Source organism: Pleurodeles waltl, chromosome 4_1 (assembly GCF_031143425.1).
Source record: "Pleurodeles waltl isolate 20211129_DDA chromosome 4_1, aPleWal1.hap1.20221129, whole genome shotgun sequence".
Lineage (NCBI taxonomy): Eukaryota > Metazoa > Chordata > Amphibia > Caudata > Salamandridae > Pleurodeles > Pleurodeles waltl.
This window is the reverse complement of record NC_090442.1, coordinates 823,500,266-823,572,354: the sequence shown is the minus strand read 5'-3', so window position 1 is coordinate 823,572,354 and position 72,089 is coordinate 823,500,266.

The window sequence follows — 72,089 nt, the reverse complement described above, 5'->3', positions numbered from 1 at the left end:
AGATCGGATCTGAGCCTATTGAGGATGGTTCAGTCACTTCTGTGAGAGATGAAGGAGGAGACCTCCAGGTGGGTGATGGTGAGCCTATTTCAATTGAGGTGGGAGGAGAGCCTAGTCAGAGGAGGGCTTTCCCAGAAGTCGATGATTTTGAGAGACAAACAGAGCAGTTGCCAGACCCAGAGGGGGAAGGAGTTGAGGTGGATCAAGGCCAATGTGTTCTGACTCCTCCTGAATCAGTTGCAGGTCCGTCAAGAGAAAATTCTGCAGAGCAAGAAGAAGTTTCAAGTTCAAAACTGAAAAGAGCATTGACCAAGGGTCCACTAAAAGGAGATAAGTGGCCGGAATTACAAGCAAAGAGAAAGGAAGTAGTTGTTGAAACAACAATCGAGTAAAAAGTAGATACAACAAGGAGAGTAGATCTTAGTGAGGGAGAATTGAATGGTAATTGAAAGTTGAAAAGAAATAGAATAGCAAGTCAAAGGAACGCAGATCCTGAATGGGCGTCTGCAACTACAAGTGAATGGCTGTGTGGGTCTCTGTAGTGGACATGCTTTGGTGTTGCGTGCAGGGCTTGGTGTTGGGAAGTGTGGGTTGTGATAGTGGCCATTTGTGAGGTGTTGGAGTGATGGGGGTGAGGGTGGGGTATGTGATAGCATGCAGGTAGGGTGGGGGATGTACTAGTTAAAATTTGAATTATCAGAGTCCATTCCTCCTGCTACTCCTGCAAGGCCCTCAGGATGCAGTATAGCAAAGACCTGCTCCTCTCATGTTGTTAGTTGTGGAGGAGGAGGTGGGGGTCCGCCGCCAGTCCTCTGTACTGCAATCTGGGGCCTTGAGACCACGGAACGCACCTTCCCTGTAGGCCGTTCCACCTCTTCCTGATGTCGTCCTGTGTTCTTGGATGCTGTCCCACTGCATTGACCCTGTCTACGATTCTGTGCCATAGCTACATCTTCCTAGCTATGGAGGTGTGCTGCACCTGTGATCCGAATAGCTGTGGCTCTACCCAGACGATTTCCTCCACCATGACCCTGAGCTCCTCCTAAGAGAACCTGAGGTGTCTTTGCGGTGCCATGGTGTGGTGTGGGTGATGTGTGACGTGGTGTATGTTGTGATGTGTGAGGGGATGTGTTTATGTGAGTTGTCTGAGGTGCGTGGATGTTGTGTGAGTGATGGTGTTGTGTGCCTGTGGATGCTAGTGTTGTTTCTGGTGGTGTCTCTCTCTGGGCTTCTTTCTCAATTTTTGTCATAGGGGTTTGTGGGTGAAATGGGTGTGTGTTTTATATTGTATTGAGTGTGTGGGATTGGTGTGTGTATGTGTATCAGGTGTGTGTATTTGGAATTGTCCAATGTGGTTGTGTTTTGTTAATGTGTGTGTATTTTGAGCGGGGCGGTGTGTACCTCCAATTGAATACCACGGTTGAAAGACTGCTGCATGGATTCGTGGGTCGTGATAGTGTGGGCGTATTCCTGTTGGCGAGACGGTGGAGGTTTTGTTATCGCCAGTTTATCACTGACCTTTGTTGTGGCAGACTTGTGTGGGTGTCTGGTTTTTGGCGGATTCTGGGCTGTATGTCGTAATAGCTGTAGCGGTATTCCGCCGCAGTGTGTTGGCAAACTTCTGCACAGCAGTAAGCGGGATTTACCGCCAATGTTGTAATGAGGGCCTTTGTATCAATGGGAAATGGATATGCGGATCAAGTCACCAGGTTTTTTTAATTGAACTGTATATTATTCAAAGATAAATGGGAATTGTTACTTGAAGAAGATGAAAAATGCCCGAGTTCTGCATTACATGTGATAACATTGGAAGTATTGAAAACATTGCAAAATAATGTTGACAGGGAGGAAAAACGATCACGGAATAAAATGAAATGTGTACAGAGACAGGATGAACTGTGAGTTTTAGAAGAGGGTCAATTAGTTTTGCCCAACAGTCTGCTGTCACAAATGGCAAGATACTATCCTGGTCAAGCACATATTGGGAGGGATGCCATGATTCGTTTGTTCAGGCATAATTGGTTCAATCCAAAGTTTGGACAAGTTGCTGAAGCAGTTTGCCATTGTTGCATCATTCGCCAGCAAATGAACACAGGAAAAGAGTCAGTGGATAATTTGAGCCACATTGGAAGAGCAGGAGATTCATTCAGCAGAATGCAAATGGATTTTATTGAGATGCCTGTGTGTGTAGGTTTGAGATATGTGTTGGTGATTTTTTGCATCTTTAGTCACTGGATTGAAGTGTACCCTACATGAATAAATGACAGCCTCACGGTAGCATAACTGTTGCTTAGGGAACTGATACGGCATTTTGGGTTTCTGATATCTTCAGAATCAGATAGGGGAAGTCACTTCAACAACGAAGTAATGAAATTACTGTGTGCAGCATTGAACATTTAGCATAAGTTGAATTGTAGTAACCGCCCTGAAGCATAAGGACTAGAGGAACAGATGAATGGTACTTTGAAATCAAGAGTGGCAAAGATGTGTGCATCCTCGGATCTGAAATGGCCTGACACATTGCCATTAGTTCTGATGACAATGAGAAACACACCCGACAGGAAGACAGGATTGTCACTGCACAAAATCCTCATGGAGCGAGCACTGAGGTTGCCAGCGGTGCCTGCAAATGCACTTGTAAGCATTACAGATGAGACGGTGTTGGCCTACAGTAAAGGTCTGGCTGGTGTGGTTTGCTCTTTCTCTCAGCAGGTGGAAGCCACCACACTGCCACCGATCCCTGATCCAGGACACAACCTAAGAGTCAGTGACTGGGTTGTGGTCCAGAAACACGTGAGGAAAGCGTAGTTGGAGCCTCGCTGGAAGGGTCAGTTCCAGGTAGTTCTGGTTACTACCAGAGCTGTGAAGTGTGCTGGAGTTCCAACCTGGATCCATGCCAGCCACACAAAGAAAGTAGCATGTCCTTTCGACAACGAAGAGGAGTTGTTGAGAGTGGCAACAATGCCCAAACAAGCCTCAGAGCCAGAAAGAGAAGAAAGGGGAACTGAGATCGGATCTGAGCCTATTGAGGATGGTTCAGTCACTTCTGTGAGAGATGAAGGAGGAGACCTCCAGGTGGGTGATGGTGAGCCTATTTCAATTGAGGTGGGAGGAGAGCCTAGTCAGAGGAGGGCTTTCCCAGAAGTCGATGATTTTGAGAGACAAACAGAGCAGTTGCCAGACCCAGAGGGGGAAGGAGTTGAGGTGGATCAAGGCCAATGTGTTCTGACTCCTCCTGAATCAGTTGCAGGTCCGTCAAGAGAAAATTCTGCAGAGCAAGAAGAAGTTTCAAGTTCAAAACTGAAAAGAGCATTGACCAAGGGTCCACTAAAAGGAGATAAGTGGCCGGAATTACAAGCAAAGAGAAAGGAAGTAGTTGTTGAAACAACAATCGAGTAAAAAGTAGATACAACAAGGAGAGCAGATCTTAGTGAGGGAGAATTGAATGGTAATTGAAAGTTGAAAAGAAATAGAATAGCAAGTCAAAGGAACGCAGATCCTGAATGGGCGTCTGCAACTACAAGTGAATGGCTGTGTGGGTCTCTGTAGTGGACATGCTTTGGTGTTGCGTGCAGGGCTTGGTGTTGGGAAGTGTGGGTTGTGATAGTGGCCATTTGTGAGGTGTTGGAGTGATGGGGGTGAGGGTGAGGGTGGGGTATGTGATAGCATGCAGGTAGGGTGGGGGATGTAATAGTTAAAATTTGAATTACCAGAGTCCATTCCTCCTGCTACTCCTGCAAGGCCCTCAGGATGCAGTATAGCAAAGACCTGCTCCTCTCATGTTGTTAGTTGTGGAGGAGGAGGTGGGGGTCCGCCGCCAGTCCTCTGTACTGCAATCTGGTGCCTTGAGACCACGGAACGCACCTTCCCTGTAGGCCGTTCCACCTCTTCCTGATGTCATCCCGTGTTCTTGGATGCTGTCCCACTGCATTGACCCTGTCTACGATTCTGTGCCATAGCTACATCTTCCTAGCTATGGAGGTGTGCTGCACCTGTGATCCGAATAGCTGTGGCTCTACCCAGACGATTTCCTCCACCATGACCCTGAGCTCCTCCTAAGAGAACCTGAGGTGTCTTTGCGGTGCCATGGTGTGGTGTGGGTGATGTGTGACGTGGTGTATGTTGTGATGTGTGAGGGGATGTGTTTATGTGAGTTGTCTGAGGTGCGTGGATGTTGTGTGAGTGATGGTGTTGTGTGCCTGTGGATGCTAGTGTTGTTTCTGGTGGTGTCTCTCTCTGGGCTTCTTTCTCAATTTTTGTCATAGGGGTTTGTGGGTGAAATGGGTGTGTGTTTTATATTGTATTGAGTGTGTGGGATTGGTGTGTGTATGTGTATCAGGTGTGTGTATTTGGAATTGTCCAATGTGGTTGTGTTTTGTTAATGTGTGTGTATTTTGAGAGGGGCGGTGTGTACCTCCAATTGAATACCACGGTTGAAAGACTGCTGCATGGATTCGTGGGTCGTGATAGTGTGGGCGTATTCCTGTTGGCGAGACGGTGGAGGTTTTGTTATCGCCAGTTTATCACTGACCTTTGTTGTGGCAGACTTGTGTGGGTGTCTGGTTTTTGGCGGATTCTGGGCTGTATGTCGTAATAGCTGTAGCGGTATTCCGCCGCAGTGTGTTGGCAAACTTCTGCACAGCAGTAAGCGGGATTTACCGCCAATGTTGTAATGAGGGCCTTTGTGTCAATGGGAAATGGATATGCGGATCAAGTCACCAGGTTTTTTTAATTGAACTGTATATTATTCAAAGATAAATGGGAATTGTTACTTGAAGAAGATGAAAAATGCCGAGTTCTGCATTACATATGATAACATTGGAAGTATTGAAAACATTGCAAAATAATGTTGACAGGGAGGAAAAACGATCACGGAATAAAATGAAATGTGTACAGAGACAGGATGAACTGTGAGTTTTAGAAGAGGGTCAATTAGTTTTGCCCAACAGTCTGCTGTCACAAATGGCAAGGTACTATCCTGGTCAAGCACATATTGGGAGGGATGCCATGATTCGTTTGTTCAGGCATAATTGGTTCAATCCAAAGTTTGGACAAGTTGCTGAAGCAGTTTGCCATTGTTGCATCATTCGCCAGCAAATGAACACAGGAAAAGAGTCAGTGGATAATTTGAGCCACATTGGAAGAGCAGGAGATTCATTCAGCAGAATGCAAATGGATTTTATTGAGATGCCTGTGTGTGTAGGTTTGAGATATGTGTTGGTGATTTTTTGCATCTTTAGTCACTGGATTGAAGTGTACCCTACATGAATAAATGACAGCCTCACGGTAGCATAACTGTTGCTTAGGGAACTGATACGGCATTTTGGGTTTCCGATATCTTCAGAATCAGATAAGGGAAGTCACTTCAACAACGAAGTAATGAAATTACTGTGTGCAGCATTGAACATTTAGCATAAGTTGAATTGTAGTAACCGCCCTGAAGCATAAGGACTAGAGGAACAGATGAATGGTACTTTGAAATCAAGAGTGGCAAAGATGTGTGCATCCTCGGATCTGAAATGGCCTGACACATTGCCATTAGTTCTGATGACAATGAGAAACACACCCGACAGGAAGACAGGATTGTCACTGCACAAAATCCTCATGGAGCGAGCACTAAGGTTGCCAGCGGTGCCTGCAAATGCACTTGTAAGCATTACAGATGAGACGGTGTTGGCCTACAGTAAATGTCTGGCTGGTGTGGTTTGCTCTTTCTCTCAGCAGGTGGAAGCCACCACACTGCCACCGATCCATGATCCAGGACACAACCTAAGAGTCAGTGACTGGGTTGTGGTCCAGAAACACGTGAGGAAAGTGTAGTTGGAGCCTCGCTGGAAGGGTCAGTTCCAGGTAGTTCTGGTTACTACCAGAGCTGTGAAGTGTGCTGGAGTTCCAACCTGGATCCATGCCAGCCACACAAAGAAAGTAGCATGTCCTTTCGACAACGAAGAGGAGTTGTTGAGAGTGGCAACAATGCCCAAACAAGCCTCAGAGCCAGAAAGAGAAGAAAGGGGAACTGAGATCGGATCTGAGCCTATTGAGGATGGTTCAGTCACTTCTGTGAGAGATGAAGGAGGAGACCTCCAGGTGGGTGATGGTGAGCCTATTTCAATTGAGGTGGGAGGAGAGCCTAGTCAGAGGAGGGCTTTCCCAGAAGTCGATGATTTTGAGAGACAAACAGAGCAGTTGCCAGACCCAGAGGGGGAAGGAGTTGAGGTGGATCAAGGCCAATGTGTTCTGACTCCTCCTAAATCAGTTGCAGGTCCGTCAAGAGAAAATTCTGCAGAGCAAGAAGAAGTTTCAAGTTCAAAACTGAAAAGAGCATTGACCAAGGGTCCACTAAAAGGAGATAAGTGGCCGGAATTACAAGCAAAGAGAAAGGAAGTAGTTGTTGAAACAACAATCGAGTAAAAAGTAGATACAACAAGGAGAGTAGATCTTAGTGAGGGAGAATTGAATGGTAATTGAAAGTTGAAAAGAAATAGAATAGCAAGTCAAAGGAACGCAGATCCTGAATGGGCGTCTGCAACTACAAGTGAATGGCTGTGTGGGTCTCTGTAGTGGACATGCTTTGGTGTTGCGTGCAGGGCTTGGTGTTGGGAAGTGTGGGTTGTGATAGTGGCCATTTGTGAGGTGTTGGAGTGATGGGGGTGAGGGTGAGGGTGGGGTATGTGATAGCATGCAGGTAGGGTGGGGGATGTAATAGTTAAAATTTGAATTACCAGAGTCCATTCCTCCTGCTACTCCTGCAAGGCCCTCAGGATGCAGTATAGCAAAGACCTGCTCCTCTCATGTTGTTAGTTGTGGAGGAGGAGGTGGGGGTCCGCCGCCAGTCCTCTGTACTGCAATCTGGTGCCTTGAGACCACGGAACGCACCTTCCCTGTAGGCCGTTCCACCTCTTCCTGATGTCGTCCTGTGTTCTTGGATGCTGTCCCACTGCATTGACCCAGTCTACGATTCTGTGCCATAGCTACATCTTCCTAGCTATGGAGGTGTGCTGCACCTGTGATCCGAATAGCTGTGGCTCTACCCAGACGATTTCCTCCACCATGACCCTGAGCTCCTCCTAAGAGAACCTGAGGTGTCTTTGCGGTGCCATGGTGTGGTGTGGGTGATGTGTGACGTGGTGTATGTTGTGATGTGTCAGGGGATGTGTTTATGTGAGTTGTCTGAGGTGCGTGGATGTTGTGTGAGTGATGGTGTTGTGTGCCTGTGGATGCTAGTGTTGTTTCTGGTGGTGTCTCTCTCTGGGCTTCTTTCTCAATTTTTGTCATAGGGGTTTGTGGGTGAAATGGGTGTGTGTTTTATATTGTATTGAGTGTGTGGGATTGGTGTGTGTATGTGTATCAGGTGTGTGTATTTGGAATTGTCCAATGTGGTTGTGTTTTGTTAATGTTTGTGTATTTTGAGCGGGGCGGTGTGTACCTCCAATTGAATACCATGGTTGAAAGACTGCTGCATGGATTCGTGGGTCGTGATAGTGTGGGCGTATTCCTGTTGGCGAGACGGTGGAGGTTTTGTTATCGCCAGTTTATCACTGACCTTTGTTGTGGCAGACTTGTGAGGGTGTCTGGTTTTTGGCGGATTCTGGGCTGTATGTCGTAATAGCTGTAGCGGTATTCCGCCGCAGTGTGATGGCAAACTTCTGCACAGCAGTAAGCGGGATTTACCGCCAATGTTGTAATGAGGGCCTTTGTGTCAATGGGAAATGGATATGCGGATCAAGTCACCAGGTTTTTTTAATTGAACTGTATATTATTCAAAGATAAATGGGAATTGTTACTTGAAGAAGATGAAAAATGCCGAGTGATGCATTACATGTGATAACATTGGAAGTATTGAAAACATTGCAAAATAATGTTGACAGGGAGGAAAAACGATCACGGAATAAAATGAAATGTGTACAGAGACAGGATGAACTGTGAGTTTTAGAAGAGGGTCAATTAGTTTTGCCCAACAGTCTGCTGTCACAAATGGCAAGATACTATCCTGGTCAAGCACATATTGGGAGGGATGCCATGATTCGTTTGTTCAGGCATAATTGGTTCAATCCAAAGTTTGGACAAGTTGCTGAAGCAGTTTGCCATTGTTGCATCATTCGCCAGCAAATGAACACAGGAAAAGAGTCAGTGGATAATTTGAGCCACATTGGAAGAGCAGGAGATTCATTCAGCAGAATGCAAATGGATTTTATTGAGATGCCTGTGTGTGTAGGTTTGAGATATGTGTTGGTGATTTTTTGCATCTTTAGTCACTGGATTGAAGTGTACCCTACATGAATAAATGACAGCCTCACGGTAGCATAACTGTTGCTTAGGGAACTGATACGGCATTTTGGGTTTCTGATATCTTCAGAATCAGATAGGGGAAGTCACTTCAACAACGAAGTAATGAAATTACTGTGTGCAGCATTGAACATTTAGCATAAGTTGAATTGTAGTAACCGCCCTGAAGCATAAGGACTAGAGGAACAGATGAATGGTACTTTGAAATCAAGAGTGGCAAAGATGTGTGCATCCTCGGATCTGAAATGGCCTGACACATTGCCATTAGTTCTGATGACAATGAGAAACACACCCGACAGGAAGACAGGATTGTCACTGCACAAAATTCTCATGGACCGAGCACTGAGGTTGCCAGCGGTGCCTGCAAATGCACTTGTAAGCATTACAGATGAGACAGTGTTGGCCTACAGTAAAGGTCTGGCTGGTGTGGTTTGCTCTTTCTCTCAGCAGGTGCAAGCCACCACACTGCCACTGATCCATGATCCAGGACACAACCTAAGAGTCAGTGACTGGGTTGTGGTCCAGAAACACGTGAGGAAAACGTAGTTGGAGCCTCGCTGGAAGGGTCAGTTCCTGGTAGTTCTGGTTACTACCAGAGCTGTGAAGTGTGCTGGAGTTCCAACCTGGATCCATGCCAGCCACACAAAGAAAGTAGCATGTCCTTTCGACGACGAAGAGGAGTTGTTGAGAGTGGCAACAATGCCCAAACAAGCCTCAGAGCCAGAAAGAGAAGAAAGGGGAACTGAGATCGGATCTGAGCCTATTGAGGATGGTTCAGTCACTCCTGTGAGAGATGAAGGAGGAGACCTCCAGGTGGGTGATGGTGAGCCTATTTCAATTGAGGTGGGAGGAGAGCCTAGTCAGAGGAGGGCTTTCCCAGAAGTCGATGATTTTGAGAGACAAATAGAGCAGTTGCCAGATCCAGAGAGGGAAGGAGTTGAGGTGGATCAAGGCCAATGTGTTCTGACTCCTCCTAAATCAGTTGCAGGTCCGTCAAGAGAAAATTCTGCAGAGCAAGAAGAAGTTTCAAGTTCAACTCTGAAAAGAGCATTGACCAAGAGTCCACTAAAAGGAGATCAGTGGCCGGAATTACAAGCAAAGAGAAAGGAAGTAGTTGTGGAAACAACAATCGAGTAAAAAGTAGATACAACAAGGAGAGTAGATCTTAGTGAGGGAGAATTGAATGGTAATTGAAAGTTGAAAAGAAATAGAATAGCAAGTCAAAGGAACGCAGATCCTGAATGGGCGTCTGCAACTACAAAGTGAATGGCTGTGTGGGTCTCTGTAGTGGACATGCTTTGGTGTTGCATGCAGGGCTTGGTGTTGGGAAGTGTGGGTTGTGATAGTGGCCATTTGTGAGGTGTTGGAGTGATGGGGGTGAGGGTGAGGGTGGGGTATGATATAGCATGCAGGTAGGGTGGGGGATGTAATAGTTAAGATTTGACTTACCAGAGTCCATTCCTCCTGCTACTCCTGCAAGGCCCTCAGGATGCAGTATAGCAAAGACCTGCTCCTCTCATGTTGTTAGTTGTGGAGGAGAAGGTGGGGGTCCGCCGCCAGTCCTCTGTACTGCAATCTGGTGTCTTGAGACCACGGAACGCACCTTTCCTGTAGGCCGTTCCACCTCTTCCTGATGTCGTCCCGTGTTCTTGGATGCTGTCCCACTGCATTGACCCTGTCTACGATTCTGCGCCATAGCTCCATCTTCCTAGCTATGGAGGTGTGCTGCACCTGTGATCCGAATAGCTGTGGCTCTACCCGGACGATTTCCTCCACCATCACCCTGAGCTCCTCCTCAGAGAACCTGAGTTGTCTTTGCGGTGCCATGGTGTGGTGTGGGTGATGTGTGAGGTGGTGTATGTTGTGATGTGTGAGGGGATGTGTTTATGTGAGTTGTCTGAGGTGCGTGGATGTTGTGTGAGTGATGGTGTTGTGTGCCTGTGGATGCTAGTGTTGTTTCTGGTGGTGTCTCTCTCTGGGCTTCTTTCTCAATTTTTGTCATAGGGGTTTGTAAGTGAAATGGGTGTGTGTTTTATATTGTATTGAGTGTGTGGGATTGGTGTGTGTATGTGTATCAGGTGTGTGTATTTGGAATTGTCCAATGTGGTTGTGTTTTGTAAATGTGTGTGTATTTTGAGCGGGCGGTGTGTACCTCCAATTGAATACCATGGTTGAAAGACTGCTGCATGGATTCATGGGTCGTGATAGTATGGGCGTATTCCTGTTGGCGTGACGGTGGAGGTTTTGTTATCGCCAGTTTATCACTGACCTTTGTTGTGGCAGACTTGTGTGGGTGTCTGGTTTTTGGCGGATTCTGGGCTGTGGGTCGTAATAGCTGTAGCGGTATTCCGCCGCAGTGTGTTGGCAGTCTTTTGCACAGCAGTAAGCGGGATTTACCGCCAATGTTGTAATGAGGGCCTTTGTGTCAATGGGAAATGGATATGCGGATCAAGTCACCAGTTTTTTTTAATTGAACTATATATTATTCAAAGATAAATGGGAATTGTTACTTGAAGAAGATGAAAAACGTCCGAGTTATGCATTACATGTGATAACATTGGAAGAATTGAAAACATTGCAAAATAATGTTGAGAGGGAGGAAAAAACGATCACGGAATAAAATGAAATGTGTACAGAGACAGGATGAACTGTGAGTTTCAGAAGAGGGTCAATTAGTTTTGCCCAACAGTCTGCTGTCACAAATGGCAAGATACTATCCTGGTCAAGCACATATTGGGAGAGATGCCATGATTAGTTTGTTCAGGCATAATTGGTTCAATCCAAAGTTTGGACAAGTTGCTGAAGCAGTTTGCCATTGTTGCATCATTCGCCAGCAAATGAACACAGGGAAAGAGTCAGTGGTTAATTTGAGCCACATTGGAAGAGCAGGAGATCCATTCAGCAGAATGCTAATGGATTTTATTGAGATGCCTGTGTGTGTAGGTTTGAGATATGTGTTGGTGATTTTTTGCATCTTTAGTCACTGGATTGAAGTGTACCCTACATGAAGAAATGACAGCCTCACGGTAGCGTAACTGTTGCTTAGTGAACTGATACAGCATTTTGGGTTTCTAATATCTTTAGAATCAGATAGGTGAAGTCACTTCAACAACGAAGTAATGAAATTACTGTGTGCAGCATTGAACATTTAGCATAAGTTGAATTGTAGTAACCGCCCTGAAGCATAAGGACTAGAGGAACAGATGAATGGTACTTTGAAATCAAGAGTGGCAAAGATGTGTGCATCCTCGAATCTGAAATGGCCTGACACATTGCCATTAGTTTTGACGACAATGAGAAACACACCCGACAGGAAGACAGGATTGTCACTGCACAAAATCCTCATGGACCGAGCACTGAGGTTGCCAGCGGTGCCTGCAAATGCACTTGTAAGCATTACAGATGAGACGGTGTTGGCCAACAGTAAAGGTCTGGCTGGTGTGGTTTGCTCTTTCTCCCAGCAGGTGCAAGCCACCACACTGCCACCGATCCATGATCCAGGACACAACCTAAGAGTCAGTGACTGGGTTGTGGTCCAGAATCACTTGAGGAAAACGTAGTTGGAGCCTCACTGGAAGGGTCAGTTCCAGGTAGTTCTGGTTACTACCAGAGCTGTGAAGTGTGCTGGAGTTCCAACCTGGATCCATGCCAGCCACACAAAGAAAGTAGCATGTCCTTTCGACGACGAAGAGGAGTTGTTGAGAGTGGCAACAATGCCCAAACAAGCCTCAGAGCCAGAAAGAGAAGAAAGGGGAACTGAGATCTGATCTGAGCCTATTGAGGATGGTTCAGTCATTCCTGTGAGAGATGAAGGAGGAGACCTCCAGGTGGGTTATGGTGAGCATATTTCAATTGAGGTGGGAGGAGAGGCTAGTCAGAGGAGGGCTTTCCCAGAAGTTAATGATTTTGAGAGACAAACAGAGCAGTTGCCAGACCCAGAGGGGGAAGGAGTTGAGGTGGATCAAGGCCAATGTGTTCTGACTCCTCCTGAATCAGTTGCAGGTCCGTCAAGAGAAAATTCTGCAGAGCAAGAAGAAGTTTCAAGTTCAACACTGAAAAGAGCATTGACCAAGAGTCCACTAAAAGGAGATAAGTGGCCGGAATTACAAGCAAAGAGAAAGGAAGTAGTTGTTGAAACAACAATTGAGTAAAAAGTAGATACAACAAGGAGAGTAGATCTTAGTGAGGGAGAATTGAATGGTAATTGAAAGTTGAAAAGAAATAGAATAGCAAGTCAAAGGAACGCAGATCCTGAATGGGCGTCTGCAACTACAAGTGAATGGCTGTGTGGGTCTCTGTAGTGGACATGCTTTGGTGTTGCATGCAGGGCTTGGTGTTGGGAAGTGTGGGTTGTGATAGTGGCCATTTGTGAGGTGTTGGAGTGATGGGGGTGAGGGTGAGGGTGGGGTATGTGATAGCATGCAGGTAGGGTGGGGGATGTAATAGTTAAAATTTGAATTACCAGAGTCCATTCCTCCTGCTACTCCTGCAAGGCCCTCAGGATGCAGTATAGCAAAGACCTGCTCCTTTCATGTTGTTAGTTGTGGAGGAGGAGGTGGGGGTCCGCCGCCAGTCCTCTGTACTGCAATCTGGTGCCTTGAGACCACGGAACGCACCTTCCCTGTAGGCCGTTCCACCTCTTCCTGATGTCGTCCCGTGTTCTTGGATGCTGTCCCACTGCATTGACCCTGTCTACGATTCTGTGCCATAGCTACATCTTCCTAGCTATGGAGGTGTGCTGCACCTGTGATCCGAATAGCTGTGGCTCTATCCAGACGATTTCCTCCACCATGACCCTGAGCTCCTCCTCAGAGAACCTGGGGTGTCTTTGCGGTGCCATGGTGTGGTGTGGGTGATGTGTGACGTGGTGTATGTTGTGATGTGTGAGGGGATGTGTTTATGTGAGTTGTCTGAGGTGCGTGGATGTTCAAAACTGAAAAGAGCATTGACCAAGGGTCCACTAAAAGGAGATAAGTGGCCGGAATTACAAGCAAAGAGAAAGGAAGTAGTTGTTGAAACAACAATCGAGTAAAAAGTAGATACAACAAGGAGAGTAGATCTTAGTGAGGGAGAATTGAATGGTAATTGAAAGTTGAAAAGAAATAGAATAGCAAGTCAAAGGAACGCAGATCCTGAATGGGCGTCTGCAACTACAAGTGAATGACAGAAATAATTTTTGTCTTTTTGTTTTGACTGAGACATTCCAGGTCAATATTTTGTCACTTGAAGGAAGCTAATGAACCGAACTGTTGAAACAAATTGAGAAAAGTGCAAAGAAAAAGAGACTGTTGAAAGTAACTGGAAAATACTTTTGAAAACCTGATTTGATAGGCTGCTAAACTGATTTTTGACATGCTACTATGACGATTTTTGACAAAAGATCCTGGAAGTGAGACTGAAAGTCGTAAATAACTGCTGAAAGAAGATTTTTGCTTTGCCTTTTGCTGCATTTTTCTAAATGTTCTCTTTTACTTTCTGATTCTTTACAGATCATGAGTAACATTAATCAACAGGGTGGGAAGAACTGGTGCTGTAAATATATGAGTATTGGTTTGGCAATTGTGTGTTGGATATTGTTTGTGATATTGATTGTGGGAATGACTGTTCTTGACAAAAGGGAAGCCAACCATACCTCAGCTTTAGAGACAACTACTGCATTAACAGCAATAGAGAAGTTTAGGTTAGATAAGAAGTATCTGCACGTAGGTAGTAATGCACAAGGTGAACTTTCTTCTAATGTCTTCTATCGCTTGCTGAGTGAGTATGTTGAGATGATGGATGTGAAGAATTGTTTTGTGTGTATGCAGATTCCTTCATCGGTTGAAGAAGGACTTACCCATCATAGTTTGCCTCTTACTTATGGAATAGGTTGTAGTCCGTTACTAACAATACTCTATAACCAGGAGTGCATTCAGTACTTTTACTCCAATCACGATGTGGTGTGTTCATTTATCCCCATGATTATATACCTGAGTAGAGTATCTAGGATAATGACATAGTATTAGCTAGAGGTTTCTTTGAACCTAACTTTTGGCACAGCTCACACACACTGTAACAACTTAACATGCTTGCTTACACCTTTAGAAAAATAACCTTTTAGATCACACAGATGACAGGAAAAAGGCATTGAAGAAGAAATTAGAAAAGGGTTTAGATAAAATGACTTTTAGAAATGATTATGCTTACAGTGCAATAAAAACACAAGGGAAATTAGCTTTAGATGGGCAACATGTAGGGACGCTTTATGTATATAGACCTAAATCTCACAGTGACACCTTATTTGTGAGAACGAGTGAATGTAGATATGTGTTTTTGTTTCAGAGTCAGTGGACGTTTATGTTGGATGGACAGGATCCAGCGATTCCTGGTATATATTACATCTGTGGACTTAATGCTTATTACCATCTTCTGGTATGGTACATGTTATTTAGGGATAGTTTTCCCAAAATATTTTCCAACTGGATGACTTAAAGAGATTACCGAAATTGACTGAGTTACATCACATTAGAGAGAAGAGAGAGTCTCCTAGTATAGTTGGAGATATATTTGAAGCAATGATTCCTTCAGTAGGAGTTGTTCTGACTTTGATAAAGATTCGAAAGTTGTCTACTATTGTGGATAAAATGCTGACAAATTTTTCAGGAGCCATGATCCTGATAGATACTGAATTAGTTGCTGAAAGAGCTATGACTCTTCAGAACCGCCTTGCGTTAGACATTCTTTAGCAAAGGATGGCGGAGTCTGCAAAATGCTTAATTCTAGGCATTGCTGTTCATTTATTCCTGATAATAGTAAACAAATTAGAAGCTTACTTACTAATCTGAGTAATGAGAGTGCTGATTTGAAAGAATTGAAGGAACCAGGTGTTTGGGAGAAAGTTGGCAAGGGATTTGCTTCAGTGGGAAATTGGCTCAGCAACATTAGGAAAGAGATATTATTGAAAATAATACAGGGGATATTGATCATTGTGACTTGCTTAATTTGAATATGGGCAATATGCATACTGCATAAAAGGATCAAACTAAAGAAGACAAAGAATAATCAGAGGAGTGAAGAAAAGAAAAGGGAAAATTTGTTTAGGGAAATTTTGAAAAGGGAGCGGGTATTTGAAAGGATTGAAATGACAGAATTTTAGCTGAAGCAAAAATTTGTAATTGAAGGTTTAGTGTGATGACACATTTAGTCATCAGAGGAGGGATGGATAATGCTGAGTTTTTAATGGCATTTTTAATGAATATTCATGTAATTTGAGTGTTGAAATTTAGTGAAAAATGTAATAATATAGGGAACAAAATGCACACATTTGAAAGTGTGACTACCAGAGTGGCCATCAGTGTTCATGAAGTGTACTTATTGATGGCGTATTAATATTATTAATATGAATTGATGAGCTTATGTTTGATTAATGTAGTAATATGTCATATTAAGGGTTATGCATTATGTATTAGCTTTATTAATTGTAGGCCTTGAGAAGCGGAGTCTTGGCCTAGTTGCACGGCCTCATGTCAAGTTGCATTTCTAAGGTGTTTAATACAGTGTATGCTTAGAGAATTAAATTGTTATTTTCCACTGTACTGTCAATGTGCTCGTAGCTGAAGTTAGTTCTCATGAGAAACTGCTTGCTAGAAGGTGCTGTACTAGCTAATGCAACAATGTTTTGACTGACTTTCTCAGGACAATAAAATGAGACTCTGACTGGAGTATAAGCTGCAACAACATTGTTACCTGACAAGCTGAATGACAGGAGTGGGGCAGGAGGAGCCAATCATCGACATGTGAACACCTTACTAGTAGAAATGTAGATTTGAAGTTTTAGTTTTATAGAACATAGTGTGAACATGCGATTCTTGAGCCAATTAGTATGTGGGAAGTAGTTTTAGGAAATCTAACTTAGCCAGACTGCACTGAGGGAAGGCAGCGCATTTGCCCATTTTCTATCTTGTCGTTAAGACTGCCATTACTTTCTTGACCGTCTTGAGAAGAGATGTGCTTAACTTTGTTGCTTAAAAGACTTTGCCTTTTCTGAACCTTGATGCTGAATTCTGATGCCTTGCTGACCAGACTGATGTCCTGAGGACCAAGACTGTTACAATTTGCTGATCCAACTGAGGATAGGTATATTGACAATGATATTGTTTGCTATGTCTATTTGCTTTTGTTTCTAGGTACCAACCGCTATTTTGAGAGAGCCATAGTTAGATGTTTTCCTAATTTGTGTGACTAAATTGTTTTGCATGAAGGCCGACATGCTAATTCTAATCTGGTGCTAGTTAGGGAGCTCACTGAGGAAGTTAGCTATATGAAGTAACAGCTGACGTCTTTTCTTTGCTAAAAGTAATGTATGTAATATCGTTTGCGCAGTTGTTCTTGTGATTAATTTGCACTGTAACTTTAGAATGTGTAGTAGCTCAAGCTTTGATTATATTGTGATTCTTTCGCCGCCTCGGACTGCCAGTGTGGTTTCTATATGTTTACCAATTGATTTTGAGATTATTTTACGTGACATTATCACTGTTAATATAGGGAAATAAATATTCTAACTTTTACATACAGGTGTGGTTATTCATGACTGCAAGGTCATAGTGTGTGACAATTACTAACATTTATTCATTACTAATGTTATTGATTGTTATTGATTATTGATCTGCACGTACAGGATATGGTGGGAAAACTTTGAAGCGAGTCCAAGTTTCATTGACCAATTAGCGCCTTCCTTCTAAGTTTACTTATTAAGGTCTGACTTGCTAACAGCTACAGATGTCTGCTGGATCTGTGTACCGAATCACTGTGGCTCTACCCTGATGATTTCCTCTACCATTGTCTGCAACTCATCTTCTGTGTAACGGGTGCCTTTGTTGGGACATGGTTATTGTGAGGTGTGTGTTTGTGTGTAAATGTGCAATATGTAGTGGGATATGTGAGGGGTGTGCAGATGGCTGTGTTGTGTGTGTGCAGTGCATACAAATCAGTAGCCGTCAAATGTCTCCTAATTGTTATAGCAAAGGGTTGTGGGTTGTGTGGGTATGTGTTTTTATGGTGGGCACAGGGGTAGTGTTTGTGTGTGTTTCAGGTGTGGGGTATTCGAATTGGCCAATATGGTGTGGTGTTGTTGTGGAGGTTCCTTTTCGACTGGAGTGGTCCGCACCGCCATTGGCTTATTTGTGGGTCGAATTATGGTGGGCGGTCTAGTTTTGCCGTGGCAGTGTGGCTGGTGCTAACGCCTCTCTCCCGCCACCCTTCAGCCTGGCAGTGTGGAATTTGTGGCTGTAATCTGGAAATGTTGTTTTTGTGAGTCATATTAGGGCGGGCGGATTACAGCAGCTGTGGCGTTATTGTGACAGCCGCCGGCACGGCGGTATTCAGAAAATAGCAGCAAAGTCGTGATGATGGCCCGAGTCCCGGAGCCCTCTAATCCCTGCAAGCAGCACTTTTCTTCATCTTGCTGGCAGCCAATTAGAGTGCTCGCTAATCTGAATGCTCTATTTATTAACATGAGGTTTTAGGGACTCTTGCAAGAGTCCCTGCAACCCAACCGTTCCAAAATACAACTATTTTTATAGCCTAATATTATGAAAACTACTTAGCAGATTTACACCAAACCCCAAAAATCATGCTTTCTGAAATAATATCTAGCTCCCTAGCAAAGTTGGTGTGATTCTGTTCAGAAGATTTTGTGGTACAGCTGATAAAAAAAGTCAGTTTGAGCCACCTTCTTTTTCTCGGCCCATGCTTGATGGATCATCCCAAAATTACAAAGGTTTCCATGCACAAACTAGAAAAAAGAAGCACTATTTTGTAACATTTTAAGACAATTCATCAAACAACACCAAAGTAATTAGCAAAACAAAATAGGTATTTCCTATGGAAACACTGACCTACCTACAACTACTCAATGGTGACTGCCACTGGGAGATATATATATTTCACCTAAACTATGTCAGTGTGCCACTCTTTACTGTATTGGTAAAGCTTTTCATTTACAGACCTATAGGCTGAATTCTGTGTTGTTTATATATGTCACCTGAACTCTGAGATGGCAACATAAGATCATGTTAAGGATGTCACTCATCATGTATTTGTTGTTACATAGTTCATTAATTGCATCATCCATTTAGTATTCGTTGTTTGCCTGAGACTCTAGACATGAACATTTTTTGAGAAATATGTGTTATTACTGAGGATAATGTGCTAATCGTATTCAACAGGATGTATTATTTCACATTAAAGTCCATTGAATGGGAATGAAAAACATGGTTTCTAAAATATGCTTTTCTTGTGTAGTACATTGTCAAAATATATTAGATTTAACAAAAAACATATTAAGTGCAATGTGGGATAGTATGTATTGTTGCTGATAGGGTTTTGCATTTACAATGTTCATTTTCACACACTGGAGAGGATTTATTGGTAGATGCGTTTTTAAGGAGGGGCCTGCAAGTGTGGCCATTGTCTTAGACCAGGACTATCACTGTAAAAATATTTTTTAACCTGCAGTGAAAGAAAGATGAAATACTGTGTTTATTTTGTATCTGTTTGGGAAAGCTAAATATCTGGATATTTGATTCTGAGGGAGTACTTCAGGAATCCTGCTCTATAAAAAATGTAATAGTAAATAATCGGTAACGACTCGCAATATGCATTTCTGCATAGCAAACCCACGTCGCAAATGGTTTGCTACATCTGGCCCAAGACTCCCCACGACACCCAGAGGGGAGGCAGAGGAAAAGGGGGAAGGAAGACAAAAGGGAGACAGAGAAAGGATCTCAAAGAGCAACAGAGGGACAAAGATTTCACACATAAGGAACGATAAAGAAGCAAAGAAGGGGGAGGAAAGCCGGAATAGGAAGAAGAAAGAAGAGTAGAACAACACGTGTCGTACTACGCAACCCGACCCTCCAACCAAACAGCCAATTGCCCTCCCAAAAACAAGAACCATGGTACTGGGTATCACAATAAGAGACTGATCTAAAATAAAACATAGACAAGATACCCCCCCTGTTGCACGCTGCATCGCACTCAAATTCATTGATCTCTCTTCAGCTTTATATCAATGGACCTCTATCAGAAACTGAGCATATTCTAGTCCTCTATAGATCACGCTCTAAAGCTCGGCAGACCACAGCAGGACACCAAACTGAGTAGGTACATTATCTACAGATCCTAAACCCCAAGGTCTGACCCATCCTTGGAAGTCGAGGAAACTGTCCGTGGATCTACAAGTTCTTGAGTGCTAGCTCTTAAAATAATATCTCCTAATTGATTACACCCCTTGAGAACAATGCCCAACGACAAGACCGCAAGTAAACATTCTCGTCAACTGCTATTCTCGGAAGCCATTGCTCAACCCAAAGCTATGATGGCATAAACGGCATCACAGGGGGACACATCTCCCCCGGTAGATCAACCCGCACTAGACGCCACAGACCATATACTGCAAGAGATTGCCTCAGTTGGACGACGCCTGGAGGCAATGGACTTAAAAATAACAGACTTAACTTTAGCATCCTCCTCAATCCGCGCTGATATAGCAGGCTTCAGAGAAACAGCAAATAACCTAGATTAGCGCCTATCGGCAGTAGAAGACCATATATCGACAACCCCTGATCAGGAAGAAAAACTAAAGTCGCTCAGAGCTAAACTTATTGAACTGGAGAACCGAAGTCGTAGAGACAATGTACGCTTTTTCGGCAAACCGGAACAAAAAGAAGGATCCGATATCAAAACCTTTTTTTAGCTCACTGCTGACCAACCACTTCGGCATAGAGTTTTCACCACCTCCAGAATTTCAGAGGGTGCACAGAATTGGTCCCTCACACAAAGCGTATGCAAATAAACCGCGCCCTATCATCGCATGTTTCCTGTGCCATGAACAAGCCCGCCAGGTCATCTCAACAGCTAAAGCACGACAACCGATATCACTGGATGGACACGAAATCAGAGTGGCAGCAGACTCTCGAGGTTAACGAATGACAGAAGAAGAGCATTTCTTGCCCTACGTCCGCAACTAAGAACTCTAGACATCAAGTACGGCCTTTTTGAACCAGCACGTATGTGGATCACTCACCACGGCACATCCAGAGACTTCACTAACCCCGAGGACCTCAGCGTTTATCTACATAGTGTGACCCCGCAATCTATGGACACCGCCCCCGGCCGTCTGGACTCCCCAGCTGCGCATACAGAAACTGTTATTAGCCTGTCAACTCCATGGCCCCAGACTCAACGTCCCCCTTCGCAAAAAAGAGGCCGAGGATATGATCGGTCCCCAAAGACACAGGAATCCCAGGAACACATCCTGCAAGCAGTGATTGATCACACTCAAGATACAGGCAGAGACAAATCCCGCTCCCCCTTGAAACCACCATCAGAAGATCAGCATGTTGAACACAAAACCAACAGTAGGACAGCTGCCCCAGAGATCCGGACCTGCTTCTAGAACATCTACTTACCACCTTGGGACAGATAAGTGACATACCCATTCACCCCATCTACTGCTCACCCAACAGGGGGGTGGGGACCTACTAAAAACACATTTATCAAATGCTGATTGCCACAATGTAACACATAGGACAAGCCATATCCATTAACTGCTGACCCCGTCACGGCGAGGAGGCCAACCCGGGTTCCGATGTGGGACGGGAGAGGGTTATCACATAGGAACCAGGACAAGGAACAGATAGGATTAGACTTGGGGAACATCACACAACACCACCCCCAACCACATTAACAGGGGAGCGGTTAACACAATTATACTCAAGTCGCACGTACACCCCCCCCCTCATAGGGCAGACATACACAAACGTAAAGACATACGCCGCACCCGCCGTGCAGTCTCGAACACTACACATTTACTGGATAGACGGCTCATAGGGGAGGTCTCCCCCAGCCCCCCACCCCACCCCCCCATCGCCCCAGGAGGGGATGGGCAGACCACTCAATACCCTAGGCCCAAATGGCAGCAGCGTAATAATACTGGTAGCATCCTTTGGTAAAACCCCAACGCCCCAACCCACTAAGAAAACCTACAGATGATATTACCAGACGGCAACATGCCACTATTTTTACTGAAGACAAACCACAAAAGGTATACTTGTAGAACAGCGCAGCTAACTCTCAGGCATATAACAACTGCACTGAAGAGAGTAATAAGACTAACACAACTCGGGGTCATGGCGGCTCCAAGACTACCACAAGGGGCATGCTCCCGGACGACCACTCAAAATGCAACACTGCAGGCCATCATAAGATACTAAGGATTCTCATATTCTAAGATGTCTTAAGCACAGAACGTGTAGCGGGAGGTCCTGTCGCACACGGCCCCGGGCCCGTCCCTTTCCCCCTCCCCCTCCCTCCTCGTTCTTGGACCCTAACATCTACTCTGGGCCCGTGCCCAGCCCCCCCGGCATCTCATGCATCCATTTATGCGCCCACACGACTGGGGGACCCCCCCCCACCCCCTGAGATACCAGGAACAAAGCATATATTCCCTCATCAGGCCCCATTGATATAACACCCTACCGGCGCGCGGGCCTTACAGGTTAGACCCGCAGATTAGAAGGTTTTAGACAGTAGTAAGTGTTTTCACCCTCTGACCAATTTCCATTTGCTATTCCTTTTCCCTTTTCTTATTTATTCTTTATTATTTCTATCAATTCTTTTTAATCACTCTCCGACTCTCTCTGCACATTCCACGCTATTTCTCTCCATCCTCCTCCCCCCTTTCTTTTCTTTTCCCTTCTCTTCTATATTTTTCATATCGTGACCAGGGGGAACTCTCCCAACCTCCCAAGGCCTTACTGAACAAGAAATCCATATTCCTCGCCTCTCAGCCCAGCCCTTACTTACTTCCTGGTCCCACCACACGGATCATAACATATTCAATACACCATAAATCATGACACACCCGGCGCCCTCGGGATCGACAACCCCACTCACGGCACTGTCCTGGAATGTACACGGCAAGACCCATTATATTAAACGACAGAAGATACTGTCCTATCTCCGCTCCAAACATACCGACATTGCTTTACTACAGGAAACACACCTCTCCTCGATGGAATCAGAGAAACTACGTAGAGACTGGGTGGGAAAAGTAATATACAGCGGAACACCACCCATGTTGGCAGGTACACCGGGAACGGGAAGAAAATGTGGAGTGGCAATACTCCTGCGCCGCTCCCTGCAATTCCGACTAATTAAAACATGGCATGACCCAGAGGGACGCTACGTACTGGCTAAACTAGTGGTGGGATCCTCCACAATATGCATAGGCTCCATATACGCCCCCACCGGCTCGAAGCGCACCTTTTTCCTCTCCCTCAACCGTCTTCTGACACAGATAGGTGCCTCACAATATATTCTTGGGGGGGACTGGAACATAGTCCAAGATGCCATTCTAGACCGATCAATTGGTCTTGACGCGGGTAACAATGCAGATAGAGCCGTTTTAAAAGACATCCTCTCAGATCATGGCCTAATAGATTGTTGGCGTCTCTCCCATCCTTCCAAAAGGGAATATACTTTTGTCTCTTCGGTCCATGGGACCCAATCACGGCTAGACTATTTCTTACTTAATCATAGAATACTACAAGCGGTTAAGTCAATAGAAATACTGGTAGCCGCACTATCAGACCACTCTTCGGTAGTAATAACCCTGGAACTCGGAATGATTACACCCGGCCGTAAACCCTGGTGCCTCCCTAACACTAGATACCGATCCCCGACTGGGAAGGAACAACTTAAGACCCATATGGCCACATACCTGAAGGACAATAAAGGCTCAGTGACCTCACCACAACTTCTCTGGGTTGCGGCGAAAGCAACTATTAGAGGGCAACTAATGAGAGATGCAGCTATCTCCAATGCCCATAGACTGGCCCGACAACACACGTTAGAAGACACAATAACACAGGCCATGAGGAAATACACACAGCAACCCACCCACCCCAATCGCCGCTCCCTAGAACAGGCTAAAATGGAGCTTAACACCCTCTACACCTCACAGGCAGAATATGCCCTACAACGGCTGAAGGGACGCCACTATGAGCACGGAGAGAAGGCGGGCCGCTTACTGGCTGCCCAACTACACCAACGGGAAACAGCACTTGCTATACCGGCACTACGCACCCAGGATAACTTACTCATCACACACCCCCAGGCAATTGCAGAAGAATTCAGCCGGTACTACCAAACTTTATATTCCTCAGAAACATCGGAAGACACTGCCGCTGAGACGCATTCCTGCAGAGGACGCACATCCCCCATCTTACAGATGAAGGCAGGGCTCTTCTAGAAGGGGATATTAGTAAGGAAGAGATACAACAAGCAATAGCTAATCTATCATATCACAAAGCACCGGGGGAGGATGGGTTCACATCTGAATTCTATAAATGGACGCGAACCGACACTGTAGATGTCTTATACGAGGCATTTCAAGGGGCCGAAAGGGAAGGCTCCATACATCCTATGTCTAATAAAGCCACTATCACAGTCTTGCCGAAACCTGGAAAAGACCCACTTCTTAGCGGAAGCTATCGCCCTAGCTCCTTACTGAATGGAGATATTAAAATATTAGCGGGAATACTGGCCACTCGCCTTAAAAAAGTTATTCCCTCGTTAATCCATCATTCCCAAGTAGGCTTCGTGCCGGGCCGCTCCTCCAGGAATCACCTCCGCACACTTTTCCATGCCATTTGGGCTGCCCGCAATACACGAGAGGAAGCTCTAGCCCTCTCACTGGATGCTGAGAAAGCGTTCGACCGAATAGAATGGTGGTACCTCTTCGAAATCTTGAAACGATTCGGGTTAGGAGAAGGCTTCATTAACAAGGTGCGCCTCCTATATGGCTCCCCGACAGCACAGGTAAACTGTGGGGGGTTCCTGTCGGACACTTCTGAGATCCAGAGAGGGACACGTCAAGGATGCCCACTATCACCCCTCCTATTTCTACTCGCGGTGGAGCTTCTGGCGGCAGCCATCCGTAGTTCCAACCTCATATCAGGAATCCCGCTACCAGGCGGAAAATCTGACATATATTTATACGCAGATGATATCTTACTTACCCTCACTGACCTGCCCACTTCCATCACTGCCTTGAGGAAGATTCTAACGGAATTTGAATGCATATCAGGATATCGAATCAATTGGGACAAGTATGAAGCCAGCTCTACCACTTTCCCCAGTCACAGAGTGCCTCCATACAAGGCTTACTGATTAAATGGAAACACTCCCGACTAAGATATCTAGGAATTGACGTAAATACAGGGTTGGTCAATGTAGTGTCAGACAATATAGACCCACTGATCAATACCATGAAACGGGACTTTGAGAAATGGGGCCAACTGAGCCTCTCCATGTGGGGCAGAGTACAAGCGGTGCGGATGGTAACCTTGCCAAGGTTCCTATATGTCCTAGGTATGCTCCCCTTACAGATCCCCTTACCTGTATTAAGAGAGATAGACCGCTGTATCCGCTCCTTTGCTTGGGGATCCATGCACCCACGACTACCCAAAACCACCTTGATAGCCCGTCGGGAATGTGGTGGACTAAGCCTTCCCTCGATCTAACACTATTCGTACGCGTTACATCTTTCACAAATGGCCCTCCTACTCCCGACTGTAATAAGCCCACCACTATGGGTGGACGTAGAACGGGCCCTTACAGGGACCCCCTACGGCCTCCAGCTATTATACGATACGAGCCAAAAATGCTCCCTACCCACCAATCCTATGATAGGAGCCATGAAGAAAACCTGGCAGCGGGTACATCGTCTCCTTAAGATAGACCCCCACTTACATGACAGGGCTCCGTTATGGGGCAACAAAGGGTTCCAAATCAGAGGGAAAATTATTACCTGGAAGGATTGGGGTCAACGAGGCATCAGGCGAGTGGACCAACTTATATCAGGGGAAACCTGGAAAACATTTAGGGACCTACAGGTGGAATTCAACCTCCCGGAATGCCACTCCCGGCGTTACCTCCAACTCAGACATTGTCTTAAACAGAGATTAGGTGCCCTCCCTTGACAGATCACTCGCTCTCCTATACTACACTATCTAGAGACATGGGGGCAGATGAAAGGTGCGATATCGGGACTCCAGGCATTGCTGAATCGCCACCTCTTCTCACTCCCACTCCTGACTTCCTTCAAAAACAAATGGCAGACGCACCTACAAAACTGAATATGACCTGGAGGACTGGACTGACCTGATCGAAGCCAGAGACCGCGGAACACGCGAGGCTCGTCTGAAATTCTGCCTCTTTAAGACACTACATGATTGGTATTGGACCCCACAAAAAATTACATATGGCAATACTTCTCCCCCATGCAAACTGCTGGAGGTGCCCACACACACACTGTGACTTACTCCATATCCTACACGATTGCGCACGTTTTTGGAGAACAGTGGGAAACACCCTCCGAGAATCCCTACCCCTCCCACGACTTCTCATCCCATCTCTCCTATTGCTAGACGACATGGGTGAACTCCATAAGATCACACAAACTCAAAGTAGACTCCTACACACCGCTCTAGCAATGGCCAAATTATGCATCCTTAGACACTGGCGTGCACCGACCGTCCCCTCCCATGATGAATGGTTGACAGCAATGTACCAAGCAGCCACACACGAATGACTTATCTACAGTTTACAGGACAGAACGGAGGTGTTTCTCCAGACCTGGTCACCCTTCATCTCCGGACACTAGGACCAGATTACCCCTAGAGAACTCAACAAAATACCACGTAGTGGGAATATACCATTCCTGGTATCATACCCATGCAGGTACATCCACCCATACCTAACACACCATCCCTCCCCTCCTGGACTCAGATGACCCACCCCCCCCCCCCGGTAGAAAGGTAGAAAGCTACCGCACAACCTATGATAAAAACCGCTGCTCACCATCCACTATTCATTGACCTTTTTGGCATAACCTATTCCGCTATTCATATCCCAATCCTTATACATATTATTGATGTTCATATCACCGTATCATTCCCCGATCCAATCCCCCCCACCACACCCCCCTGCCCCAAAACATCTTATAACACTTTATGGTCTGGCCCTATTTTTCTCTTCATATGGAAACAGCCACTATAATGATTTGCCTTTTGAATTCACACGGTCCCCTCCCCTCGGTCACTATCGCTATCACTATCACTACTAATATCACTACTAATATTAACATCATTATTATTACAGTGATTTTTATTGTTACTATCGTTGTCACTTACTTATTCTTCTTCTGCCTATTAGACACCATGGACACTAATACAATCCATAGATATGTCCTCCTTCCCCTTACCCCTTCCATACCCTCCCTCTCTACTCTACATTTTCTATACTCTTAGATTCCTACCCAAACACCTTACCCCTCCAACCGCCACCCCCCTTCCTTCTCTCATTTCCACGACCCACACTAATCACTACTTTTCTTTACATTCCTCAGTACACTCCTTATGGACCCCACTACCCTTGACCGTATCCCACCCTTACCACAAAACATTATGACTCACACTCTTTAAATGACTAGCAGCATATTCCTGGGAGACTCAAGGAGATGGCAAATGGGACACCTAATTAGTATTGACCCCAACTGTTATTACAGCAGAATTGTATAATGAGGACATCATGGAGCAAATGGATCCTTGTTCTTTTGTTTTCTCTCTCCTCTTTTATAAGTTGGTTTCACTGAATCGTTTAACATACCTCTGATTGTACATGCATTATTATAAGAAAAAGCCGCAACTATGGCAAATGGCATAGCAATAGACAAGAGAGATATAAAATAACAATTGTACATGTATAATGCCTAGAAAAAACAGACATGTGTATTGATAATGACTCACAGAATGTAAAACTGTACTTGCTGCCTTCCCTCTGAGAAAACATGATTAGAAACAGAAATGTGTTAGGTTAACATACTGTTCACTATACTATGTAATATGATGCAATTAACAATAAAAAAAATGCAACACAAAAAAAAGAAACTGTAGATGAACCTGCAGTGATAGCTCTTTCCATGCAAAAATTGCATTTGGAATCAGTGTATCTTGTATACAAATGTTTATATTTTTCAAATATGCTAAATTACACTTGCGTAATAAACATTTGGACTTGGGCTTCTGATAGTCAAGCCTTAACTTTATCTCCCACTCTGCTGTCCTCACACAACCTCACCTGGCACCAATATTGTTCACTGTTAAAAATCTAATTTTGACCTTCAACAACTGTGGTTAATGTGGGATTTAAGACTGAGTGACAGTTGGAGTGTAATCTAAAGTTATAGGGGGCCATTACAACATTGGCGGTAAAAGCCGCTTACCGCCGTGCAGAAGACCGCCAAAACACCACCGCGTCTGCAGAATTCCGCCACAGCTATTACGACCCACATCTCGGAATCCGCCGAAATTCAGACACCCACACAAGTCCGCCACACCAAAGGTCAGTGATAAACTGGCGAAAATAAATCCTCTACCGTCACGCCAACAGAAACACGCCCATGCTATCACGACCCACTAATCCACGCGGCGGTCTTTCAAACGTGGTATTCCATTGGCGGTACATACCGCCGCGCTCAAAATACACACACATCTCCAAATCACCGTCACATTGGACAATTCGAATTACACACACCTGATACACATACACACATCACTCCCACACACCCAACACACTATAAAACACACACCCACATCACCCACAAACCCCTACGACCCAAAATCAGAGACGAAGGTGACAGACAGAGAGCAGAGCAATAGAGAACCCCACCACACAGAGGCACACAACACCATCACCCATACAACATTCCACGCACAAAACACCACACACCACTACATATCACCACACTCATCAAGACATGCACCACCCCACACATCACCTACACCACCCCATGTCACGCCAAAGACACCCCAGGTTTTCCGAGGAGGAGCTCAGGGTTATGGTGGAGGAAATCATCCGGGTAGAGCCACAGCTATTTGGATCACAGGTGCAGCACACCTCCATAGCCAGGAAGATGGAGCTATGGCGAAGAATCGTGGACAGGGTCAACGCTGTGGGACAGCATCCAAGAAATCGGGAGGACATCAGGAAGAGGTGGAACGACCTACGGGGAAGGTGCATTCAGTGGTCTCCAGGCACAACATCGTGATTCAGCAGACTGGCGGCAGACCCCCACCTCCTACCCCGCAACTAACAACATGGGAGGATCAGGTCTTGACCATCATGCATCCTGAGGGCCTCGGAGGAGTCGGTGGAGGAATGGACACTGGTAAGTCAAATCGTAACTATCATATCCCCTACCCTACCTGCATGCCATCACACACCCTCACCCCCTCCCCTATCACTCCAACTCCTCACTAATATACTAATAACACAAACCACCCATCCCAACACCAAGCCCTGCATGACACAACTAAGCATGGTCACCCCTCACTAAAGCATGCTCACTGCACATACCCATAATACCCCCCAACCATCATCACACAAGCCCCCACACAGGAATGCTTGCACAGGGGTACACGCACACCCACCCATTGCACACCATGACACACACACATGCAATAATCATGCTCTTATACCCCTGCAGGACCACTACGTAACGTCACCAGACAGGAGGGTCCAGACATCTCCACTCCACCCACAGAAGAGGCCCACAGTGACGACAGCAGCTCTGGCCAACTGGATCCAGATGACCAGCCCGGACCATCGTGGGCCTCGGGACAGTCGGTTCCCCTTGCACAGGCACAGCCCAACACTGACCTTCCACCCTCTGGTAACACCAGCACAGCACCCACCCAGCGGGCCCATACCTCCGTACCCAGGACACGTCAATCAGCTGTGTGTCCACCACTACAGGGAACCCAGGATAACCCACCACCCCAACAACAACAGGGACCTGGGGGCAGGGGTAGTGGGCACACGGTCCAGGGGACAGAGGCACAGGAACACAGGGGCACTGGGAGGGCTGGTGTGCGACAGGGGGCGGACAGGCCTAGGGAACCCACTCTCCACGAGGCCCTCTCCTCCATCATGGGAGCCTACCACCACTCCCAGGAGACAATGGCAACGGTCCTGGCCAAGTTTCAGGAGACCCAGCGCCTGCAGGACGAACAGTATTTGGGCTTCAGGGAGGAGCTCAGAACCATCAGCTCCGCCCTGAGCACCCTCGTAGGGGTGCTGAAGGACATACAAAAGACCATGAGGGACACCGTGGCACTCCAAGTGGCCCCTGACACTAGCCTGGACGATGAACTGCCCACCACCTCTGCCGGCCCTAGTGGACAGGACGCCCCGCCACAGGACCACCACACCAGCAACCCACCCCCTGCAGACGGAGAACCACCCCGCAAGCGGTCCCTGAGATCCAGGAACGGGACAGAGCAAGATGGCAAGACCCCCGCCAGGAAATGAGACCACCCTGATTGTCCTTCCACTGTCCCACATTGTTACTATGTCCAGATTGGAACTGCCGCAGTTCCACTTCCTATGCCCATATGAGCAAAGCACCTGTGAGACTAATAGACTGGACTCTGCCATGGACATTCCTCCACCATCACCCATCCCCATTTTACAACCCCCCTCCATTTTTGAGCACTTAAATAAACACCCTTGAAGCACAAAACAATCTGGAGTCAGTCTGTGATTTTGAAAATGTGTATTAGCTATGACTATGACAAAATCTGTTCGAAATTTTAATGTCAACATACCTATGCCACACATCACAAGTCCATGAAGGATGCAAGCAGATGACACACGTTGGTAACCACACCTGTGAAACCGTAATAGAAATGTACAACTCAGTTACCAAATACTGCTTCAAATTGACAGACAGGATAGAGGTAGAAGTGTGAAAGTGAATATAATAGTAAAAAACTTTTTCTCACCTGTGTGTCACTGGAAATATTGCTGTATGACTGACTCCCTGTTGTCAATGTCTTCTTCCTCAGCTTCCTCCTCATCACTGTCGACAGGCTCCACAGCTGCCACAACACCATCATCTGGACCATCCTCCTGCAGAAAAGGCACCTGGCGTCGCAAAGCAAGATTGTGAAGCATCGAGCAGGCGATGATGATCTGGCACACCTTCCTTGGTGAGTAGAATAGGGAACCACCTGTCATATGGAGGCACCTGAACCTGGCCTTCAGGAGGCCGAAGGTGCGTTCGATCACCCTCCTAGTCCGCCCATGGGCCTCCTTGTAGCGTTCCTCTGCCCTGGTCCTGGGATTCCTCACTGGGGTCAGTAGCCATGACAGGTTGGGGTAACCAGAGTCCCCTAATAGCCACACCCGGTGCCTCTGGAGTTGACCCATCGCATAAGGGATGCTGCTATTCCGCAGGATGTAGGCATCATGCACTGAGCCAGGGAACATAGCATTTACCTGGTAGATGTACTGGTCTGCCAAACATACCATTTGTACATTCATGGAATGATAACTCTTCTGGTTCCTGTACACCTGTTCACTCCTGCGGGGGGGGGGACCAGAGCTACATGGGTCCCATCAATACCACCTATGATGTTGGGGATATGTCCCAGGGCATAGAAGTCACCTTTAACAGTAGCCAAATCCTCCACCTGAGGGAAAACGATGTAGCTCCTCACGTGTTTCAGCAGGGCAGACAACACTCTGGACAACACATTGGAAAACATAGGCTGGGACATCCCTGATGCCATGGCCACTGTTGTTTGAAATGACCCACTTGCAAGGAAATGGAGCACTGACAGCACCTGCACTTCATGGGGGATTCCTGTGGGATGGCGGATTGGTGACATCAGGTCTGGCTCCAACGGGGTACACAGTTCCTGGATTATGGCACGGTCAAACCTGTAGGTGATGATCAAATGTCGCTCCTCCATTGTTAACAGGTCCACCAGCGGTCGGTACATCGGAGGATTCCGCCATCTCCTCAAATGTCCCAGCTGACGGTGCCTAAGAAGGACAACAGCGACCACAGAGTCAACAAATTCTCAGGTATGTACCCACAGCTACACAGAACACGACACCAAATTCAAAACTCTTCCTGTATGTGTGTTGAGTGTAGGCCTAGGAATGTGTGATGCAGTAGTAAATGAAGCCATGTGGGCCCCTGAAATGGCGGCTTCCTGACCTCTAAACTGGGACAATGGGATGTGAGGTAACTGCGCTGGCGTTGTACACCGTCGCGGTAGTCGGTCGTAGACCGCGGCGCAGGGCTGCATTGGTTAACATTGGACCCTATGGGTCCCAGGAGCCAATGATGAAGTACGCCGGCGGTGATGATACGCACCGCCGCGGACGTCACCGCCATTTTCTATCTGTTCAATCACTCGATACCTGATCTTCGACAGGAGAGGACCTACACTGCAAGTGCTGCTGTGACCTCGGTCTTGAAGAGACAATGGCTGCTGCGTCTGGGGAAAGGGCCCCTGCCTTCACTGCTCAGGAGTTGGAGAAGCTCGTGGACGGGGTCCTCCCCCAGTACACGCTACTCTACGGTCCTCCAGACCAACAGGTAAGTACACAGGGAGCACGTTGTATGGGCTATGCCTGGGTGGAGAGGGCTGGTTGTAAGAAGGAAGGGGGCAGAGTTTTGCGTGCATGAAGGACTGTGAATGCATGTGCCACATGGCAAGGGTAGGGATGGGGGCCACTCACTTCGACGGTGCAGTTGGTAATGACTTCACTTCTTCCCCTGTACATGTCATGTAGGTCAGCACCCACCAGAAGAAGGACATTTGGCGTGCCATCGCCAAGGACGTCCGGACCCTGGGGGTCCACCATAGACGGAGCACCCACAACCGGAAAAGATGGGAGGACATTCGTCGCTGAAGCAAGAAGACGGCGGAGGCTCAGCTGGGGATGGCCTACCAACGTGGGAGGGGTGCCCGTCGCACCATGACCCCCCTGATGTTCCTGATCCTGGCGGTGGCCTACCCTGAGTTGGATGGGCACTTGAGGGCATCACAGCAGACAAAAGGGGGTGAGTACACTCTCATCCTGCAGACTTTGCGCGCAGTGGAGGGGTGTGGGTGGGGGAGGAGGGCTGTGGGTTTCCCTAGGCCAGGGCGAGTTCCGTAGGCTGGGCCCTCCGTAATGCAGGCCATGTGCCACTCCACCCCACCTCTGTAGAGTGCCAAGTACAGGTAGACATGCCCCTGTGTCATCTATGTGGGCAGATGACACCCATAGCCATGTAGGCCATATCCCAGGAATTGCATCTGTAGAGGCCAAGAGCACGGCGTAGTGCAGGGGGCTGCTGTGTCTGTATTGTCCGCCAACGGTAGCAGTAAGCCATGCACTCAACCTGTCTTTCCTCTGTCGTCCCCCCACCTTTTTCTGTCCCCCTGTTCTTTTGTGCATCAGCATCATCAGGCGGAGGTACAGGGGAGCTTCACGTCGGGTCACCGGATCAGCAAACAGCGACACGGACTCATCCCCCGATGGGAGCTCCCTTGTGGTATCGGCACCATCTGTGCCCTCCACTTCTACAGGTACAGCCGCCACCCCCCCACCAGCACCGCCCTCCCAGCAGCCCCTCATCCTTCGCTCCGTGCCCGCTCACCCAGGAGGGTGGGCATCACCTTCGCCCCAGGCACCTCAGCCCCTGCACCAGTCACCCCTGCTGCCCTCAGTGAGGAGGCCATTGACCTCCTCAGGTCACTCACTGTTGGGCAGTCTACCATTGTGAATGCCATCCAGGGTGTAGAAAGGGAGTTGCAACACACTAATGCATTCCTGGAGGGCATTCATTCTGGTCAGGCTGCCCATCATCGAACCATGCAATCTCTGGCCTCAGCACTGATGGCAGCCATTGTCCCTGTGTCTAGCCTCCCCCCTCCAACTTCCTCCACCCAGACCCAATCCCCTGTACCCCAGCCTATCCCAAGCACACCATCAGGCAAGCAGGCACACACCTCAACAGACAAAAGTAGCTCAGGCAAACATAGGCACCACACAACCCACAGGCACTCACACAAGCATCACCCACATACAGACACAACAACATCCACTGCCTCCACTGTGCCCCCCTCCTCGTTGTTTCCCTCATCCCTCCCAGTGTCGTCTTCACTCTCACCTGCATGCACTACATCTACAGGCACTAGTACTCGCACCAGAACACCCAGCACCACACCCTGCTCACCTGCACTCACCACCCCCACTGCCATGTACACGTCCCCTGTGTCCACTCCCAGTGTGTCTGTGACGCCCCCTCCCAAAGTACACAAACGCGGGCACCCACACACCCACACACCCAACATCCATCCACCTCACGACAGCCTCCAGTACCTGCACCTGCACCCAAATCACCTAAATGTACATCTCTTACAACCACCTCCTCTTCCTCCACTCCCAGACCCCCTCCAGCTACCCATCCCAGTGTTCGTCAGAAACTTTTCCTGAGCAACGTTGACCTCTGTGCCACCACCCTCACCCCTCCAATTCATAGGTCCAGTAGTAGCACCTCAGTCAAAAAAAGTCCGGTACCAGTGGTGCGTGTTAGAGGTCTGTGAAGTGCACCGGCCACCAGGGCAGCCAGTGTGACACGGAGCCAAAGCACTGCCAGTCCACCCCCTGTAAAGCACCTTAAGTTGGACAGTGCCAGACGGGAAGGGGTGAAGACTCCTGCCGGCAAAACTGCTCACAAGGGTCCCGGGGGGAGTGGCGAGTCAGCTGTGACTCCTCCCAAGGTGGTGAAGGGGCAGAAGAAGTCACCAAAGTCTGGTAGGAGCAGCACGGCAGGGAAGGCCGCCATCCTCCCCGCTGGCCAGGACGCCACCGCTAGCACTATTGTCACTGGTCCGGAGACCACCACCAGAGTCAGTGCCCTGGAGGGCACCAATATCGTCACTGGTCCGGTGACCGCCACCAGAGTCAGTGTCCTGGAGGGCACCAGTATCGTCACTGGTCCGGAGACCACTGCCAGAGTCAGCGCCCTGGAGGGCACCAGTATCATCACTGGTCCGGAGACCACCGCCAGCGTCAGCGCCCTGGAGGGCACCAGTATCGTCACTGGTCCGGAGACCACCGCCAGAGTCAGCATCCTGTAGGGCACCGCCAGCGTCAGCACCATGGAGGGCACCAGTATCGTCACTGGTCCGGAGACCACCGCCAGCGTCAGTGCCCTGGAGGGCCCCGGCAGCTACAGCCCCGCTGGTCACTGATGGACCATCAAGCCACACACCAATGCACAGGTCAGAGACAGCAAAGTCAAGCACCGCTGAACAGGGCAGAGACCGCCATGGTAAAGACCGCTGAACAGAGCAGAGACCGCCATGGCAAAGCACCGCTGAACAGGTCAGAGACAGCAAAGTCAAGCACCGCTGAACAGGGCAAAGACCGCCATGGCAAAGCACCGCTGAACAAGTCAGAGACAGCAAAGTCAAGCACCGCTGAACAGGGCAAAAACCACCATGGCAAAGCACCGTTGAACAGGTCAGAGACACCAAAGTCAAGCACCGCTGAACAGGGCAAAGACTGCCATGGCAAAGCACCGCTGAACAGGTCAGAGACAGCAAAGTCAAGCACCGCTGAACAGGGCTAAGACAGCCATGGCAAAGACCGCTGAACAGGGCAAAGAACACCATCTCAAGCATCGTTAGCCCATGTGCAGCTGCGACAGTGATGGAACTGGTACCGTCACAGGGAGCGTGATGCACTCTGGGCACCAGTCCCCCTCCAGAACCAGTGGAGACATGCATCCACTACCTTAGTCCTTCACAGGATGAAGCACTCTGGGCACCAGTCCCCCTCCAGAACCAGTGGAGACATGCATCCACTACCTCTGTCCTTCAGAGGATGAAGCACTCTGGGCACCAGTCCCCCTCCAGAACCAGTGGAGACATGCATCCACTACCTCTGTCCTTGGCAGGATGAAGCACTCTGGGCACCAGTCCCCCTCCAGAACCAGTGGAGAATGTTATCGACTTGAGAGACTGTGGCTTTGCACTCCCCAGGATACATCAATGGGCATGGAGCCCCGTCGTGGATCTGGCGTGGTGCTGTAATCCGGCTGAGGTGCCCCCCCTTCCCTTCCCCCTGAGGTGCCTGTTGTATTTCTATCTGATGCCCCTGCAATGTTCTCTCCGTTTGTGGACAGGTATCTAGTGTGGGCCTCGCCCATGCTTTGTGGGCCCAGTGGTCCACGGACATTGATATGTGCATACCTGCACTACTAATCGTAATGTATAATTTCTAGAATGTGTATATATATCTGTATATATATTTGGTTACTGAGTTTTGATACATTACAATAGTTGAACTCATTTCCTTTTGTCTTTGCATTCTTCCGGGGGGGGGTTGTGGGTTGTTACTGTGATGTTTGGAAATGCATTGGTGTGTGTGTTGTAATGTGCGAGGGTCGGGGTGGGGGTGGGGGTGTTGCGTGTGTGTCCCCCTGACTTTTGCCTCCCCCCTCCCCTTTGTCGTAGGTGCAGTACTCACTGTTGTCTTCGGCGCTGCCGTTGCTGGTGTTCGTAGAGGAGCAGGAAGACAAGGGCAGGGAGTATTTGCAGTTCCGGCTCCATGGTGCCCTCCTTCCTCGTGGAGTGTGTAGAGGTGAGAGTTTTCCCATTGCAAAAGCTGTTTCCGCATGTTTTTATCCACAGTGAATCCGCCCCGGAAAAGGTGGCGGATTGGTGGGTTGTGATACTGTGGGCGGTACATTGTCTTCCGTCGGTCTGTTGACGGTGACCGCCGCAATGCTTGTCTGTACCGCTGTGGCGTCGGAGTGTTAATGTGGCTGTCTATGTTGGCGGTTTCTGCCATGGTCATAATTCCCTTTTTTTTTTCACCGCCCTGTTTGCGGTATTACCGCAGCTTTAACTCCGTCTGCCAGGGTTGTAATGACCCCCAAAGTGTTAAAATGAGGTCCCAACCTGCCTTCATTTGCAGAAGGTGAAAATTATATGTAACTGATAGACTAAGGTGGTCATTATAACCCTGGCGGTCGGTGTTAACTCGGCGGTAACAGGCCGGCAGTAAAAAATTTGCAATTACGACCGTGGCGGAAACTGCCAACAAAGACAGCCACTTTAACAGTCCGACCGCCACGGCAGTAGAAACAAACAGCGCGGCGGTCACCGCCAACAGACATGTGGGAGACAATGTTCCGCCCCATTATTATGACAGGCCAATCCGCCACCTTTTCCGGGGCTGATTCACCGTAGATAAAATCACGGCAGAAACAGGAATCCCAAAGGGAAAACGCTCACCTCTACACACCCCACGAGGAATGAGGACACCATGGACCCGGAACTCCAAATTCTCCCTGCAATAGTCTTCCTGCTCCTCTACCAGGAGCGTGAACGCCGGCGGCAAAGACCACGGTGAGTACTGCACCTACGACACAGGGACACACACACGCAACACCCCCACCCTCACCCACTACAACACACACACTAATGCATATCAATACATCACATTTACACCCCCCCAAAGCCCAGGAGGAATGCAAAGACAATAGAAAATGAGTGTAACTATTGTAATATATTAAAAGCAAGTAGGCAGAAATATATATATACACCATGTACATAACATATACCAAGCATAGTAGTCCAGGTAGTGCACTAAGAAAGTCTGTGGAACACTGGGACCACACGGTATGGGCGAGTCCCACACAAGATCCCCGACCATGACGGAAAGAACACTGCAGGGGCAGCAGAGAGCAACTAAACAGGCACCTCAGGGGAAGTGAAACGGGGGGCACCCCAGCCACTTGAGTGCACAACGCCAAATCCACGAGGTGGCCACATGCCCACTGTTCAATCCTGGGGAGTGCAAAGCCACAGTCTCTCAAGTCTCTACAGTGGGTTGGTTGCCCACTGCCATATCCTGCGGAGTGCAAAGCCACAGTCTCTCAAGTCTCTACAGTGGGTGGTTTGCCCACTGCCATACCCTGGGGAGTGCAAAGCCACAGTCTCACAAGTGGATGACAGTCTCCACTGGGTCTGGAGGGGGCATGGTGCCCAGAGTGCTTCATCCTGCCAATGATTGGGGTAGTGGATGCTTATGTCCACTGGTTCTGGAGGGGGCTTGGTGCCCAGAGTGCTTCATCCTGCCAAGGATTGGGATAGTGGATGCTTTTCCGCACTGGTTCTGGAGGGGGCTTGGTGCCCAGAGTGCTTCATCCTGCCAAGGATTGGGGTAGTGGATGCTTTTCTCCACTGGTTCTGGAGGGGGCTTGGTGCCCAGAGTGCATCATTCACCCCGTGACGGACTCAGTTGCGTCAGTGCCCTTGCCGCTCATGGACCAGCGGTGCTTGAGACGGCGGTGCCCTGTTCAGCGGTGCTTGAGATGGCGGTCTCCATTGCAGGGTCTCAGCTGCTGGCGGTCCTTCATGGCCCAGCGGGGCTTTTGCTGGCGGTTCTTCATGGCCCAGCGGGACTTTTGCTGGCGATACTTCAAGGCCCAGCGGGGTTAGTGCTGGTGGTGGCCTCCTGGGCAGGTGGGCTGGTGCTGGCGGTGGCCTCCTGGGCAGCTGGGCTGGTGCTGGCGGTGGCCTCCTGGGCAGCTGTGCTGGTGGTGGCCTCCTGGGCAGGTGGGCTGGCGGTGGCCTCCTGGGCAGCTGGGCTGGTGCTGGCGGTGGCCTCCTGGGCAGCTGTACTGGTGCTGGCAGTGGCCTCCTGGGCAGGTGGACTGGTGCTGGCAGTGGCCTCCTGGGCAGCTGGGCTGGTGCTGGTGGCGGCCTCCTGGGCAGGTGGGCTGGTGCTGGCGGTGGCCTCCTGGGCAGCTGGGCTGGTGCTGGCGGTGGCCTCCTGGGCAGCTGGGCTAGTGCTGGCGGTCCTGTCCTGGGCAGCTGGGATTGTGCTGGAGGTGGGCTCCTGGGCATCGGGGATGATGGCGGTCTTCTCCGCCGTGCTGCTCTTCCCAGACTTGCCGGGTTTCTTGTGGCCCTTCCCCACCTTGGAAGGTGTCACAGCTGACTCCACACTCCCACCGGGACCCCTGGGAGAGGCTTTGGTGGCTGGAGTCTTCCCCCTCTCCCGCCGGGCACTGGGCAACTTCTGATGCTTCACAGGTGGGGGACTGTCTGTGCTGTGGCTCCGTGCCACACTGGCTGCACTGGTGGCCGGTGCACTCCAGATTCCTGTGACTACAGGCACCACTGGTCCTGGAGATGTTGTGGCTGAGGTGCTAGTTCTGGACCTATGAGACGGACGGGGTGGGGGAGGTGTGGGAAAGAGGTCAAGGTTGGACAGGAAACGTTTTTTTGACACACTGGGACGGGTAGATGGAGGGGGTTTGGGAGTGGAGGAAAAGGTGGTGGTTGTAGGAGGTGTATGTCTGGTGACTTTGGGTGAAGGTGCATGCGCTGGAGGCTGTCGTGAGGTGGATGGCTGTTTGGTGGGTGTGTGCCTGCGTTTGTGTATCTTCCGAGGGGGCGTCACAGACACACTGGGAGAGGACACAGGGGACATGTGAATGGTAGTGGGGGTGGTGACTGCAAGTGAGCGGGGTGTGGTGGTGGGTGTGCTGGTGAGGGATGTAGTGGCTGTAGAGGTAGTGCATGCATGTGTGAGTGTAGATGAGACTGGGAGGGAGGAGGGAGACGAGGAGCAGGGGGACACAGTGGAGGCAGTGGATGTTGTTGTGTCTGCATGTGTGTGATGCTTGCGTGAGTGCCTACGGGATGTGTGGTGCTTATGTTTGCCTGAGCTTCCCTTGTATATTGACGTGTGTGCATGTTGGTCTGTAGGTGTGCTTAGGATAGGCTGAGGTACAGGGGATTGGGTCGGGGTGGTGGAAGTTGGAGGGGGGATGCTAGAGATGGGGACAATGGCTGCCATCACTGCTGAGACCAGAGTTTGAAAAGCTCGCTGAAGGGCCGCCTGACCAGAATGAATGCCCTCCAGGAATGCATTGGTTTGTTGCAACTGCCTCTCTACACCCTGGATGGCATTCAAAATGGTAGACTGCCCAGCAGTGAGGGACCTGAGGAGGTCAATGGCCTTCTCACTGAGGGCAGCAGGGGTTAATGGGGCAGGGCCTGAGGTGACTGGGGCAAAGGTGATGCCCGCCCTCCTGGGTGAGCAGGCACGGGGCAAAGGTGCTGATAGGGGGGAGCTCCCATCAGAGGACGAGTCCGTGTCGCTGGTGTCAGCTCCTGTCCCCGCGTGGAGCTCCCCTCACCCTCCATCCCACTGGTGAACTCTGAGTACGTAGTCTCGCCCTCCAGGGCCATGTGGGATGCAGCTCCCTCGTGCTCCGGTGCCACTGCTCCTCCACCTGATGATGCTAATGCACACAAGAACATGGAGACCACAAAAAGTGGGGGGGGACAGAAGAAAGGCATGTTGAGTGCATGCATTACCGCTACCGTTGGCGGACACAACAGACACAGAAGCCCCCTGCACTACGCTGCGCTCTTGGGCTCCACTGTTCAATTCCTGGGAAATGGCCTACAAGGCTATGGACAACATCTGCACACATAGATAACACAGGGGCATGACTAGGTGTACTTGGCACCCTACTGAGGTGGGGTGGGGTGCCACATGGCCTACCTTACGGAGGGGCCTTGCCTACGGAACTCGCCCTGGCCTAGGGAAACCCACAGCCCCCCTACCCCACCCAGACACCTCCACTGCACGCAAAGTCACCAGAATGAGAGTGTACTCACCCCCTTGATGCCCTCAAGCGCCCATCCAACTCTGATTAGGCCACCGCCAGGATCCTGAACATCAGGGGGGTCATGGTGCGACGGGCACCCCTCCCACGTTGGGAGGCCATCCCCAGCTGAGCCTCCGCCATCTTCTTGCTCCAGCGGCGAATGTCATCCCATCTTTTCCGGCAGTGGGTGCTCCATCTGTGGTAGACCCCCAGGGTCCGGACGTCCTTGGCGATGGCACGCCAAATATCTTTGGTCTTGTGGGCGCTGGCCTACATGAAATGTACATGGGAAAAAGAGAAGTTATTACCAGCTGCACCTTCAAAGTGATTGGCCGCCATCCCTACCCTTGCCATGTGGCACATGCATTCACCATCTTTCATGCACGCAGCACTCTTCCCCCCTTCCTTCTTACATCCAGCCCTCTCCACACAGGCATAGCCCATACAACATGCTCTCTGTGTACTTACCTGTTTGTCTGGAGGACCGTAGAGTAGCGTGTACTGGGGAGGACCCCATCCACGACCTTCTCCAACTCCTCCGATGTGAAGGCAGGGGCCCTTTCCCCAGACACTAGAGCCATTGTCTCTTCCAGACCGAGGTCACAGCAGCACTTGCAGTGTAGCTCCTCTCCAGTCGAAGATCAGGTATCAAGTGATTGAACAGATAGAAAATGGGGGTCACATCCGCGGCGGTGCGTACCGTCACCGCTGGCGTACATCGTCATTGGCTCCTGGGACCCATAGGGTCCAATGTTAACCAATGCAGCATTGCGCCGCGGTCTTCGACCGCCTACCACGACGCTGTAGAACGCCAGTGCAGTTACCTCACATCCCATTGTCCCAGTTTAGAGGTCAGGCAGCCGCCATTTCAGGGGCCCACATTGCTTCATTTCCAACTGCGTCACACATATCTAGGCCTAGACTCAATACAGGCCACCTTTTGTGTATGATTGGTGTTCTGGGTAAACTGTGGATACGTACCTCAGAGTTGTTTGACTCTGTGCTCACTGTTGTCCTTCATAGGCACCGTCCGCTGGGACATGTGAGGAGATGGCGGCATCCTCCGGGGTACCGACCGTTGGTGGACCTGTCGACAATGGAGGAGCAGCATGTGATTATCACATACAGGCTTGACCGTGCAACAATCCAGGAACTGTGTACCCAGTTGGAGCCAGACCTGTTGTCAGCAATCCGCCATCCCACAGGAGTCCCCCCTCAAGTGCAGCTGCTGTCAGTGCTCCATTTCCTTGCAAGTGGGTCATTTCAAACAACAGTGGCCATAGCATCAGGGATGTCCCAGCCTATGTTTTCCAACGTATTGTCCAGAGTGTTGTCTGCCCTTCTGAAACACATGCAGAGCTACAACGTTTTCCCTCAGGTGGAGGATTTGCCTACAGTGAAAGGTGATTTCTATGCACTGGGACACATCCCCAACATCATAGGTGCCATTGATGGGACCCATGTAGCTTTGGTCCCCCCCCACAGGAGTGAACAGGTGTACAGAAACCAGAAGAGTTATCATTCCATGAATGTACAGATGGTATGTTTGGCAGACCAGTACATCTCCCATGTGAATGCCAAGTTCCCTGGCTCAGTGCATGACGCCTACATCCTGCGGAATAGCAGCATCCCTTATGTGATGGGTCAACTCCAGAGGCACCGTGTGTGGCTATTAGGTGAGCACATGGAGGCAAGTCAGTGGGAATGGTTGTCTGGGTCTGGGGATATCCCTCCAGGTTAGTGCGTGTCTAACAGTTGTCCCTCACCATTTGCAGGTGACTCTGGTTACCCCAACCTGTCATGGCTACTGACCCCAGTGAGGAATCCCAGGACAAGGGCAGAGGAACGCTACAATGAGGCCCATGGGCGAACTAGGAGGGTGATCAAGCGGACCTTCAGCCTCCTGAAGGCAAGGTTCAGGTGCCTCCATATTAAAGGTGGATCCCTATTCTACTCACCAAAGAAGGTGTGCCAGATCATCGTGGCCTGCTGTATGCTTCACAACTTGGCTTTGCGATGACAGGTGCCTTTTCTGCAGGAGGATAATCCACATGGCGGTGTTGTTGCAGCTGTGGAGCCTGTGGACAGTGAAGACGAGGAAGCAGAGGAAGAAGACATGAACAACAGGGACTCAGTGATCCAGCAATATTTCCAGTGAGACACAGGTAAGAGTACAGACCTGCCTACTGCATGTACTTTAACACTACTACCTCTCTACTGTCTGTCGTTTTCACCTAGTGTATGGTCACTGAGTTGTCACTTTCCCTTACGATTTCACAGATGTGGGTCACACTGTGTGACATCTGCTTAGATTCCTCATGGACTAGAGCTGTGTGACATAGGTATGTTGACATTATAATTGAAAGAGCATTTTGTCACTGCAATTGATAATACACTATTTCGAAATCACAGACAGACTCCAGATTGTTTTGTGCTTTGAGTGTGTTTATTTTAGTGCTCAATATTGGAGGGGGTAGTGAAATGGTGAGGGGTGATGGCGGAGGAATGTCCATGGCAGAGTCCAGTCTATTAGTCTCACAGGTGCATTGCCCAAATGGTCATAGGAAGTGGAGCTGGGGCAGTTTAAGGATGTACAGGGTGACAAAGTGGGACAGTAGGATGACAGTCAGGGTGGTCTAATTTCTTGGTGGGGGTCTTGGCATCGTGCTCTGTCTTTGTCCTGGATCTCAGGGACCGTTTGCGGGTTGGTTCTCCCTCTGCAGGGGGTGGGGTGCTGGTGTGGTGGTCCTGTGGCGGGGCGTCCTGTCCACTAGTGCTGGCGGAGGTGGTGGGCAGTTCATCGTCCATGCTAGTGTCAGGGGCCCCTTGTAGTGCCACAGTGTCCCTCCTGGTGTTGAGTACTTCCTTCAGCACCCCTATGATGGTGACCAGGGTGGAGCTGATGGTTCTGAGTTCCTCCCTGAAGCCCAAATACTGTTCCTCCTGCAGGCGCTGGGTTTCCTGAAACTTGGCCAGTACCGTTGCCATTGTCTCCTGGGAGTGGTGGTAGGCTCCCATGATGGAGGAGAGGGCCTCGTGGAGAGTCGGTTCCCTTGGCCTGTCTGCCCCCTGTCCCACAGCAGCCCTCCCAGTTACCCTGTGTTCCTGGGCCTGTGTCCCCTGGACCGTGTGCCCACTACCACTGCCCCCAGGTCCCTGTTGTTGTTGGGGTGGTGGGTTATCCTGGGTTCCCTGTAGTGGGGGACACGCAGCTGATTGACGTGTCCTGGGGACGGAGGTATAGGCCTGGTGGGTGGGTGCTGTGCTGGTGTTTCCGGAGGGAGGAAGGTCTGTGGTGGCCTGTGCCAGTGTGAGGGGAACCGACTGTCCCGAGGTCCCCGATGGGCCGGGCTGGTCATCTAGATCCAGTTGGACAGAGGTGCTGTCATCACTGTGGGCCTCTTCTGTTGGTGGTGTGGACATGTGTATATCCTCCTGTCCAGTGACGTTGGGTAGGGGTCCTGCAGGGGTATAAAAGGATGGTTATTACATCTGTGTGTGTCATGGTGTGCAATGGGTGGGTGACCGTGTACCCCAGTGCTTGCATTCCTGTGTGGGACCTTGTGTGATGATGGTTTAGGGGGTTGTATGGGTATGTGCAGTGGGCATGCTTTAGTGATGGGTATCCATGCTTTGTTGTTGCATGCAGGTCTTGGTGTTGGGATGGGTGGTTTGTTTGTTGGGACATATGTGAGGAGTTGGTGTGCTGGGGGTGAGGGTGAGGGTGGGGGTATGTGATAGCATGCAGGTAGGGTGGGGGATGTAATAATTAAGATTTGTTATACCAGAGTCCATTCCTCCAGCTACTCCTGCGAGGCCCTCAGGATGCAGAATCGCCAAGACCTGCTCCTCCCATGTTGTTAGTTGTGGGGGAGGAGGTGGGAGTCCGCCGCCATTCTGCTGAACCGCCTGGTGGTGTCTTGAGACCACAGAACGCACCTTCCCCCGTAGGTCGTTCCACCTCTTCCTGGTGTCCTCCCGATTTCTTGGGTGCTGTACCACTGCGTTGACCCTGTCCACTATTCTTTGCCATAGCTCCATCTTCCTTGCAATTGAGGTGTGCTGCACCTGTGCTCCGATTAGCTGTGGCTCTACCCGGACGATTTCCTCCACCATGACCCTGAGCTCCTCCTCCGAGAACCTGGGGTGTCTTTGCCGTTCCATGGGGTGGTGTAGGTGATGTGTGGGGTGATAAGTGTGCTGATATGTAGTGGGGTGTTGTGTGAGGTGCGTGGAAGTTCTGTGGGTGATGGTGTTGTGTGCCTGTGGATGCTGGTGTTCGTGCTGGTGGTGTCTCTCTCTGGCCTTCTTTCGGAATTTGTAGTTGTGGGGGATTGTGGGTGATTTGGGTGTGTGTTTTATATTGTAATGGGTGTGTGGGAGTGGTATGTGTATGTGTATCAGGTGTGTGTATTTTGAATTGTCCAATGTGGTAGTGTTTTGTAAGAGTGTGTGTATTTTGCGTGCGGCGGTGTGTACCGCCAATGGAATACCGTGGATTCGTGTGTCGTGATAGTGTGGGCGTATTTCTGTTGGCGTGACGGTGTCAATTTTGTTTTCACCAGTTTCTCACTGACCTTTGGTGTGGCAGACTTGTGTGGGTGTCTGAATTTTGGCGGATTCCGATTTGTGGGTCATAATAGCTGTGGCGGAATTCCGCGGCCGCGGCGGTGTGTTGGCGGTCTTCTGCACGGCAGTAAGCAGCTTTTACGCCAATGTTGTAATGACCGCCTAAGTATGTGGATGGGTGTCATTTCATTAGAGATGTCATTTGTGATTTCACACACATTAAGGAATGCACCAGAGTCTGTGCAGGAGTTTGTTTCATGCTGGGACCAGTACATCACTGGGGCAGGAATTATGGATGAGTAAGAGCAGTGATGTTATGAGCTAGAGTAATTATCCTACTTGTGAATGTCATATCTTCTCAGATCATGTGCTGTATTCACTGCTTCACTTCCAGCAACAATGGTTCACATTTACATTTAGCTTTTCACAACATTTTCATGTTTTAGATGTATGGGTCTTCTAAAAAACAAGCTGTATGAAATCTGGGGAACATACAGCAGGATCAGTTCAGATCATTGTTTGCTTCACCAAATAAAGGAGCTATCTAGAGATGACAAGGATTTTACTTTCCTATCTAGCATAGCCAGCTATTAATGCTTGACTTCATTAATAATGAATGAATAGTCTTTATTTGATCAAATAAATAGATCATAAAAGAGTCACATACAATACAAAGTTTAAAAACATAAAATATACAAAACTTTATCCACAAAAAACAACCAAACCGCCCTACTTAAAAACAAATCATCTCATCTAGTTATTAAAGCTGCAACTTCTCACGCCAAGCCACAGCTCCTTTGAGGAAGTGGCCCACTGAGCAGCATACATCATCACCATTTAACTGGTGAAGGAAGAGCAAGGCGACCTTACAGTTAGTGAAGTTTTGTTTTCGTAACAGCAGTACCAAATACAATTTTCTAAAGGCCTCGTAATACTTAAACAAAAAAACATAACATGCAACAGCATTTTTGGTGAGTGCTCATCACAGGGGCAAGTGCAAATAACAATTGAGGAAACTGGCCTTGGGGAAAGGACAGAATCAACTGAAGAGACCCCAATCTAAGGTCGGTTAAGAGCATTTGCTCATACGCTTTATGGACAAATAATAAATAAGGGGCTGGGCCCGCGGACATTTGAGCCATACACAAATCTTTAAAAGTTGCCTTGCCCACTTTGTTTGTCTCTCGGCCGTTTGAGCTCAAGAAAGCAATCACAAACCCACGATTTATCTTCTTTAGCAATAAGATGTGGATTCTCAAACAAATGCGGGCAACCCACATTAGTCAGAGAGCCCTCAATTTATTTCAACAAAGGGATTGAGCAGGTAAGATTACTAATGAGACAGTCCTTAATAATCAGCTGATTGAAGATGGCTTCCTTATTATGCCAGATCGCACACCATAGCTCCAGCAGAGCAACACTAATTCTATCTTGTAAGTATTCAAGACCCAGTTCTTGGTGAACAGAAAAGTGTGGTGTGGACAGAGTGTGCCCAGCAGCCGGCGGCAAAACCGAATTTCTTCTACCTGAACGCTTCCTACATCTTTAGAGCCTCACAGCCCCATACCATAGGTCACAGTCGGCACACATTTTCTCTTATAGACCTCCAGTATGAGGCCAACCGGCTTTCTCCCTATATTAGGGGCTAAGGAGTAGGTGATGCCTACTGTGAGCAAAAAGGGTGAGACCCTAGGTTTCAGGCAGGGGCGCCAGTTACATGCTTCATCAAATTCTAACCCCAAGTATAGAAAGGAGCTTAGTATTTTTGGGGCCACAGACCATTACACAGGTCTTCGAACATTTGGTTTTGAGGTCTATGTTTTTCATGAACTCAGCGAAACTATCAACTAGCTGTTTGAACCCATTTGCTGTCCTCAGCAGTAAGACTGCATTATATGCATATTTATAAAGCTGGGGTAGCATTGGCATGGTTGTAGGGGACATCATGTTCTTTGCAGACCAGGGTTTTCTCTAGATCTTAAATATATAGGAGAAATAAAAAAGGGGGGAGAACACATTCCTGGCGTACACCCTGACTGACACCAAAAAGAGAGGTGGTCTCGCCATTTGGCCCATACCTTACTTTTGTCCTTTGCCCCTTGTGGAGGAGTCTTAGGAGATCTACTAGACCACCATTGAGACCCATGGATGATAAAGTTGCCCAGAGCTTTTCCCTATTGACACAGTTGAACGCACTCAACAGTTGCATGAAGGCTAAGTGAATGGACCCACCCTTCAGGTACTTATACTTGGCCTTGAAGAGGTAGAGGTTAAGGCACTGTTCAATAGAGCCCAGACCTTTCCAAAATCCATGTTGGACCTGAGATTAAAAAAAAAAAAATCTCCTGCTCCCAAGATATCAAGTGTTCCAACGCCACCGACCCCATTAATTTTGAATAGAAGTCAAGTGGCGAGATTGGTCCATAACATCTAGTATCTAATATATTTCCCTTTTTTAACAATTGGAAATACTACAGAAGTTTGCCAAGATGCAGGAGGCCCAACCCTACATACCTTATTAAAAATCTTGGTTAAAAGATGGGGCCAGAATTCTGGATATTTTATAAAGAGTTCCATCGGGATCCCATCCGGGCCAGGGGGCTTGTTGGGGAGGATATCACGAATGGCCTTTAAAACTTCAATCTATAAAAAGGTGGGACAGAGGTTCAGAGGCAGAGTCACCTATGCAGAATCGTCCCTTACCTCATCAGCCCCATAAATACCAGAAAAATGGTCGAGCCAAGCTTCAGGGGGGATATGTGATGTGACAACTTCTGGGGATTTGCCATTTGAAAGATCAGCCCAGACTACCTGCCAAAGAGCCTGGGAGTCATTCCTTTGGCAGGATACCACTATAGTTTCCCATTGCTCTAGCTTGACTTCAGCCTTCCGCTGCTTCAGGGCCTAGGCATATGCCTTTCTATAGGCGATGACAGCAGTCTGATCTCTAGGAGTTTGACTAAGTGACTGAGGCAACGAGGCAGTAGCTATTCTACATGATCTGTCAAACCAAGTGCAGCCAGTCATGGGGCCTTTTTTAATTGGTGCCTAATATGAAACAAAAGCTCAAAAAAGCCTGCAGAAGGATCACCACTGCCCACTTGGCATAATATTGGCAGGAATGGACAGGCGCTTTGCACCTAATCATAATGAGTGCCAGATTTGCAGAGCGCCAGACCACCCTCCTGCCATTATCCTTTAGGCCTAATTTTTGTCTGGGACCAGAGTCTCTCGGCCCTACCTGGGAAGGTAATTTGAGGTGTAGAGCCAGGGCGTTTTGATCACTAAAGACCGATGGAATCACTTCTGTCTCATAAATCAGGGCTAAAAGATTCTGAGAAACAAATAGATAATCAATAGTAGAGCTACAGCCCGTCCAGTATAGGTTGGTGCCACCATAGTATCTGAGCTAAATATAGGTTTGACCAAAGAGCTAATAACTAAAGAGAGATCTAGAAAGGTGTAATTGTTAGTAGATGTAAAATCATTATTATAGAAGTTCACCATAAAAATTCTTAACTTGCCGGCCCAACTCACTTCAAATTCCTGAATCCCACCCACTATTGCTATTAGTAGGACCTTGTACTCAATGATAACCTTGAACCATACCACCAAAACCCCTTTAGCATGACCAGAGGGTGAGGGGGTGGCAAATTTACTAAAACTGGTATACCCATCAAGAACCAGTTTCAAAACCGCCTAGGTTTCCTCCATAAAAATAATATCAAAATTTGATATAAACAACAGCCAACCCTATTGTTTCCTCAATTTGATAACATTCTCCACTGGTTCTGGAGGGGGACTGGTGCCCAGAGTGCTTCATCCTGCCAAGGACAGAGGTAGTGGATGCATGTCTCAACTGGTTCTGGAGGGGAACTGGTGCCCAGAGTGCTTCATCCTGTGAAGGACAGAGGTAGTGGATGCATGTCTCCACTGGTTCTGGAGGGGGACTGGTGCCCAGAGTGCTTCATCCTGTGAAGGACAGAGGTAGTGGATGCATGTCTCCACTGATTCTGGAGTGGTACTGGTGCCCAGAGTGCTTCATCCTGTGAAGGACTGAGGTAGTGGATGCATGTCTCCACTGGTTCTGGAGGGGGACTGGTGCCCAGAGTGCATCATGCTCCCCGTGACGGTCCCAGTTCCGTCACTGTCCCAGCTGCACATGGGCTAACGATGCTTGAGTCTTTGCCCTATTCAGCGGTCTTTGCCATGGCTATCTTAGCCCTGTTCAGAGGTGCTTGACTTTGCTGTCTCTGACCTGTTCAGTGGTGCTTTGCCATGGCGGTCTTTGACCTGTTCAGCGGTGCTTGACTTTGCTGTCTCTGACCTGTTCAGCGGTGCTTTGCCATGCCGGTCTTTGCCCTGTTCAGTGGTGCTTGACTTTGCTGTCTCTGACCTGTTCAGCAGTGCTTTGCCATGGCGGTCTTTGCCCTGTTCAGCGGTGCTTGACTTTGCTGTCTCTGACCTGTTCAGCGGTGCTTTGCCATGGCGGTCTTTGCCCTGTTCAGTGGTCTTTACCATGGCGGTCTCTGCCCTGTTCAGTGGTGCTTGACTTTGCTGTCTCTGACCTGTGCATTGGTGTGTGGCATGACGGTCCCTCAGTGCCCAGTGGGGCTGTGGCTGCCGGGGCCCTCCAGGCACTGGCGGTCGTCTCCGGACCAGTGATGATACTGGTGCCCTCCAGGGCGCTGACTCTGGCGGTGGTCTCCGGACCAGTGACGACACTGATGCCCTCCAGGGCGTTGACTCTGGCGGTGGTCTCCGGACCAGTGACAATACTGGTGCCCTCCAGGGCGCTGACGCTGGCGGTGGTCTCCGGACCAGTGACGACACTGGTGCCCTCCAGGGCGCTGACTCTGGCGGTGGTCTCCGGACCAGTGACGATACTGGTGCCCTCCAGGGCGCTGACGCTGGCGGTGGTCTCCGGACCAGTGACGATACTGGTGCCCTCCAGGGCACTGACTCTGGCGGTAGTCTCCGGACCAGTGACGATAGTGCTGATGGTGGCGTCCTGGCCAGCGGGGAGGATGGTGGCCTTCCGCGCCGTGCTGCTCCAACCAGACTATGGAGACTTCTTCTGGCCCTTCACCACCTTGGGAGGAGTCACAGCTGACTCAGCACTCCCCCTGGACCCTTGTGAGCAGTTTTGCCAGCAGGAGTCTTCACCCCCTCCCGTCTGGCACTGTCCAACTTAAGGTGCTTTACAATTGGGTGACCAATTTAGGTTTGAATTGCAGAAGTGATAAAATAAGAGAGGAGCATTGGCTAAAATATGACCCACCGTAGGAGGAGGTAATTCTAATAGCTAAGAGGGTGGCATGGAACACATGATGACATGTGTGTCAAAATTGAAGTCTGAAAAAGGAAATGAAAATGTACTACCCGAAAAGATTGATAAAGTAGTATGAATATTAAAAAACAAGGCAGTTGCTAAAGATGATTGTGTGAAATGTATCAGTGAATGCTTTCACTGTGGCAGGAGTGGCCATAGAGATAATGCAACGTTCTGTCCAGCCTTGAATGTTACCTGTCACAGCTTTGAAAAGAAAGGTAATTTCAACAAGTGCTGCAGAAATATGATGACAAAGAATAGAGTAAGGAACTTAAAGCAGTCACACATGAAATTGTATTTGAAATTAAAGACTGAGAGAAAGAGCATCCCAATGGAACTGTGAAAAAAGATGGAATATAACTAAACATTAAGTTTGATTTATGTTCCCATTTAACTATTATTTCAAAAAAGACATATACACAATGGTTGAGAGGAGAAATAAATTACATACAATAAATGTACATCCAGGTGGGTATGGGGGACAACCTATCAGGATGGCTGGATACATTAAACAATGCCTTGAGTTGGAAGTCTGTGTTTCAAAGAGAGGAGATGATAGGTTGGATGGCTTCATCAATGTTTATTAGTTATTATGCTCAGTCCTAATGCTGAGCCCAAGGCTCACATACAAAAAATGGAGTCAGGACAGGCAGATATTGTGTCAGAATTTCCACTTCGGATATTTCAAGGTTTGAAAACATTGAGTAAGACCAAAGAAAGAGGCAGTGCCTGTTGTAGCCACAGTGAGACACATTCCTGTGGCTGTTCAAGATAAGGTAGATCAGGAGTGACAAAGCTTAATTGACCAAGAAATAATAACACCAATTGAAGTAACAGAATGACTAGTTCATATAGTTTTAGCTAAGAAAAGTGGGGGCCATCAGACTGTGTCGACTTAAGAGCATTAAATAGAGAAGTCACTGTCCACAAGTTTCCTCTTCCAAACATTGACAAGGTTGTTTCATCATTAGCTGGAGCACCATATTTCACCACACTTGACCTTTCTTCCACATACCATCAAGTTGAGTTGGTAGAAGGTTCTCAAGAGTTTACGGCTTTCATTACTGGTATGGGGAATTCAAGTTTAAGCTGATGCAGTTTGAACTGGTATCAGCTGTCTCTGTATTTCAGAGAGTAATGGCATTGGTGCTTAAAGGAGTAAGGGAATGCTATGTTACCAAGAAGATTTATTAATATTTGGGAGTAGCATTAATTGACTCAATTTCAGAGTAAAAGTTGTATTAAAAAGCCTTTTTGAGGCTGGCTTGACTATGAAAAATGAAAAATGCAAGTTTACAGTGTGTGCAAAAATAATTAGTGGTGGACGGAGCGCACAGAATTCTACTGCTCGGAATTCGGCCGAGTGGCACCTGCCCTACCACCCTGGCACTGAATGTGCCCAATCTCAGAAGCTCTAAGCAGTGTCGGGCCTGTAGAAATGGGAAGTAGATGGGCTGGCAGCAGCCATGACTGTTCAGGGTATATCTGAAAAGTGGTATGCTTTGAAAAGACAAAGACTATGTAGGACTATGAGTTGAACTAACCTATTTGTAGCCATCCCAAAATAATATAATTTGCTAGAGTGGTAGTTGTAACAACATATTCAACATACTACTAGAAATTTAAGACAACATTTTATCATAGGAGTATTCCAATTTATGATGTCTAGTTCCCTCACTGTGTGGCTGATGTGAAACATTGGTTTAACTGAGCATTCTGCACAAGGGGTTATAGCAAGTGCTAGGAAAACAGTGTCTGGAGCTGGGAATGAAATGCGACATAGATCTTGGTAGAGACATAACTGATGCAGAATCGAAGGCATTCCTCAAGAACTGGTCTATATTTTCAAGAAATACTCAATTTCACTTATTTAGAAACATTGTTTATGCAGATCTGTACACTTCTGTAACCTTCTGTTCTATAGGGTGTAGCTAGTACATCTGAGGTTTGTCCTAGTTATAAGGCGCCGCAGCACTGGAAAAGAATGATTAGATAAACAAAAGCGTTCACAGACAGTCCTATGCAGGATACTTCAAAGACATGCCTATTAGGACTGATGTTTTGATCTAAGAAAAATAAACTAAATTGCATATTTGATGACGTGGTACTATTGTTGGCAAACAGACAGTTAACTGAATTGCTGATTGGGGAATGGAGATCACATTTGGGTAAATTGGCATCAGCGGAAAATTAGGCACCAATAAATCAATGTAACAGTAGGGAAGGATTTCATAAAGAAGTGTTCCTAATTAAGTAGAACTGTTAGAAGTGTTTTCGGACTCCTAAATTTATTACAAGCTGTTAGTACATGTGACAACTTCGAAACTGTGCCTCTCTCTAGGAAAGGTGGGTTGATTCAGTGTCTCCAAAGGGCAGAAGCTTAAGCTTAGACAGATAGTCGAGGTGGGTGCATATGTAGATTGGCAACCGTGCTAGAACCAGGCTCTAACACATAATGCAATAAATGTGATCTCAATATCAAAGACTCCTTTGTGTCTTGTATGGCCATATATATGAAGCCTTTTTGTAATCACAAATTTCTCAATTTGCAGAATCAAGCCATTTGCAACTGTAAAAAGGGGTTTTCTGATGTATCAAACCCGTTGGTATTTGATAGGGACATGTTTTGGGCATGCTTTCCAAATACTGAATCACAGCTATATGTATTATTTGTTTTGTGACCGAAGTCTGGTCACAAAATAATAATATTTTACTACCAACTCACAACTATTTGTAATCCATTCACAAATGGGAATAAATGAAAATGTTGAAAACAAAATGTTGAGACACGGTAATAATCCCATAGACGGCTGCCTACTCTTAAAAAAAAGTTAAACATTTCATATTTGTTTTTTTAAAAGTGGCCTGTTTTCCTGAGTAAACGGGCTGCATTACTGCATTAAAAAAAAAAAAAAAAACTTGTTTTACAGCAATCACAGACATGTTGGGCTGTTTACCCCAGCAGGGCATCATCAATGTGATGGCTGTCATTCCTAAAGAGTCACAAACTGTGGTCTACCTCTTTAATATTAAAGAAGCAGTTGTGACCCAAGTGGAATCTATAATTTAAAAATACAAGTTTAATACATAAGGAATAGCAATTTGAAAATCGCTATTCCCAATGTTAGTACATCTGGCCTGTAGAGTAAAAATACTTAATCCATTTAATAAGAGCTTGCCAATGTTTATATATTTGAACTGTAGGAATTTATTTTAAAATTAAAAATAAAAATGGACCAAACTTACAAGTAAAACTTGTCTTCTATTTATCAAATCAGTTTCAGAATGTTCTGTATATACATTTATCTGGCAAAAGGACTGCTTTTGTGCCATGGATATCGGGGTTAAGCACAGATTTTCTCAGTGAACTCTGCTGTGATCTAGGCAAGATAATTTAATAACAAGGTGGTTGGAACTTCCTCACCCAAAATAAAAAATACTAAATCTTCCAAACCTAGGAAAAGAAAACAAAAAAATGCTTCAGCGCATAGGGAGAAAGCTTGTAGCATGTGAGGGTCAATTTCGAAGAAACACAAAAAAGAATGTCTAGAGAGCCAGACGAAATAGCAAACATTTGAGATTGAAATTGCAGGTGCCTGCAGTCCAGGCAAGCTCTTGCATTGATGGTGCCTGGTGCAACAATCTTTTTCAGTGCCCCCGCCATGACCTCCTTCTCCACTGATTCCCTCATTATCACCATCTAACAGTACTACTCATCTCTCCATGGGCCCCTCTCTCACGCACATTTTGCTTGTTTCATAGTGCAACTCATAACAGTGTAGGGTGTCAGATAGCTTTACATCCTACATGTGTAACTCAGTCCATAGGAAATGTTATATAAGAAAAAGCGGACTGCAAGGTGTCGGAGTCACATGTCATCCATACTAGTAGGTAGTATATTGTAGAGTGCTTGGGCTGGAGAAGCCTAGACTTGAAATTTAAAAGATACCACAGAGGTTGGGGTTGGCTATATTAATAAGAATGCATTTTTTTCCAAAATGCATCCTTTTTAGTGACATTAGGACAATGAAAATTGGTGAAAATACATAGGGCCATATTTATACTTTTTGACGCACAACTGCGCCAACGCAGTTGTACGTCAAAACTTTTAACGCCGGCTAACGCCATTCCAAAGCGCCATGCGGGCACCTTATTTATGGAATGACGTTAGCCGGCGCAGCTGACTGGTGTGCGTCAAAAAAAATGACCCACACCAGGCAGCGCCGGCATAGGGGAAAATGGAGCTTGGGCGTCAAAAAATGGGGCAAGTCAGGTCTGAGGCAAAATATTGGCCTCAACCCGATTTGCGCCATTTATTTTTACTCCCAACCCCCATTGAAATGACTCCTGTCTTAGCACAGACAGGAGTCATGCCCCCTTGCCCAATGGCCATGCCCAGGGGACTTATGTCCCCTGGGCATGGTCATTGGGCATAGTGGCATGTAGGGGGGCACAAATCAGGCCCCCCTATGCCACAAAAAAATAAATAAAAAAATACTTACCTGAACTTACCTTAAGTTCCCTGGGATGGGTCCCTCCATCCTTGGGCGTCCTCCTGAGGTGGGCAAGGGTGGCAGGGGGTGTCCCTGGGGGCATGGGAGGGCACCTCTGGGCTCCTTCCGAGCCCACAGGTCCCTTAACGCCTGCCCTGACCAGGCGTTAAAAAATGAAGCAAAAGCGGCTGGACGTCATTTTTTTTTACCCGCCCACTCCCGTGCGTCATTTTTGCACGGGAGTTTAAATAAGGCGCACATGCCTTGGAGTCATTTTTTAGACGGGAACGCCTACCTTGCATATCATTAACGCAAGGTAGGTGTCCACGCTAAAAAATGACGCAAACTCCAAGCTCTTTGGCGCTAGACGGGTCTAACGCCAAAGTATAAATATGGAGTTAGCTTTGCGTCGGATTTGCGTAAAAAAAAACGACGCAATTCCGGCGCAAACAGAGTATAAATATGCCCCATAATGTTCTAACCTATACCATGCAGTTTGCATGCAGCTCATTGATTACTATTCATAAGTCACTGTATAATATTAGGTTTTTACTTATGAACTGCAGGTAACAAATGGATCTTTGTCGCAAACGCCATACCCAGAGAGCTAGCCATATAAAATACAGTTCTGTGGTCTGCAGGGTACACATTCTTTCCAGTAGACATACTAACCCTCTGTGTTACTTTATGATGAGTCAAAACTGCCACTAAGCAAAACTCTGATCTCTCTCTAGAAGGAAATCGCCCTGTGTATTTGACACATCAGGGAATGCACTTTAAGGATGTAGATCCCCACCTGATTGCTAATTAACCATATGCTTCTCATACAGTGGGCCAATGCAAAGACCTCTGCAGAACAGTGAGGCTGCCTGGTCACCTGTCAAGCTTTAGAACAGACCTCTAAGTCTTGATCCGATAGCACCTTCTGCAATTGTATGATCCTCAGAAAAGGCACCCACTTCACAGAATTTGTAAGACTAATTTTGAGCATAGTGAATGGGGGCTTTGAGTACTAGGGATTTGATGCAAGTAGTTTGACACATGGTCTGTAAAATGAGGAACAAGAAGATGCCAACATAGAATTGGATTTGGGTAAGTATAGGTGGGGCATTTATTGTAAGCATCTCATCCACCCGGAACTAGCAGCAACTGACGATCTGTTTCATGAACTGAATTCCACATACTAAGTTTAGCATTCTACATGACCACGCAGCTAGATACCTCATTGCTAGATACCATACTTCTCCCCCCTTTAACAAAAAATAGAAAGAGCTATACACAACAAGTAATATTCCAATCATATAGGGAAAAAGTACTTGATTACAGCTATACTTAAAGAGTAAATATAAGAGAAATTAATTGCTTGCAGTTATGATTGAAGTATAAACATCATAAGTTAAAATTTCTTCAAAACTTTAAATTCATCTAACATAATCTCTGAGATATGTCAATTGTTGACATTTGTGAGTATTTTTCTTACTCATTATCATCCTTTCCTCAGAGAAATTGTTGTTACTTTAATGAAACTCCCTTCTTGATTTTTTTCAGAATCCTCGAAAACATTTTCTTTATTAGTAAGAAGTAACCTGTACATGACCTTTGTTCCATGTTCTTCAATTTTCTGTTTTGACAGCATTGTTGAAACACTTGACTACTCTTTTTTGCTTAGTGAACTTTGGCCACAACATACATCCCACAGGAGCTCTATCCTACCACAGACTCCCACTTTGACCGGATACACATTTTCCTTTGTCAAAGTAGTCTTTCCGTTTCTTCTGTAAATCTACCTCTCATCTGCTCCACTCACTAGTCTCATTATATTTTACTCCTTTGCCCCAATTCATCCAACCAGGAGATAAGAGAGTTTTGGGAGCTATAACCTTAAATAATTGTAATAGAGGCTTTCCTGAGGAGGTATTTGGTGTCATGCAATGTGCTGTTAAACTTTTTTGCAACTTGTCTTTCCATTTTAAAGAATTTACTCTAGATAATTGTGTTTTCCTAAACCTTTCCACAGCTGTATTAGTTTCTGGATGATATATTGAACACCTTTTATGAAAAATACCACAAGATTTTACAAACTCATCTATACTTTGCAAAACTTCTGACCATTATATGAGAGAATCAATGAGGTAAAGCTTTCTCTCTTTAATATTTCCCTCAGGAAGTTGTTGACACTGTGCAATGTTACCTCTTGCACACATGCATTTCCTACCCCCTTAAATGTGCCTCTGATATTATTCTACTTTTTAGGCTAGAGGGTGAATCAACCTTTTCCCCCTCACATGCAAACCCTGGTCAACTGTTAACTCATTGTCAATGGAAAACCATGATTTGGACAATGATCTCTCATGCCCAGACTGAATTGCTCGTATTATTTCAATCAACTCATTATCTTTCTTCAATTTCTCCTTCAAAATATCTTCCGTCATGACGCCTAACATTACCTCGCACACATTGATATACTCCTCCAAACAGTCTTCTTCCTGCTCTATGTAATTTTCCTCCAACACCATCCTTGATAAACAGTCTGGAGATAAAGTGTTGATTCCAGGCAAATGCAGTAAGGCCACATCCCACCTTCTGATTCTAGATGATAGAAAATCCAAACCTTTCCTCTGAAAGGTTTCCTTCAATTTTCTATGGCCTTAAATTGACCTTAAATTGTGTTCCTCAAACAAAATCATGAAATTTGTTCAAAGACCAAGAACAAGAGTTTGCCAAAGCATCCCTCTCGAACAAAGAATAATTAATTTCAGCACCACATAAACACCTTGAGGCGCAAGCAATTAAACACTCCTTCAATTCCTTAATTGCTTCAAAATAGTACTTATCCCTTTGAACACTGACAGTTTCCTCTCCTGGAGAAAATGCTTGTAAATTTTTCAACTCAGTTTTCAAATTGATGAATTCCTTTTGACTCTGAGGATACCACACAAATTCTTCATTTTTCCCAAGAACACTTCTCAGGTGTCAATTTATTAGCTACGTTCTCTATGAATTTGCCATAGTACTTTACCATGCCAAGAAAAGAGATGACCTCTTCTTTGGAAGATGATTCTGTCAGTCCAACAATTGGGTTCACTAACTCCTTTTTAGGTGAAACTCCTTTGCCAGAGATTAAGTGACCCAGGTCATTTAGAGGGGTAGTGGTGAGCTCCGCTCCGCTGGTAAAGTTAATTGAGTTTTGGGGAATTTGGCCAAAAAGTCTGTTAGCCCCCGGCAGTGGAGCAAAGTTCACTGTGTGTGCACTGCAGCCCCGTCATGGGCCACACAGCACAAGTGCAGACAGTCTGTGCTTTCACTGTGTGGCCCATAATTGCGCTGCAGTGTGCACTCAGCCTAAAGAAGGCGGAGGCAGGGCGTGGCCGCAGAGCTGTTGCAAGCTGCTGCTGAGGGGCTGCACTGGCACCAGTACCGGATCTAGGGCAGTCTCCTTCCTTTCACTGCCCTCAGCAGCCTGGGAGCAGGGGCTAGAGGGAAGCAGATAGCCAGGCCATTGGCAACGGGGATCAAAGTAAGACGCAAAATGAGGGTCTTACAAAGACACTCATTTCGTCTTTCTCTTCTACGTGCACATTGGGGCCATTACTGGGCATGGACAGGGGGTGTGCTTGTCCCTCCAAAGCAAGTTTGTGAGGGAAGGCAGTTGGTGAAGGGAAGTTTGCCTCAGTGGCTCTAGGCCGGTGGGCTGTGTCATCACTAGAGGCCTGAAATTGCAGCATTAGCTGCCATTTCGACATACCCTGGCCTGAATGCGCCCGATCTTGGAAACGCTAAGCAGGTTCGGGCCTAGTTACTATTACTATTATATTATTTTGGGATGGCTACAAATGGGTTAGTTCAACTCATAGGCCTACATAGTCTTTGTCTTTTCAAAGCATACCACTTTTCAGATATATGCTGAAGAGTCATGGCTGCTGCCAGCCCATCTACTTCCCATTTCTATTGGGCCTCCAGATAGTAAAATCTTGGAGGGCCAAACAGCCTTTGTATGTAAGTAGTTGCAGTTTAAAGTTTAAATAAGATATTTCTGCTTCTCTCAGAGTCTCATATGAAATGAAACAGTAAGGAGCTTAGGGCCAGATGAAGGTAGGTTCTGATTTGCGACTTGTAAATTGCGAGTCACAGCGACTCGCAATTTCCAAGTCGCAAATCGGAATGTAGGATGGTGACCCTGACACCATCTGCGACTCGCAAGGGGGACACAAAGGCCCACCTCATGTATATTCATGAGGTGGGTCGCAATTTGCGACCACCTTGAGACTCGCGGCACTCACAGGGATGGTGACCTGCTGGAGACAGCAGACCACCATGTCTGTGACTGCTTTTAAATAAAGCAGTTTTTTTTTTTGTAATGCAGCCCGTTTTCCTTAAAGGAAAACAAGATGCATTACAAAACTAAAAAATTAAACGTTTTCGTTTAATTTTTTCAGAGCAGGCAGTGGACCACTGCTTGATCTGGAAAAATGTTTTTAGTGCCATTCACTAAGGGGAAGGGGTCCAATGGGGACCCCATCCCTTTTGCGAATGGGTTAGCACCCATTTGAAATGGGTGCTAACTGCGATTGTTTTGCTACCGCGGTCACAAAACAATACAACATTGCGCTGCGACTCGCAATTAGGAAGGGAAGACCCCTTCCTAATTGCGACTCGCAATTCCGTTTTGCGATTCGGTCACCAGGTTATCTAATCGCAAAAAGGGGTTTGGGCATCGCGATGTGCTTTTTGCACGTCGCAAACAGCAGAATTTGCTGTGTGCGACGTGCAAAAAGATTAGTACATCTGGCCCATAGTCCCCTTAAATATTTTACTTGGTACTATTGCTGGCATAATAATAAAAATTCAGATATCCAGCTAGTACTACAATTTTGAATTGGGCCACCCTGCCCATTTTCAAGACATGGATTGGACGTTTGAAGGAAATAGCGCCATGTATCAAAACTTTAGTCATATTGACTTAAATATATAAAGGTTATTATCTGCGATTTCAGAATAACAATCAGCGACTCATCATGTCTCTTGATATTCCAGAGTTGTGAAGGAAACAGACACAATTTAAATTTGAGAACCTTAAGTCCCCTTATCTATTCAAAATCCTGGAACCTGCTCAATATTGAGTCCAGTGCTGTTCAGACAATCTAGTGGTGAATACGGATATTATCTGCATATAATGAGATTGCATGTAGTATTGGGCAGCCCTATTCGGTTCACCTTTGCATTGTGTAATATCATCTGCCCCCTCCACACACAGACTGATGGCACCTAACACAATAGTTAGAACCAGGTATTAGGGGTGGGCAGTAAACTCCAATCATCTGTCGGAGTTAGCAGAGTTTGCCCACTCTGCCTTCCACTCGGGTCACCGAGTTTGGCAAAAAAACCTTGCCACACCATGTGGTAGAGTTTCTTCGCATGGCGGCACCCACCCCTAACTTTGTTACCCAACTTAACAGCAATAACTTGAAACAACTTGCAAGGGTGAACGTTTAACCAGCCCTTCCGCAAACAAACCTGGGAAATGCTGAATGTTACACAAATCTCAGGAGCAGGTGCTTTATCCCAATGAACTATTTTCTGTTGGCGCGTGTGCCTTGAGTGAGTCCTTTACAAGTGTATCAGAGGGAAGTGCTCAGCACAGCCCTGCCTGAAGCTATCCGGATTATCTCAGGAATGAAGGGTAACCACACTGCTTCTACTGACCTTGAATGAATAAAAAACCTATAAGGGTTTGCCTCGTAAGTCATACATAATCTCCTCAGATGCTCTGTTTAAGGCCATCTTGCCAACAGCGGAATTACCCACTGAGCGATCTTCTTGCGACTGGAACTTGTAACATGCAGGCAAATCTCCGAAGCAACTATGTTGGTCCACCATGCATTTTTTTTTATTGAGCGCCATGGATGTCGGGTTACATCCAGAGCCAAATTATATAAATATTTTAAGAAGATCAGGGTCGGAAATTATGATTGGGTGGGCTCTATCTATTATACAGGTGTGCTCACATACATGCAGTCTACTGTGCAGGGGCATTAACCAAATGAGTTGTCTCATTGGAGTGGAAGTAGATGGCCTTACTGTTGCTATATACAGAACTCAACAACAGGTGCAACAATCTCATTAGTTATTGTATCTGGTTTAAACCAGCTGATTGTGCACCCATCCCTTAGGCAAAACTATTCACCAGCTTTGGAGTGTTACAGGTGTCAGTGACATAGATACCTCAATTGGTACTTTTAACAGTCATTTGACAGGGATATTATAAACCTTTAGCCTACAGTATTGGGACATATCAGTGCAGGAGGAATGTTAACCCACTGAGCTTTGAAGATTCTCAGTCACACACATTGCTGCAGGAAGGTTGTTACAACACTGTCCTATTTTGTACTGATTGGAACTTGTGCACATTGCGCATTACATACAAGTCGCCGCAGCAAGTGTTTTAACCCACCAAGCTTATTTATTTGGATCATGAAGCTATGATCTATTCAATACACACGTCTCTGTTTCATTCTGATTTTGAATGGTGGCCTACCAGTTACATTGGTCTTTGTTGCAGTAGCCTTAAAAATGTTCAGCAAAAAGCACTCACACATCAAAAGAAAAGCAGTGACTGCTGACTTTGCTTGCTTCTTTCTTTAGCACACTACGTTTTTTCCCACAGCTTCTGGAATGTTCCTGTTTCCAATGGAACAGTGTTCAGGTAGAGTTCCCCACTTTTATTATCCCTCTTCGTGATGCTATCTGGTGTTCTGTTCTTGTGTCCCCTCCCTCTGGGTCCAAAGATCGCTTCCTGCTTATCCACCTTGGGGACAGATGGCAGCTTAGGTAGAGATGCTGCTGCTCCTTCTGGGTGTGACTGGGGCCTTCCAGGAGGACAGGAAGCCCATGTATCAGGATTGCAGCTTGGGTGAGCCACTATGAGTTGAGCAGCTGCACCAGGGCCCATGGGCAGCAGTGGAGGAAGCAACAGCCCTTCTACATCAGCCTGGTCTGATGGGTGAGTGGAACTGGGGAAGCAGCTGGAACTGTGACACCAAGCATGATGAAGGATTACAGCAAAGCATGTTCACAAACATTAATTATCCAGGGGGTCTTCCTGCATGGAAATTCCACTTTCTCAGATGGGGATGTTCTGAGGCAAGTGTGGGTGGTCACTCTCGATGACCTCAAACAAGAGACATCAACATGCCCGGCACGACCAGCTCTGCTCTCAGCTGGGTCGCTACCAGATCAAGACTGCTGTCTATACAGCAGCAAATGCGTTGTCTGTCACACTGATGGCGATAAAAGTGCTAATAGCAGCATTAGAAAAGGTACAGGTGGAACTCCGCAGAATCTCACGGAGTTATTATATAACTCAGCAGAATTCCACAGAGTTCAACTCTGCAATTTCCGCCCACACCTAGTGAGTATTTCCTCATCAAGGCCTGTAACCTTTTGGGTTGTAAACAAAAATTCACAGATTATTATTGCCTAATAGTGGTTGACGTGCCCCTGTCCTGCACAAAGCTGCCATTATGGTCTGATTGAATCAGTCGGGGCAAAAACCTGAGTATTCTAGATACAATTATTTCCCGAAAATTTTATAATACAGGTTCATCATTGATAATTGTCTCTAGAATGTGCCATCTAATGGACCAGAAAGAGGAGTTGGTAGCATCATTATGATGATTTCCATATTATTTTGGGGAAAAAACATGTATCCATTGCCATTTTTTAATTACTGTGAGGCCAATAGTTCCTTATAAGTAACAGAAAATGTAGCAAGAAGGCCACGGGACTTACTGCTCGACAGATGCTAACTGCCTCCCTTATTTCAGCAAGAGCGACAGGTAGATTTAAAGCACCTTTGTGTTCATGCATGAGAGAGGTAGTTCAGTGGACAGTACATTTGCATGGAGACTGTACAGTGTCACTTTCAAACATGAGGAGTAATATCTGATATACACATCACTATGTTTATCTGCAAGTAAACTGTTATCTTTCTATCTCCCCTGAGTGGTTCAACTCAAGACCTTTGCGTATCTCTTCAAGCTCAGTTTGCATTTAAGTGACTGGTTTCATCATTCTCACTATATATTTGCGTGTTCCCTGTAGTGAAGCTTCTACGTCTCTCCAATTGCATTACTTATTAAGACTTGTACTTAAGTATATCTGGTCCCACTGTGGGATCAGTCACTACTTTGGTCTCAAGGTCCTGTGCACATCTTCAAGGTTTAGTACTTTTCCTAACAGCATGTATTGTACACAAAATCAGATTCCCATGGAATGTCTCTTATGTAAAGATGAAATGCTTCCCATTCCACTAACATGCCTCCCACTCTGACAGTGTTTTTTCTGCAATACTGTACAATGGCTTCCCTCACAATACAATGAAAAGCAAAATATTCCAGCACCACCACTTGCAGGCACCAACATGTTATTTTGTGCAAGAGTTCCATCCCATTGCAAAATTCTGTTTCAAAGGTTGGTGATCAAATATAGTTCTGGTTGGGTATTCCATAATCAAGAACAGTCCCTGAAACTGGGTTGCATGGGGAACACATCCAGGCTTGAACACATGTTATATGATGATGTTGAGAATGAATATTCTCTAGATGTCAGGTGTGCTACTCATCAATTATTCGTCAAACTCCAGCTCTGTATCCATCCTGTAAACCTTTTTGCTAGTATGGCACTCATGTTCACTAGGAACTGAAAATGCATTGAGGACCCAGTTAAAGTCGCCCTCCCATAATGTGGATATGTGCTGCAAGTGAGCTATGTGGAATGACTGGCTACGTAATTGAATACATACAGAACATAAACACAAGTTCCCATGTGTTCCTTATTTCTTCTCCCTTGCTGAATCTTCAGTTGAGTCAGAGATCTCTGTATGGGAAAGTATGGGGAAAGCTTATAAAGTTTATTAAACTTGAAAAATGTTAGTAAATCCGCTGTTGTTCTTGATAGCATTGGAGCTGCTGGCAATAGCAGTTCGGAAAAACACCGACACTCTGCGGCCTGCAGACAGCAATAGTGAGTACTACAGTATTCTCAAGTACCTAGGCATACTCCGGAGTAACAACATCTCTCAATCAATAATTTAGGATAACGTATCCCCCCTGAGGGCCCTAATACAATCTGACTTCTGACAGTGATGGCGTTACAGCTATCACTATGTGGTTGAGTCCACACTGTAAAGAAGGTGGTGCCCCCAGGTCCAATAATCTTTTCAGTATGCTCTCTCTCAACAGCCCCATGGCACAGCGTTGGGCATTGACCTAGACATTCAACAATATGCTTGAGGAAGTGCACAACCCTGGGTAAAAACAGCTAAACTAAGAGCTGCAACTACATTGGGGGACTCTGCTTACCAAGCATAGAAACCTATTATGTGTCATACCAACTGTTGCAAATGGCATACTATTTCACCAAAGATTTGGAAACCCCTACCTGGTTCCTCCTCAAATCCTATCAAAGAAAGGATATTGGGGGTCCAGGTGTTCTTTACAGAGGTCATAAAAATTGGAGAGACCCTTCGAACTCTATCCTCTAATAGGAATAGTGCACATAGTAAACTAAGAGGCATATTTAAAAGCCCCTTGTGCCCCTTAGCGCTGCCATAGTGCCATCTATTTTAATGCTACGGCAACGTTAAACAGGCCCTCACCCTGCGCCATATTTACAAACTGGCACTATGCTAGCATTGTGCCTCTTTGTAAACCCTTGTGCCACATTATACCTGCGTCAGGTATGGTGTATGCCAGGGGGCGTTCCCACACAGAGAGGCCCAAAAATGGTGCTGTGAAATTTACAAGATTTCACTGTGCAGTTCCAGCATCATTTTATAACACCTGCCCAAGGCAGGAGTTAAAGTGATGCTAGGCTATTTCCTATGGGCGTCCCCAAACTTAGCTAGACTAGCGCCAAAATCTTTGGCACTAGTCCAGCAAAGTGGCATATTTGCATCAAAAATGTTGATGCTATTGTGCTAACGTGCGCCATGGTGCTCTGCATTGTAAATACAGTGCTACCATGGTGTCGTTAGGGGGCGCAGGCTGATGCAAAGAAACTGGTGCCTCAGCCGATGTGTCAGTTCCTTGTGAATATATCCCTAAGATCCAAAACCCACTTAAACCTGCAAGCCTTAATCTGGGACAATTCGGCTTTACTCATTGATCACATACCAATCCATTGGCATCTTTGAATCTCAAAGGGTGTTCACATAGTGAGCAAAATCAGTATAGATGGTCAACCCAAAACATCGGCACAGCTCCAACAAGATTTCGATCTAGAAGAAACTCAACCTTGGCAATATTGACAACTGCAACATTGCCTCACTCATGCTAGCAACAATTGGATCTTAGCTTTTCCCACCTAGTTGTTACATGGATACTTGTCGTAATGGAGCAGTCACAAAAAATTGATTAAAGGTCTGTACCATACTATGATTAGAGAACTCTATTCAAAACCCACTGCCATGGCCTTGAAGTTCCAACGGGAGCATGCACTTTCCAGGGACTAGATTGAAATTCAGTTTTTTAAAGACCCTACATGACTGGCATTGGTCTCCCCTCAAATTGTAGAATGCCCGCCTCACTGCTGCATCGCATTGCTAAAGAGTTGGCCAACATAGTAGTGATATGATTCACATCCTATGGACCAGTCCAGTCTTTCAACCTTTCTGTTCCTAGGTATGGCATGAGCTGTCATTGACCAGTACATGCTGGATATCGCCTAACTTGACCTTGGACCAGTTCATGCTGGATATGGCCTGCCATGGCCTGGCTTTACTGCAAAACTGTTTGGACATCAAGGAACTGACCAACCATGCAAAATGATGGTTGGATACCTCTCCAACCACAGCCAAGATTTGCATTTTAACTACTAGTCCAGTGATTTCTGACTCGCTTGAAACAATGGCAACCATGACGGCCCATGAGAGACTTATTTATAAGTTCAATGATCGGATCCATAAATTTGAGGAAATATAATGTCCTTTTCTACATGCTACATGAACATCTATGGGGAAACAGAGACACTGCTTGTACTCTTGCTAGATTCCAGTCACTATACATTATACACCCACATTTTTCTTTAATAGACCAAGACAGGTAGATTCTCCCCCACCACATTAGATGTTCATTTTTCCTACCAACATAGCAATACTCACTATTCAGTTTCAAGGTCCATTGATCCCTCGCTATCATTGTTGTGTCACTTCATGTCATCGCTTTCCCATGGCTAGATTGCCATATCAGTGAAGACAAATGAACCACTATCTCCATCTACATGCAGCATTTTCCCTGACCCCACTGCCCCTACTGACAATTCCCTCTACAGGTACAGATGTACCCTTGTTAAATGTCTCTAGATTTATATTCTTCAGTATGATCTTTCATGAAACTAAGTATCTTAGAGTAATATTCAAGGTTTAGTTATTTTTTGTCTGAAGTTCAACAACTTTGCACAATTACAGTCATGTGTGTGCCACATTATTATACCACTGAGAGTGCAAAAATGTGATCTAGACCCCAGATTTTCCAGTTCTATGCATTTTGGAGAAGAGCAAAAAAGTCTCATGGATACCAAATGGCATGAGGCTAGAAAGATGTCATCAGAACTATACATGCCCTCAACCTGAAAAGGAATGTTTAGAGAGCCTACGCAGAGAGGAAAAGACCTGTGGTAGATATTCATACTCTATGACTGCAAGGGTTGTATGATCGTACAACAAATGCCTTTACCACACCACACATCTTTAGTCCACGGTCAATACAACAACCACAACACTAACATGCATGGATTCACAATGATAATTTTTACCACTAATATTTCTTTACCACGCATGCCTTTGCAAAGAGAATTTTGCTGTAGAAGTATGTTTGGTAAAGGTATATGTGTGATAAAAGTTTATCTGTAAATGTGTACATATATATATTCACTGAAAAACCTAAAGGTTACAGGGACGTTATAGTTAGGTTCTAAATTTTTGTGGACAAAACCATAGACATTCAGCAGTTATACTTAGAGTTCCTTCAAGTAACTATAACTCGCACCCTAACATAACTATCACTCGCCCCCTTACCAATACCAGTTTTCTTATCAATAATTTAATTGCAAATGTTGCAGTGATAATGTCAAAGATCTCATCAATGATATAATATGTTGAATAATTAGCTTTGCATGGTGAAGGCGTGAGCTATAGTTACGTTAGGGAGTGAATTATAGTTACTTGAAGGAACTCCAACTATAACTGCTGAATTTTTTATTGTTTTGTATGTGTAAATTCAGAACCTAACTATAAAATCCCTGTCACCTTTGTTTTTTTCAGTGAATTTCTATGCTTTTTTAACGTAAGTAATTTTAATAATAATAAGTTATTCCAGCCCCCCCCCCACACGGCCTTTGGCCTTGTGCAGGGGGGTTTGGCTACAGGGTCTGTTTCTGTTAGTGGATCTGTGAGTGGGTGTATGAGTGTCTGAGTGGGTCTGAAAGTGGGTGTGTGACTCTATGAATGGGTCTGAGTGGGTGACTGAGTGTTTGAGTGGGTGTGTGAGTGGGCCATGAGTTTCTGAGTGCATGTATGTGTGAACAAATTACTGTATGAAGGAGTCTGTGATGTTTCTTTCAAATATTTTAATATATGTGAATATTTCATGAATATTCCGTGAATAGTCAAAAATTTTCACAAGTATCGTGCATGGAAACACAAAATTATTTGAAACCCATAATTTGCCCCAAAAACACACCTATATCAGACCGCTGGGGTCAGAATACCTGTATCCTGACCACTTATGTCACTTTCAATTAGGATTTTCACCCCTGGGGACCATGTGCTGTGAAATAAAATCAGGTTACGTTTAGCCAATTACAGCGCTTCCTTTTGCATGCGCATTTGTGAAGAATTCATGAAAATTTGTGAATTTCATGAATTATTCGCAAAGATGCTGCAGTCAGAGATGTACAAATCTGAATTTCCCTGAATTTCTCTAAAGCTACTGTTGGAAAGTAGATTGTTTGTAAGAGCAGGTAAGTATCTACACTTAGCAATAGGCCACTAACCCCCACTAGGTTCAGTTAGGTCTCAATAAACTAACCCCAGCTCAACCCTTGGTAGCTTGGCAACGAGCAACAAGGCTTAACTTAGGAGACAATGGCCCTCATTACAACATTGGTGGTAAATGCCGCTTACCGCCGTGCAGAAGACCGCCAACACACCGCTGCGGCGGCGGAATTCTGCTACAGCTATTACGACTCACAGTTCGGAATCCACCAAAATCCAGACACCCACACAAGTCTGCCACACCAAAGATCAGTGATAAACTGGCGATAACAAAACCGACACCATCACGCCAACAGGAATACACCCACACTATCATGACCCACGAATCCACGCAGCAGTCTTTCAACCGCGGTATTCCATTGGTGGTACACACCGCCACGCTCAAAAAACATACACACACTTACAAAACACAACCACATTTGACAATTCGAAATACACACACTTGATACACATACACACACAACTCCCACATACCCAATACAATATAAAACACACACCCACGTCACCCACAAACCCTTACGACCAGAATTGTGACAGAAGGCCCGAGAGAGACACCACCATCAACAAACTAGCAACCAAAGGCACTCAACACCATCACCCACACAACATCCACGCACCTCACACACAAACATATCCCCTCACACATCAAAAGACACACCACCTCACACATCACCCACACCACCCCATGGCACGCAAAGACAGCCCAGGTTTTCTGAGGAGGAGCTCAGGGTCATGGTAACTACCATATCCCCCACCCTACCTACATGCTATCACATACCCCCACCCTCACCCTGACCCCCATCACTCCAACACCTCACATATGTCCCACTATCACAAACCGCCCATCCCAACACCAAGCCCTGCATGCAACATCAAAGCATGGACACCCATCACCAAAGCATGTCCACTACAGATACCCACACAGACCCCAAAACAATGATCTCACAAGGTCCTAGACAAGAATGTAAGCACTGGGGTACAGGGTCACCCACCCATTGCACACAATGGCACACACAGATGCAATAATCATGCGTTTACACCCCTGCAGGACCCCTACCCAACATCACCGGACAGGAGGTTCCAGACATGTCCACCCCCCCACAGAAGAAGCCCACAGTGATGACAGCAGCTCTGTCCAACTGGATCTAGATGACCAGCCTGGCCCATCTGGGACCTCGGGACAGTCGGTTCCCCTGACACAGACACACGCCACAACAGAGCCTCCCCCGTCAGGAAACACCAGCCCAGCACAGCACCCACCCAGCGGGCCCATACCTCTGTCCCCAGGACACGTCACTCAGCAGTATGTCCACCACTACAGGGAACCCAGGCAAACCCACCAACACAAGAACAGCAGGGACCTACGGGCAGTGGCAGTGGGCACACGGTTCAGGGGACAGAGGCACAGGAAAACCGGGGAACAGGGAGGTCTGCTGTGCAACAGGGGGAGGACAGGCCCAGGGAACCCACTCTCCACGAGGCCCTCTCCAACATTCCCAGGAGACGATGGCAACGGTACTGGCCAAGTTTCAGGAGACCCAGCGGCTGCAGGAGGAACAATATTTGGGGTTCAGGGAGGAACTCAAGTCCATCAACATCACCCTGGTGACCATTGTAGGGGTGCTGAAGGACCTTGTGAACACCAGGACGGACACAGTGGCACAACAAGGGGCCCCTTACACTAGCCTGGAGAATGAACTGCCCACCACCTCCGCCAACGCTAGTGGACAGGAGGCACCGCCACAGGACCACCACACCAGCACCCCACCCCCTGCAGCTGGAGAACCACACTGCAAACGGTCCCTGAGATCCAGGACAAAGACAGAGAACAATGCCAAGACCCCCGCCAAGAAATGAGACCACCCTGAATGTCATCCTTCTGTCCCACTTTGTCACCCTGTCCGTCCTTAAACTGCCCTAGCTCCACTTCCTATGCCCCTTTGGACCATGCACCTGTGAGACAAATAACTGGACTCTGCCATGGATATTCCTCCACCATCACCCCTGACCATTTTACAACCCCCTCTATTTTTCACTTAAATAAACACCCTTGAATCACAAAATAATCTGGAGTCAGTCTGTGCTTTCACAAATGTGTATTTGCAATAACTGAGGAAAATAGCAATGTCCATTGTATTGTCAACATACCTATGTCACACAGCTCTAGTCCATGTGGTAACATAGCAGAGATCACACAGTGTGACTCCGATCTGTGAAATGGAAAGGCAAAGTGACAGGTCAGGGTCCATACACTGGGTGTAAGTGACAGACATATGATAGGTCTAACAATTTTATCAGATGTAGGAGGCAGTGATGTCTTCTTACCTGTGTCTCACTGGAAGTATTGCTGGATCACGTTGTTTCTGTTGTCGATATCCTCTTCTTCTGCCTCCTCTTCTTCACTGTCCACAGGCTCCACAGCTGCCACAAGACCTCCTTCTGGAACATCCTCCTGCAGAAAAGGCACCTGTCGTCGCAAAGCCAAGTTGTGCAGCATACAGCAGGCCACAATAATCTGGCACACCTTCTTTGGTGAGTAGTACAGAGAACCACCTGTCATATGAATGCACCGGAACCTGGCCTTCAGGTGGCCGAAGGTCCTTTCTATCACTCTCCTCGTTTGCCCATGTGCCTCGTTGTCGCATTCCTCTGCCCTTGTCCTGGGATTTCTCACTGGGGTCAGTAGCCATGACAGGTTTGTGTAACCAGAGTCACCTGCAAATGTCAAGGGACAACTGTTAGACACACACTAACCCTTAGGGACAACCCCAGACCCAGACAACTATTCACTGGGTATAGGGTCCTTGTCCTCACCTATTAGCCACACACGGTGCCTCTGGACTTGTCCCATCACATAAGGGATGCTGCTATTCCTCTGAATGTAAGCGTCATGCACTGAGCCAGGAAAATTGGCGTTCACATGGGAGATGTACTGGTCGGCCAAACACACCATCTGCACATTCATTTAATGGTAGCTCTTCCGGTTTCTGAACACCTGTTCACTCCTGCGGGGGGACCAAGGCCACATGTGTCCCATCAAGGGCACCTATGATGTTGGGGATATGTCCCAAGGCATAGAAGTCACCTTTCACTGTAGGCAAATCCTCCACCTGAGGGAACACAATGTAGCTACACATGTGTTTCAGCAGGGCAGACAACACTCTGGACAACACATTTGAGAACATAGGCTGGGACATCCCTGATGCTATGGCCACTGTTGTTTAAAAAGACCCACTTGCCAGGAAATGGAGTACAGATAAGACCTGCACTAGAGGGGGATTCCTGTGGGATGGCGGATAGCTGACATCAGGTCTGGCTCCAACTGGGCACACAGTGCCCGGATTGTGGCACGATCAAGTCTGTAGGTGACTATTACGTGTCTCTCTTCCATTGTCGACAGGTACACCAGCGGTCTGTACACAGGAGGATGCCTCCATCTCCTCACCTGCCCCAGCCGACGTGCCCTATGGATGAGAACAGCGAGCACAGAGTCAGCCAACATTGAGGTAGTAAAAAAACAATTTTATTGCACACATTTGTCAATCTGCTATGGGCCTGTCTTTGTGTGTATGCAAGGCCTAGATATGTGTGACTCATTTAAAAGTAATGCCATGTGGCCCACTGAAATGGCGGCTGCCTGACCTGTAAGGTGGGACAAGGGGAAATGAGGTAACTGCGCTGGCGTTGTACACTGTTGCGGTAGGCCGTCAAAGCCGCAGCGCAATCCCACATTTGTTAACATTGGGCCCTATGAGTCCCAGGAGCCAATAACGATGTACGCCGGCGGTGACGGTACGCACCGCCGTGGACGTAACCGCCATTTTCTGTCTGTTCACTCACTTGATACCTGATCTTCGACAGGAGAGGACCTACACTGCAAGTGCTGCTGTGACCTCAGGCTGGAAGCAACGATGGCTCATGTGTCTGGGGAAAGGGCCCCTGCCTTCACATCGGAGGAGTTGGATAAACTAGTGGATGGGGTCCTCCCCCAGTACACGCTACTCTACGGTCCTCCAGACAAACAGGTGAGTACACTGTGAGCATGCTGTATGGGCAATGCCTCTTTGGAGTGGTGTGGATGGAAGATACGGGGGGTGAGGCCTGCATGATTGGACGGTGAGTGTACATGTGTCAGGGCAAGGGTGGGAATGTGGGACAATGACTGTGACGGTCCAGACAGTTAAAGTTTTTCCTTTTCCCCTGAACTATTCCTGTAGGTCAGCGCCAACCAGAAGAAGGATATTTGGCGTGCCATCGCCAAGGACGTCCGGACCCTAGGGGTCCACCACAGATGGAGAACCCACTGCCGTAAAAGATGGAAGGACATTCTCCGCTGGAGCAAGAAGACGGCGGAGGCCCAGCTGGGGATGGCCTCCCAACGTGGGAGGGATTCCCGTCGCACCATGACCCCCCTGATGTTCAGGATCCTGGCAGTGGCATATCCGGAGTTGGATGGGTGCTTGAGGGCATCACAGCAGCCACAAGGGGGTGAGTACCGTCACATCCATCTGACTCTGCGCGCATTGGAGGTGTCTGTTTGGGGGAGGTGGGCAGTGGGTTCCCCTAGGCTAGGGCGAGCTTTGTAGGCAAGGACCCTTTGTGAGGCAGTCTAAGTGGCACCCCAACCCCACCAGTGGTAAGAGCCATCTACACCTAGTCAGACATAGGCCATGTACCCCCATGTCCCTGTGATTAATTAGGGAACTCTAAGTGCATGGCGAAGTGCAGAGGGCTGCTGTGTCTGTAGTGTCCGCCAATGGTAGCAGTGTT